The sequence below is a fragment of the Arctopsyche grandis genome, chromosome 9 (assembly GCF_051622035.1).
Source record: "Arctopsyche grandis isolate Sample6627 chromosome 9, ASM5162203v2, whole genome shotgun sequence".
NCBI classification, from domain to species: Eukaryota; Metazoa; Arthropoda; class Insecta; order Trichoptera; family Hydropsychidae; genus Arctopsyche; species Arctopsyche grandis.
This window is the reverse complement of record NC_135363.1, coordinates 28,826,847-28,898,935: the sequence shown is the minus strand read 5'-3', so window position 1 is coordinate 28,898,935 and position 72,089 is coordinate 28,826,847. Positions and strand designations below refer to the sequence as shown.

General features: G+C 32.0%; 2 protein-coding genes across 2 annotated transcripts; one reads left to right on the top strand and one right to left on the bottom strand.

Annotated features, from left to right (window-relative positions):
* Window positions 1–38,421: 38,421 nt before the first annotated feature.
* On the top strand, window positions 38,422–57,467 carry LOC143917340 (neurotrimin-like). Its single transcript, XM_077438821.1, has 8 exons — window positions 38,422–38,433; window positions 39,221–39,272; window positions 42,002–42,180; window positions 42,748–42,828; window positions 48,261–48,344; window positions 48,424–48,558; window positions 52,735–52,948; window positions 57,358–57,467. Exons 1-8 carry the CDS (start codon window positions 38,422–38,424, stop codon window positions 57,465–57,467), a joined length of 867 nt encoding a protein of 288 aa, XP_077294947.1.
* A 512-nt stretch (window positions 57,468–57,979) lies between these two features.
* On the bottom strand, window positions 57,980–62,375 carry LOC143916436 (uncharacterized). The gene is made up of 4 exons (XM_077437542.1): window positions 62,015–62,375; window positions 61,313–61,491; window positions 60,060–60,226; window positions 57,980–59,956 (listed from the first exon to the last, which is right to left on the bottom strand). Exons 1-4 carry the CDS (start codon window positions 62,193–62,195, stop codon window positions 59,761–59,763), a joined length of 723 nt encoding a protein of 240 aa, XP_077293668.1. The 5' UTR covers window positions 62,196–62,375; the 3' UTR covers window positions 57,980–59,760.
* Between the last annotated feature and the right edge of the window lie 9,714 nt (window positions 62,376–72,089).

Sequence of the window (72,089 nt, the reverse complement as noted above, 5' to 3'; positions counted from 1 at the left end):
CTATTTTGTTGCTTGTTTAAAAGAAATAATTTATTTTTATGTTTATTTAACTTGAAAAAAAATATCCCTATGATAGCCCGTTTTAGTGCCGCAGATCGAACTCATTTCAACCAAATCGTTTCCGAAAACATTATCGAGCATTCATAAAAGGAATCCTTCCATTGTAGGTTTGAAAATGCAAACTGTTCATGCTTGAACATGTGAAGAATCCCTTCAGGATGTGATTGTGTGGAAATATTCAGACTTACATACAAAGATGCATATCGAATGAGGGTGAATGCAAACGAAATCGATATCGTCCGAGTATGATTTTCCCATCGGACGCGGGAAAACTTCCACTTGATCTATATACATATATATTTGTTCGTATGTATGTAAGAACATACATACGTAGTATACGGTTACATTACATTACGCTTGCAAAAACGTGATATGATATTTTCAATCAAAATATAGATGTAGATTTTACAGATTCACTTGGTGTTATTATGGAACGAATAATTTCTCTTCGTCGGGAAATATATGTATAATATAAGCGTACGCAAGTATGGTTAAAATGCTCATTTAATAGACGTTGTTGATATAGCCACAAATCATATATAACATGCCGCATAATTTGTTGTAAATTGCTACTGCGACTACTACGGCAGTTTGCCAATTCGATGATCCTCATAATTTTCGTCGAATATGTGTGCGTATGTATATTTTTCTTTTAGATATATGTACGTACGTGTAATTCGGTTTGCGAAAACTCTCGTTCGTGTGTTTGCGTAATAAAATATTTAGTTACAGTTATATTAAAACCATCACGCAACGGTCGCATAAAAATGTGTTGCTTTTTCGTTATGCAAAGCGTATGTTTATAATATTGAACGTCGCCGAGTTTGGCGAAAAAAACCAAAAAAAAACCCGCTTATTTCACGTTGAAAATCGCATGTTTATACAAGAGAGTGCGAAAAAAGTCAAAAAAATCTCTACGTACATTACAATTCCACATGGTGATTCAAGTTTTATGTACACAACTTTTTACCAAAGTTCATACATTATGCATGCAATCTATTATTTTTTGAAATTCTAGACGAAGGTTTAAGTACAAAGTATTTCCTAAAACAAAACATATTAGGTATACAAAACAGGCTAATAATATCTAAACCCTTTTCAGGAAATTACTTCGATACAGTGGTGTCTGTTTATAGCAAAATTGTTTTGGGATGATGTTTAATAAAATATATAACACGTGATACGTAAACTTACGTATATACATATTATATATGTAAATTACTTTACTACATAATTTACGTGAAATAATAGAGATAGAATACCATTAAAATTACAAGTAAAAAAATATATTTTATATTATAAGTATCGCAAAATAGATTATAGAGTATCGCAAAGCGGTACAATTCATGCACATATGTATAATATTATATTAATATATAATATATTATTTAATACCTGTCGAATTAAAAAGAAGTTCTAATGTATCTATTTTATTTACAGTCAAACGAATGCTATAAAGCTGTCTAAATTTTAGACAGCTTTACAGTATACGCTATAAAGCTTACATATGTATATGTGAAAAATTGACGTGCGTAATATTTAATAACAATAGTTTACTTTGATCTAAAATAGGTCAAATTCTAGTTGACATTATATTCTATTTTGAATAACCTAGTTGCTTGTCATATTAAAATAATAATGTAAAAGGCGACGTTTGATATTGTTGAATGATATTTTATTGTAAAAATTAAAACTACATTATAATCATCACTGTTATTTACAACTCTCAGCATTAACTAATGGATGAAGTCCAATCCATGGAGCTTCCATTCTTCGCATTGACGTTTAATGTCCTTTAATCATATCTCGCACACACCGAACACAACACCATATAGCCATAGCCAGCAGCATAGCTCGGACGTTAAGCTTCTGCTTACCGTCAAGAAGGTGCCGGGTTCTATCCCTGAATGAAAATGAATTTTTCAGAGTATGCTGTTGGTCAGACCTGGATTTGTGACTCCAGGTTGATCGTTTCCTATCAGAGTTTGCCAATTTTCTCTGATTTCATTGTTGAAACGGTTCCCGGAAAAAAAATTGGCTAAAAATCCTTCCTACCTACTATGTCACCACTATTTGAAAAATTTGATTGATGTACAATAAAAATTTATGTACAATTCATAGATGTCTCGTTAATTTGCGAGTTTTTTCAGTGTCTCGCAATTCAACGACTTATAATAAAAATGTTGTATTTGTATTTGTAATTGGCCAGGAAGGCGCATTGGGATTTACCTGTAAGGCCTTCCTGGTATATATGTAAAAATAAAAAATAAAATATAGTCTTCTATTAGTACATTATAATTATATAACATTTCAAGATGCATAACATACGCTCTTATGGAAAAACATGTCGATTAAAGTCTATATTCTTCAGAAGTCATCCAAACATATGCTTTCCAATTGAATTCGACTCTTGTTATTCTCTTCTTTACGTTTAAAGTTACCCTTATAATACTTAGAATTTAGATGTACTATTTATGTCTCGAATTTTTGTTTGTTTGTCGACTATGCACATGTATAGTTTTTGATTTAGAGCCACAAATTATTTATTGAGAGGCTTTCAAATCAAAGAATTTTCTGAAAAGGTTGTATGTTTTTCAAATTTTACCTTTCATCATTCACTGTTGGCTTAAGGCCACTCCAAGATACTGCTATTCTTCTTTGCTTCTTTTAACGTGCTATGTTCATATGTAAGTATTTTAGTCACGTCTTACACAAACCAACGTACATACATACATATAAAACATAAAACGATCTATACTTCTGTTAGTATTATACATACATTGAACATAATACACTATTTAAGCAAACAATCCACACGTCTTAACAAGGAAAACACACGATTAAAATGTATATTATTGAGAAAAAATACTATTTTATTGTGAAGAACGGTATTCATTCACCCAAACGTACTCAATCCAAATATTGTATTCGCCTCTTGGTATTCTCTACATTATTTTGATGGCTCATTCTGAGTATGTAAACATGTAATAGGTTACAATATAATATATTAAATTTTTGTTTGTTGTCGATGTATGCTTATCTACAATTTTCAATTAAAAAACCACCACTAACTTAATGACAATATTTTAAGATTAATAAACCGCTCTAAAGCGGTTAAATTCAAAGAAAATTGAATAATACTTCCTTAAATAATTTCACCCGAGCAATGCTAGTATAGTATTTTATAATGTAATTTAGTATAATATTCCTATATTACTAGCTGAACGCGGCACGCGTTGCAATATCACAATAAAACATGTAATTCCCGTTCCCGTTCCTGTTCCCGTTGCCGTTCCCGTTCCCATTCCCGTTCCCAATTGTCAGAAAAACGCAGGCAGCGAACACATTTGAAATTATTCAATTGTTTGCTTATTTTACCCTTACAACGCAGGGCGGTTTTTTTCATAATAAGCTTCCGGGACATGCATACAGCAAATCCTGAAAGTTCCATCATCGGTTGAGTGGTTTAGAAGCCTATACGAGACAGACAGATAAACAGAAACATTCATTTTTATATATGCACATACAAGTGTTTTACCCGGCTTCGCTCGGTATTTGTAATATAAACCGCTTAAACATGCCTAATCTAATAGTAAACATTTTATTAAATTTATTTGAATATTCATTTGTTTATTTTTATTGAATTGACTGTCACGAACCAACAAACATATATACTAAGTCTCTTTCGAAATTATATTTTTTTATTTTATTTTACATATATACCAGGAAAGCCTTACAGGTAAATCCCAATGCGCCCTCCTGGCCAATTACAAATACAAATGCAGCATTTTTTTTTTATTATAAGTCGTTGAATTGCGAGACACTGAAAAAACTCGCAAATTAACGAGACATCTATGAATTGTACATAAATTTTTATTGTACATCCATCAAATTTCAAATAGTGGTGACATAGTAGGTAGGAAGGATTTTTAGCCAATTTTTTTTCCGGGAACCGTTTCAACAATGAAATCAGAGAAAATTGGCAAACTCTGATAGGAAACGATCAACCTGGAGTCACAAATCCAGGTCTGACCAACAGCATACTCTGAAAAATTCATTTTCATTCAGGGATCGAACCCGGCACCTTCTTGACGGTAAGCAGAAGCTTAACGTCCGAGCTATGCTGCTGGCTAATGTACATATATCAGAATCCGGCGGCCCCCCCAGCACCCCCCCCCCCCGGGGTCTTCGCCCTCGGCGTGAAGGTGCCTTCACCCCCGGCGTGAAGGCGCCTTCGCCCCCGGGGACTTCGAATCCTATGAATCGAAAAAAAAATTGATCAAATGTGTTGTTTACGAACCAAACAACAAATGTTACATATATACAAAGTCTCTTTCGAAATTATATATTAGATTATATCGATTGGTTTTTTGATTTTTAAATGCTTTTTATTATTACGAAATTATGTTCACAATACATCTTATATGTATTTTAATAGCTACTGATCTACTGATCATTTTCTATTTTACAATTTAATTTAATTTGGTTAGTAATCATAGTATTATATTATTCTAATGTTAATCTACAGCATAATAGGAAAAAGAGCTCAAAAACCTATTTACAATCCTTATAAATGTTCATAATACATCTAATATATAATATTAATTAAAGACTCTCTAAAGTCAATGACCTAAAGCAGATCGTGTTTAGATAATCTGTGTTTATACCTGAAGGGTATAGACATTTTGTTGTAATTACCGAGACTCTTCACAAGTGTGTTAGTATGGTTATTAGTGATTCTGTCATAGAATCTACTGGTTAGTTTGTTAGTAATGTCTGTAACAAATGGAATATTATATGTACATATATGGCATGCAGTTTTTTTAAGTAAGTATTTATGGGTGTATTATAAATTATTTTTAGGGATTTATTTTGTATTACTTGGAGCTTGGAAAGATTAGAATTCGAGGCGTTATTCCATACAGATGAAGCATAGGTTAATAATGGTAATATGTGCGCGCGATATAATTTTATTTTAATTTGAGTTGATGAAGAACTATGGCGATTAAATATTGGATACATTGAGGATATAACCCGCATCGCCTTGCATTTTGCTGCCTCAATGTGAAGTGCCCATCTCTTTCTTTTATCGAACGTTACTCCTAAATATTTTATTACTGACTGCCATTTCAGACTTTCTCCAGATCTGAACGTGGCTTATGCTTTCTAAAACTAAACAATATGGTGTCTGTTTTGGTTTGATTAATTTAAATTTTCCACTTAGTGAAGTGTTCAGTCATTGTTTTAATTGCAAATACAAGATTTTAAAGAATAGTGTCAGGTTTTTTGCCATGTCCATTTTTGAATTTGTATCAAATTTTAAGTTTTTAGGTGCTGGAATAATTCAGGTTGTTCCTTTAAAGGTAATTTATCTAGTATATATACATTACTTTGAATAGAAAAGCATGCATTATCCCAGCGTCTACAAACTTAAAATTCGCTACAAATTCAATAAAATATCTATGCAAGCCCATCGATATGGTTGTTTTTCAATTAGCAACTATCTAGTCTATCAACGTTTCAATTGTGGAAATAAAACACGTCCGTGGCATTGCCTAAAAATACATAAATTCCCGAAACAAAGCATACAAATTTTCCTCGGAAAATCTTTGGATCTTCCCGAATTAGAGACCTCAGCTCACGTACAATCAAAACCGGTCTAATCGCACATACGTCCAAACACACATTCCTAATTCCGATCCAGCATCCGACAAGCGCTACGCCGTTACTTCGCACATTTCCCGTAACGTCAATAAGTCGCTACGATCGTCGGATATGTTCGGACACGATCGGCAAAGATCGGCCATATTCGTGCGCCGTAGAACGCGCCGACCTCCCAGTCATCCACGAGCCGTAGAACCGGAAACACCATGTCCGGAAAACCGGAAACCGGAAGTGCCACACAGCGAACACAAACACACACGGCTATCGGCGACTGCGCGCCCAAGTGACATAAAAATACCACATAAACTAAAAAAAAAAAAAACATTATTTATATAATATACATTATCAACATAAAAAACAAACAGTGATCTCTTCCAAAATTTAAAAATAAATACACTTGAATGTATAGTTCATAATATCAAATAAAAACTGGTGTCGGTTTCTAACGGTCTTGTGAATACGTAATGTCGGAGGCTTAGCCGTGTCTTATACACTTTGAGAGACCCCTAAAAGAAGCCCTAAAAACCCACCCATCCCCCTTCTCGAAGGTGACTCTCTCTCTATATATATGTGTAGTAGACACTTGAAGGGAAACGATAAGTGCTTTTAATGGGTCGTCGGCAAATACGACCTGTAACGCGACGTTTGCTCTCGTAAAAGTGTTTGCCGTCTAGTGTTGTGTGTATGTAAATAAAATTTAGTACGTAAAGTAAGAAATGTATACGAATCCAAGACGATTTTGATATTTCGAGTGTATTATTTTTACATGTGTTTGGAAAATATGAGAGATTGCCAAAGCGAGCCTGTCGATCATCCGAGATGTTGGAAATAAGGTATATGATATGTCTTTTCTTATTTTATATTATTTATTTATTGAATCTACATATACATATATGAAGCCCATTTATTACGTTTTAAATTATTACGAGTTATTTTCGTTGGTGGTGATTAAAATTTGCTGAAAGCTAATTAGAGCTGGTTTTATGTCACAGTAATTGTTGAGAAGGTTCCATACAAAGTTGGCAACATTGTGAATTCAACCCATTCGCTAAAATTATACTCTCTTCATTTATTTCATATCAAAAGGCAAATATTAAATAAATGAAGATAATAATCATTCGCCAGATAGCCTTACTACATGGCAAATAATATACACAAATGCTTAAGATGATGACGATGTCTCTTATGCTCAAAATGTAGTTTGCTAAAAATATAAGTAAATAATCTACATATTACGTAATAATATTTTTAATGTTATTATATATATCTTAAAAAAGCATAGTTGAGTTAAGTCTGCATTTTGTAGAAGAAAAATCATAAAAAAAGGGTTGAAGGGGGTAAAAAGAATATGTAAATATTGCCTGCCAATTTGCACGGAACCCTCTTATCAAGTGGGATAAAATATAAAAATTCTGACAGAATTCAATGCTAATATAATATATTCAAATGCAATACAATATATTATAATACATATGTATTTGTGGCAATTTAATCAAATTTCTTTCATCAGATTGATCTGTATATTTTGATGGAATATAACACTTTCAATAAAATTTGATTTAATATTACAATAATCGATTTTGTATATATATTAAGCTTTTTGTGTAAAAAAAATATTAAAGCCTGCACATACTTGAGACCAAGAGCTCGTATTATTCTTAAAGGGACTGGAAAATTAGAACAAAGCTCATTCATTATTTTGCGAAAATCTCGAGACTACCGAGAGTGAGTAGCGTGGAATTTCCTTTGAATCTTTCGCCTTAGCGTTCATAATTAAATAACTCGTGTACGTGAACGCTTGAATTTAAAAAAAAAAGGAATTTAAGTATGTTTTTCACACAGAATTAAGGCTCATGCAGAAATTCGATTAAAAAATACACCGTTTTTATCGGCTATGAAAATACGAGTTCGTGTACGAGTGCGAAGCGCGCGAACGGAAAATCGATCGGAAAAGTCTCAACAGAATTCAAAAGCCTACTCGTTTCTGGAAAAGCTCCTCTAGATCGGTCGGCGAAATAAATAAAAAACAAAACAAATAAAAGTTGGCGTTATCGCGAGCCCGATTGTTGTTTAATTGCTGCCTAACGCACACTCGCAGGACATCAATCTATTTAATGTCCTTCGAAGCAGGGTCCTGGCACAAAACTCGCAGAGCCAAGTAAAGCCCGCGTTCCAGAAGCTCTCAAAGGGTAGGCAAAAGGGACGAAATAAAGAGTAGTATACGTCCTTTTGTCCCTTTTTCGCGCGTTGCTGTTGTGCGATTCGCGTTTGCGTTTCGCGCGCTCCTTTTCCACCCCCACATCCGGTTTAAAAGCTCTTATAGTCGCCATATCAAAAGAGTTATGACCTTTCTTATCGTTTATTTATATATATATATTTCTTTCTTATTCCGCGAATTCCCTTTGCAAGGGATTTTTTCGCTCGGTTCGAGACGAAATTATTCGCATTTTTGTATGCGCAAGAATGCGAATTTGAATATAATACAAGTTAAAACATTTGGAATTTGCATGTACTGAAGATGTTATTGCGTGTATTATGAATTCATTTAACCCGTTGTTTATTTATGTAAACGGCTTTCAGGGCGTTTTGTTAAATTTATAACAAATAATTAAGAAAGACGCGTTGAAAATTAAATTCTTGCCTTATGAAATATTATACATGCTAACTGAATAGCACAAATAAATAAATTAAATCTAAAATTGAAATTATGAATTATAATAATGCTTATTTTAAATTAAATTTGTTTCCTCAATTCTTTAAAATATCAAACCTCTTACCATTTATTTATATTATATAGCTACAGTACAATAAGTCAGTGGGTAGTGGGAATAATCGGCATCTGTTGTGAAAATTATTTGTGCATCTTCATATGCGGATTACTCCCACTACCATTGCATTATTTTTAGCTTTCATTTTTGTTATAATCTTAAATTATACTTGACGATTTACTAGTATTTTAATTTAAAAAACCGTCGAGAATTGAAACGTGATGACGTACCGGTACCTTAATTGAATAACAACATTTATATGCGATGTTAGCAAACTTCGCAGTAAAATCTTTAATCAAATGATTTAATTAATATAAAAAATATATAAAACTAAACAATAATAATGTGTTTGTAAATTTTGGAAATATAACTATTTTTGAGCTTTTTATGTTGTAAAAAAATAGTTAAAAATTGAATGATTCAGAATTTGCGTGTAAAACATTGATAAAAACAAGATCTTAATATAAAACTTATTGAGATTTATTATACATACAATATTCAACTTAGGCACATGAAATAGAACATATTTCTGATATTCAAATTTATTTATCAGAAAAAATAGAAAAAGAAATTTAAGTCGAAAGGCTTTTTCTAGCGTAATGAACAACTTATTAATATGTTGAGGCCGAATTTGTTTTAACTCTAAAGAAGTGTCAGCTCCTCGAATTATTTTTTGTGAATTCCGAATACTGAGATTCATTATAAAGTTTAAAATACCTACATATTTTGAAATTTCATTTTCCAGACATAAAATGTTAAAAAACAAGCAGATACAGTTAAAATGATAAACAAGCAGAAACTTCAGTAAAATATCGACATACTAGCGCAAAGAATTAAAAATGGTACGACATAAATTATGGACATTTTTAGTGACATCTATGTATGTACATATTACGAATGGGAATAAAAACTTTTATTTAAAATTAGAATATTTTATAAATATAAATATAAATCAAATGAGCTTTTATTTTTGATTCTTCATTTTTAAATTAACTACATACATACATTCCAATTTATTATAGATAAGTGATAGTAATTTTAATTAATTAAATAAATGAAAGCTTTTTGAAAATGGTCCAGATTTCAATATTTTTGAATACTTTTGAGTTTTATACATAGTCAAGCATATGAGGAAAAATATTACAACAACATAACAACTTAGACTTTTGGTGATGGATATACAAATATATCTACGTTTTTTGACAAAAAAAAATTTAAATAAAACCAAATACATGATTTCGAGATATTTTCATCTAAAGTTTGGATAAATATATTTCTAATAAAAAAAATGTGGGAGATTTGAATCTCTGTCCCATGTTCATCATTTTTCTTATATTATTTTCAAGAATGGATATACATATTTATAAACACAATATTTATATAATATATTGAAATTTTAAATTTAATATCAATATTTACAAACATCTATTAAAAATTGAATCAAAATATATAACATCGTTAATAATATGATGAGCATTTTATAATATGAAAAAAATAGTAATGTATAACGTCCCCGACTAAATTGTTCAATTATATAACCGCTACGTACTATTTACATATTATAGGCTAGGTAAAACATCATCGAAGCGTTATTAGAATACTATTTTTAAATTTAGATTCACGTTAAAAAATATTGTCTTAAGACTTTAATCAAAAAATCTTTCATTAATAACACTAAGCAACAAAACTCACGTTTTTCACGACTTTTGGCTTTGAACGTAATTTTTACAGACTTTTGGCTTTTGCAGTCTTTAATTCGAAATTTAGCATTTCTGTGCCAATACCCAAAAATGAGTATTGAAATCAATAGTCAGATGTACATATTCTAATAATTATTATTTTTTATTTTCTAAAATAAAACTAATTAGCATATATTCTTTCGAATATGGTGGTCACGGGTTTGAGTCCCACTGGATGCTGCTGGCCTGACTTTGGTCGTTTCGATTCGACATGCATACATACATGTATGTACGACATACATGTATGTACATATGTACGTCACAGCTTAACCACTGCCAAAACGTATATACGAATACAATGACAAAAGAAAAAAGCTTCTATATATACTCTTGGTTACCAATGTTTTTTCTTGGCAGAGAATTTACCGACATGTATTAAAAATTTATTTATCAATCAATTATTCTATTGATGTTTTATATTATTTACATGTAGGTAGGTAGGTAGTTTTTGCCTTTTTTTTGTATTAACCTTTGAAGGACGGAGCGTCGAGATCGAACGAGTGTCCTGAACCGGGGTCGAGTAAAACCCCAGTATTTTTTAATCAAAATACAGCTTTTCTCAATACAAATGGGTTTAAATATACATATTATTAATCATTTTAAACATCAACATAAAAAACGTTTTAGTCTTGTAGCATGTTTTTAACTATTTTTATATTAAAAAGTAACGACAAGCATCAACACGCAAACGCACATAGGTAAGGCCAACAGGCGACTGCATGACTGAATACCACGCACCAAAAGCAACGAAAACAATATCTTTCGAAAATATATGTAGCTGTCTCTTTCTCTTGCAGTAATTCATCGATCAACAAGAATATGCAAGCGAACAGTCAAAAACATGACTTATCGCTACCGCCTTTCAATCATACTTTGGAACGTAGAAATGTATTATTTTACGATGTACTCTTTTTCTAAATCATAAAAAATCTATTAAAATAAATTTCTTGTAGTTCATTCTAGGAATACAAGAAATATAGGGTGTATAGCTTTGAAAACCACATATTTAATACGAAAAACTTTGGGCACTTGCATACCACACTACGGTGAGGGAGGATTAAAAAATTAAATATAAATATTAAATTAAATATATTTAAAAGGTATTTGAAAAAAATTTACTGCGTGGGGATCGAACACATGACCGACGACACATTCTTTTAATTTATTTTTTTTATTTAATATATGTCATCGGGTACAACACTAGTTGTATATTCCTACAAAATTACAATGGAAATTAGACTATTGAATTTACTCGATGCGGTGCAAACGATCGAAAAGCGCCAGAAAGACTGAACCACAGATTAACGACACGTGTATCTTATGCGTGCACACTGCTCGCACTTACACTAAGCGTAATCTACCCGAAGTCCCGACATACCTACCCTGTATACGTTCTGTGCTTCTGATACTTTAGTTCCGAATTTTGCCTTATTAAACTCGCCAGAAAGATCCAACTCAATTTTAATAATTACCATTTAAATAATTGCATCTGTGCACATCGAAAGGTTACTCGTCATCTGATGTGCAATTTTTCATTCGTGAAGTCAAGAATTGCGTTTAAAGCAGCCATCCAGTTAATCTGTGGTTCAATCTGTCTGGCGCTTTTCGATCGTTTGCACCAAACCCGAATTGACTGTATAATAAGTATGATATAATGCATTGCGAAAACAGAAAGGTAAACATGTACAGGTACATACAAAAGAAAAGTAGGATTGAAAGCAACGTTTGTAATCATCGCCAGTGATTTTCCGATAGTTTACGATCAAGCAGGTCGGTAAGTGTGCCGCCGATCGAGCCGGTTAACTTTAACCGATCGCACGGTTAGCTTAACGACATTTGTTTCCGTAATTACACACACCGAGCCATAGTGCGTTTCGGCCGTTTACAAGCCGATAGTTTGGGTCGCGATCGGGTCGTGATCGGGGTCGCAGCAGATGTCAACCTTTGGCACGGGTCGCCGCATGCGAAACGCGAAAAGGTTCCGCGGGGTTGCGCAATAGCCCCTTTCACGATCCACTTGATGATGCAAATTGAATAACACGCGAATTAGCCCAATCCGGATCTGTCCCTGCCAAATCTTTAACATTTTGCTGTTTTAGACAGGGTTGTGTAGTCGCTCATAAAGAACACGACTCCGACTACGATTTTATGCAAAATTAAATTTTTTTCACATAGGAATAAATTTTGAATACTCTAGACCAGTGGTTCTCAGGCGAAATTTTACCGTGGCCGCACATGTGATAATAGTGGTCCCATGGAAATGTCTGGTGGCCGCACCAAATTTAACCAAATCAATTAAAGTTACAAAAAAAGTGGATCAATTTGTTCATAAAATAAAAGAAATTTTATCATTTTGGTATATATTTATTTAATAATAATGCAAATGGAAATTGCTCAATACTCCTTTCTTCCAATGCAAGCCGCATTGCTGCTTCTAAATTTGCGTCTGTCAGCTAGTTTCTAAATTTGTTTTTAATAAAGTGGATTACACTGAATGATCTTTCGCAATATACGGTAGTGGGAAAAATAGACAATATTAATAAAGCAATTACTGCCAAATCTTTATATTGGTTTGTTTCATTGTCAACGTATATTTCCGACCAAAATTTTTGAACCGAAATATTATTAAAATGGTTATTAAGTACTTGATCATGACTAATTTCTAATAATGCATATTTTACGTTAGCCCAGCTAATTAATCTCAATACTGAAAATGATTTTAATCTATTTTGTAGTATTATGAAATGTTCATTTGTCATCATAATAAAAGGGGAAGATACAAAAGAAACAGTTTTTAAAATATTCAATTCTTCGAACCTTTTATCAAGTTCCAGATTCAGAGATTTAAGACTCTCTATTATATAAGTTTTAATTTTAATTTTGAAGTTGTGTCTGTCATCTTATCTATCAAATCACTAACAGAAGATAAAATTAAAAAATTGTTATTTTGAACTTCTGGCACAAGGCTTTTCGCTATATTTTTTAGTTTGTCAATGATGAGCATGGTTTCTATTATTGTTAAGTTACTTTTTTGTAGTTTTTAAAATATATTTAATTTTTTTTTAATATTAGTATTATTTACTATTAAGTCGCTGGTGGCCGCAGTAAAATCCACTAGTAACCGCACTTGAGAACCACTGCTCTAGACTCTATAGCAGTGGTTCTTAACTGGGGTGCGAGGAGGCACATCAGGGGGCGCGGGAGGCGTTTCTAACAATATAACTTTAGTTTTGTGATATTTGAAAACTATTTTAATATACGATGACATTTGCCAATTATATTCGTAACGAAAGTGCTTGGGTAGCTATAACTAAAATAATATAATTTATAGCAGGGGGTTTGGTGCATCCGCTCTAAAATCGCCAGATAAACGAACGACAGATTAACAGAAGGGCAGCTTTAAACGTAATTCTCGTTTTCTCGAATTATAGATTGCACATCAGATGACGAGTAATCTTTCGATGTGCATAGATGCAATTATTGAAACGAAAACTAAAATCATGGAATATTCGTGTTTCAAAAGATTGCTATGACATGTTTCACAATTTGGCTGATATTATTCACGAAAGAGGAGAGGAGCTTAATATGACATGACGTCTTTGCGCGAGATAATTAGTTGTCATTTGACAAATTTATCACAGCGATTCAATTTATATTTCCCACCAGATGACTATCCTCGAAAGGGAAAAGGATCGATATGAAATCTATTTTTGCCATGAAATGATATTATTCACAATTTAGCTATGACATACAATAGGAATGATATTATGACATACAATATGATTCACAACTTAGTTCTGTTGATCCGAATGTACTGATCGTTTGTTTTATTGTGTGATTTCTGAAGATTGATTATTATCATCATTTACCATCGACTTCTGAATGAAGACCTCTCCAACACGCTTCCATTCGTCTCTGTTTTGCGCAACTCTCATCCATCTCACCCCACATATTTTTTTCTAATTTCACCTACCCATCTTCCTGGCAGCCTTGCTTTCACCCTTTTATATTATCTTGGGTAACATTCTGGCACTTATTTATTTTTACCCCTTTCGTCCATCCTTTTGCATAGCCACATATTCTCTCTTTCCACTATATCCACTACCATCGTCATACTTCTCACTCACGTATTCCGTTTCCTATCTCTCCGTGTTATACCGTGCATACAGCGTTCCATGCTTCTTTAAGTGCAATATATTTTATGTAATATCTTGGAGATTCATGTCCTAGTTTCATATTCTTACGTCAAAACATAATGATCGATGATTTTTTTCTTCAGGAAACCAGAAAATTAGTCGATACATATTTTTTTGTCGAATGATTGCTATTCCGTATTATGATTTATTTTTTTAAAATACATAATAATTATTAAATTAGACTCATTACGCCTTAAGAAATTGGCCTTAAGTTTCGAATTTTCTTTATAAGCCCAGTCGTACACGAAAAGAAATATATTTACAGCACTGAGAAAATGTTAAAATGTAAATCGGAACAGAATTTCTATAGTCTAATAATAAAACATGAACAAATTTCTTCCAACTTTTTACTTTATTTTGCTTAATACATATTTCGCTTTTAGCAATTAGAATCATACTAAAATCGTTTTTAAATTTTACATAAAAATATACGCTAGATATCTTATATTACACTTTTATAATATATGCTACAAATATCTTCAATCTATTCTACATATAAAAACTTGTAAACATATGTTTTTTAATAAATGGGCGTTAACACAAATAAATTAAAAGTATCACATAGCATAAGGGCTTGTTTTTACAATTTCGTATATTATATTGTTCACAACAACATAATCTGGATTTACAAATCGTAAAAAATCGTCATAAATTGATTTAACAACTTCTTGTCGTAAATTTTATATATGCTGAGATGGCGATCGCTAAAATTTAACGAAATTTTTCCATTATTGAAATAATGGTGACTACATATATACATATCAATAGCGAAATTTTCATCATCTATTATTATAATACAGTCTGTGTATTATCGTCGAGAGTTATTTATTCGAGTTTATATTATATAATATGTAGTAAGTGTGTTCGTAAAAGTTAAACCAATAAACATACATAATAGCATAATGGACGCGGTTAACACGCGCATGGGTGTACTTTCATAGACACCATCAATCGTGTGTATGTAATTGATGATATCATACGGATGATATCATTCTGTATATTATTCTAGTCCACATGTGTTTTACATATAACTATTATATTTGTATATTTAATTTTTGTTTTTTAAACGAATATTGACTTTCACTAATACGTATATAATATTATATACAAAGACTAGAAGACTTGAAGATTCATTTAATTGATTATATTATATTATTAATTGATTATGTTATATCATATATATATAATATCGCTATTCTGTCTGTGTGTCTGTGTGTCTATCTCTCTGTCTGAGATAACGCTCGCCGTACTATGTATAATAGTCGTTTCGATTCGACATATATATTTACGTCACAGCTAAACCGCTGCCAAACCGTATATATCCATATTTATGTATATATATATGAATACAATAAAAAAAAAATTATATAAATATACTATTTTCTACCAATGTGTCCGCTTGGCAGAGAATTTGCGGCCATCTATTGAAAATTTCTTTAATTAATTAATTAATTAATTAATTTTTATATTGGTGTTTTGTATTGTTTACATGTATGTATGTACATAGGTAGGTAAGTAGGTTTTACCTTTCTTCATATTATACAATCACCGACACATTCATTTTTTATTTTTTATTTAATAACTTAATATGCCAACACCCATGCGATGATATTATACGTCATCGAGTACAACACTAGTTATATTATATTATAGATTCATTTAATTGATTTTATTATATATAGATGTAAAAAATTAAAATGTATTCAATTTATTGACATGATATGGTATGATGACATGACATGACTGACATGATATGATCAAGTGTTATTTTTAATAATGACGTTTAATTTTTTTTGTCCTAGTTAAAATAGGGCATTCAATTCATAATGACACGCATAGTTAATTTTATTTATTAAAAGATTATTATACTTCGTTATAATCACTCGTGATTTATGATAAAGCCTTTCCAAATATTAAACATAATGAATAATATGTAAAACCCAAACTAAAAATATAAAAATTCAATTGATGAATTCATGAGAAATTTCATTTTTCCTGCAAACAATATTCCATTTCTTTTACATTATTTTATGTAAAATATTTCATTACAATTCTTAGGCATGTTTATTTATAAGCAAAAATGGTTTTAATATTTTTAAATAATTAAAAGCTCTGTACCTTTTAGAAGTAAAAACATTTTTTTAGTTGAAGGTCATATTTTGTTGCCAAAAAATTCAATTAGCTTGCGGCTCAAAAAAAAAAACTTACTAAGCCCATTATTGTTTCCACTTCACGAAAAAAAGTACATAATTGGTCAACTATTATATACATATGTGTATAAAACTACTAGCTGTTTTACCCGGTTTCGCCTATATCGAATCGTCGTCATAGAAACTTTGTTTAGTTTTCGAAGTTCCCAACCAAAAATACTTACAAACATACAAAGTCTCTTACGAAATTATATATTAGATTATAATATATAGACACTTAAGAAATGTTTCAAAAAATATTTCAAAATGAAAAATCCACATTTATATGATTATATATAAAAAACGAAAATGAACATACCCTTTTATATATTAAATCCAAATTAAAACGCTCACACATGCGTAATAATATTAAATTATAAATTAACGTTTCAACATGGCCACCATTGTGAGCGGGCGACGTTTGAAATCGGATGAAAACTACGTGCGAATAATAAACCGAAATTGGCTAATGAAGTCGAACACGAATCGGCTGGTTGATGATGGAAAATTCAGTTTGGAAAATCGACGTTGGAAAATCGGTGGTAATTCGAACGCCACGCTTTTGTGCAACCGACGTCGGAACGCCATACAACGCAACCATGGTTATCTTTATGGTTACCGCTATGCGGTATCTAAATCATCATTTTGGGAATATATTACCCAGCTAGCTAAACAGGTACATACATACATGCATATAATCAACGTGACGTTGTGGACAAAACACTATATATCTACATAGTAAATATTATGCACATATGTATGTATGTATGCATGTGAGTAAAATTTTCATCAAAGTGAATGATAGTCAAATCAAATTAAGTTCATGCACGTATACACCCATATATTATATACACATTCATATATGCATATTCTTACAAACATAAGTGGAATTTTTTAATAACATTATATATTAATTTAATGCAGTTTTTCTATGTGGTTTCAGTCCTCTATGGAAATTTTATGGAAATGAAAATATCGCGCGCTCATATTACCTATGCTTCACCTGTATGGAATAACGCCTCGAATACTAACCTTTCGAAGCTCCAAATAATACAAAATAAATCCCTAAAAATAATTTATAATACACCCATATATGCTAACTTGAAAGAACTGCATGCCATAAATAATATTGCGTTTGTTACAGACATTACTAACAAACTAACCAGTAGATTCAATGACAGAATCACTAATAACAATACTAACGCCCTTGTGAAGAGTCTCGGTGATTACAACAAAGTGTTTATACCCTTCAGGTATAAACACAGATTATCGAAACACAATCTGCTTTAGAGAGTCTTTAATTAATATTATGTATTAGATGTATTGTGAGCATTTATAAGAATTGTAAATAGGTTGTTGAACTCTTTTTCCTATCATGCTGTACATTAACGTTAGAATAATATAATGCTATGATTACTAACAAAATTAAATTTAAATTTAAAAATAGAAAATGATCAATAGATCAGTATCTATAAAATAGATATAAAATGTATTTTGAACATAATTTAGTAATAATAAAAAGCGTTTAAAAATCAAAAAGGAAATGTTATGGCGTTTGCAATTTCATGTACCTTTTTATATACAATATAAAACAAAAACCATAAACTTTATTGATGGTAAATTGTAGTATGTATACTTTTAGTAAATTTTATGAGTTTGTTTTAATAATGTATAAAAAATGATTCATATGAAGTTACGGATATTGAAAGATTACTCATGCAATTTGTTTTTATTAGGCAAGGCTAAGGTCAATTAATAATCGTACGATTTATGTTAGTGAACTTATACAATGTGTGTTCAACTTATAAAAATAATTTATTTATTAGATATAACCGATAAATTTTAAATGAAAAGGTTAGTACCTATATATATAGTTTTTTTTTATTATTACTAAATTATGTTGACAATACATCTTATATCTATTTTAACAGCTGCTGATCTACTGATCATTGTCTATCTTACAATTTCATTGTGTTTTTTGTTAGTAGTTATTATGTAGTATTATATAATTTTAATGTTAATGTACAGCATAATATTAACTAAATACTCTCTAAAGTCAACGATCTCAAGCAGATTATGTTTAGTTAATCTATGTTTATTTATATAATCAGTAACTTTATAAGATATCCTTAATTGCATATATTAGATACACAAAAACGTCCATTTATATAATTATAATGTTTTTTCGGCTTAAAAAAAATATTAAAATGGAATTTGTGTTTGCCTAAATAACGAACCGAATATTAAAATAAACTCAGCATTTAATTGAAATACGACCGTTAAACATGAAATAAGAACAAAACGATGTGTTTAGTTATAACTGACAATTTTTTTTACAACTAATACAGTTTCAATAATGTTATCTACTGACCGTTTCATATTAAAGCTGACCACATCATTTAAAATTACTTACTAATCGTATAAACACATACACCCATGTAAAATATTCTCACAAGCATTTTTCATATGTGTGCATACTAATAATAACAGATAGTATAACAGATAGGCTAATAAATAAATAAAATATAATATATTTATTAAGTTTAAAAAATACTCGATTGGAATCTATTTAAAGTTTTAGCATATTAGGTAAAAAAATATATTTTGATAACATACAAAGCCCGCGAGATAAAAAAGCAAACCGGTAAAATTTCACTTGCTAATTCTCGACGAGGCTTTTCAAAGAAAGTGGGTCGGGTTTGTTTACGCTTTTACGCTCTTCCCAATAACAACAATAAGACTTTATTAAAGCATTTCGATTCAAAATATTTTGCAAATTGTTTTCTGTTTGGCGGCAATCAATTAGCCGTGCTAATTAACCGTTCAATTAATCACACGGTGTATGCAATGTCATGTCATACTTATTTTTCAGCGTGACATTAAGTAATTGAGTAGCGTCGTGTATATATTTTTAATTACAAGTGAAAAATTTTACCGAAAATAATTTTTAATTTACATTAACTAAAGTTTTAATCTCAATAGAGACTTATATCGCTTAGTTACGAATCTTCGAGATTACACGGTATCGAATTTTAGCTCTTTAAAAAGCACACGCAAAAGTTTCAAGTTTTTAAGCGTAATTCGTAAAGGTTAATGGGGCAACATTTCCATCACAAGCTCGCAAATGGATCAAATCTATCCATCCCGAGGGTTTTCCGAAGTTTCGATAGCGATTAGCTATTTGCGAAAAAAATATGTGGTATTGAAATGGTATTCAGCAGCAACTGTGTTATTTTATTAAATGCTAGCTGAACCCGGTATGCGTTGCAATGCCACAATAACGCATGCAATTTCTGTTCCCGTTCCCGTTCCATTTGTCGGAAAAATGCCGACACCGAACATTTTAAATTATAGTGTTGCAGTGACACTCATTCCCGCTTTTCCCGTTTCCGTTCCCGTTTTTTTTCACAGTAATCTTCCCGGACATGCATACAACAAATTCGGAAAGTTCCATGATAACCGGTTCAGTGATTTGGGAGCCTATTCGAGACACATACATATATATATATATATATATATATATATACATATATATATATATATATATATATATATATATATATATATATATATATATATATATATATATATATATATATATATATATATATATATGTATATATATATATATATATATATATGTATATATATATATAAACATAGATAGATATGTAGAAGAATAAATTAAATTTTAGTAGTAAGAGTCAAGTTTCTAAACTGAAATTGATGTATCTATATAAACACATGTACCAGTTCAAATCACAAATTTGACTTGCCTGTATATGTATATTGATATATGACAAACATACAACGTTCGTAGTATGTTTGTCATACAAAGTTTATTTAATCAAAGCTGTGTATTGAGAAACTGTTAAACCACTATTGTATACTGCATATATGTATTATATTATATATATATATATATATATATATATATATATATATATATATATATATATATATATATATATATATATATATATATATATATATATATATATATATATATATATATATATATATATATATATATATATATATATATATATATATATATATATATATATATATATATATATATATATATATATATATATATATATATATATATATATATATATATATATATATATATATATATATACATATATATACAGTGGCGGACTGGGACTGAAATTAGTGCATGCCAGGAGTCAAAGGGGGCCCACCCAGGGTTAAAAAAAATTGTCCCCCCCCCCATATAACAAAATTTTCTTCTTTCCATCACGCTAAAAATCAAGGGTAAAAAATAAATAAAATTTTCAAAAATGGGAATAAACAAATTTAGGTACAAGAAAAATGGCAAAAGCAAAATAGATCCATAAATTACATTGTATATTTCGTTTTAGCCCTTTTCCTAGGTAAATAGAATGCACCATAAATGAATGCGGCATAAAAGCGGCTTTTACTTTCGGTAGAAAACAATCAGAGACGTCATTTCAGCTTTTTCTTGGGGGGGGCAGGCAAAGATTGGTCAAATTTTTTTTCAAAAAATCTTTTTTATATCGTAATAAAAATGCAAAATATTCTTTGTACTCCTTATTGAGTTATAAAATATGAAAAAAATAGCGCCGCAGGCGAAAATTTTTTTCCAAAAATCTTCACATGGTCAACAAAAATCGACCATCAAACTGTGTCACTAAAAAACTATCAATTAACTTAATTTCTACCGACTATCTATGTACATAATGTACGTTACAACAATAAATAAAGTTTTGGGAAATTGCTACAAGAATTATACTTGAATTTTTTTGTGACGAACACACATGTTTAAGGGGTCGAAAAAAATAGTGGAAGAAAAATCGAACAAGAGTAAACTGCTACTTCTGGTTGACGGATGCTAACTAAATTTTATAATTAACTTGGTATTAAACTTAAACTTCTAGATATGAAATTTCAGTTCAATAAACCAAAAGGTTTCTGAAAAAAACATAAAAAACTTCGATTCTCTAGAGTAAAAGTACTGTTTCCGGTTCAGATAGAAATATTTAAAAAATATGAAGTTATAAAAATTATTATTTGTATTATAATTAAAAAAAATTCAGTCCGATTCAATTAGTGGTTTGGGAGATAATTGAATTCAAAAACTTAAAAAAAGAGGACACCTATATATATATATATATATATATATATATATATATATATATATATATATATATATATATATATTTTATTGAATACCAATCTTGGAATGTCGTAATGAAATGCAAACATTGCTTAATATCAACAGATATTATTTTCACGGAAAGTCCCTTGTAAACGTGTCTCACAGATGCGAGAGAGAGGAGGAATTCAGTACGCCGCGCTCAATGACCAGTGTGAAACTGATATCCACCTTGAAATGACGGCTCTGCTTTAGCCGCTATTTTTTTCATTTCTTCAGAAAAAAAAAACTTAAAAACAGAGGACACCTATAAGGGGAGGTACCATTTCCGGTCAACTTAAAAATTTGAAAAAAATTTACGTAGTGTCGATAAAAATTTCAGTAACCGATACTAAGTTTCGGTTCGATAGGACTAACGGTGTTGAAAAAATCCCCAAAATACACAGACACACACACATTTTTTCTAGATCATGAAAGCGTGATCAGTAATCGATTCTGAGTTCGAATCCGTCAAAATCTCGAGTTCGAATTTTCGCATGATCACAAAACTTCATCTATTGTTACTACGTACATAGATAAAGTAAAAATTAATAACACTAAGCAACAAAAAATCATGATTTTGAGCTACCAGAGCGGAAATTAATCAATCTTTACTAAATTTGACTCATTGAATTCGAATATGATAATTATTTTCGTTGGTTTGTTCTCGTTTACGAGATATATGTAGACCTTTAAAAAAAATTTTTAACTCAAAATCTAGTATTGTTGTGTTCAAAATGAGTATTGTTATCAATAGTCAGATATTTTTCCTATTGATTGTAATATTTCATTGCTTTAAAATACTTATAATTAATTATCTAGCGAATTTTAAAAGTCAAAAATATATATTTTTTCATTTCACAGTTTTTTTACTTCACCACGTTTATTAAAATTGGTTTTCTATCTAAATATTTTTTTTTATCTAAACGTACTAACTTGAGCGGCAATCGCGTTAGAAAGTCTAACGTTGGTGCCCCTGTGTTTACATATTTGTGACGCAGATAGCGTTGGTGCAAGCGAGATGGCAAGTAGTCCGACCAATTACACGTGTCAGCGGTCTCATAAACGAGAGCGAACCAACAAAAATCATTATCAAATCCGAATTCAGTGAGTCAAACTCAGTAAAGATTGATGTCGTATTTTAAGCTGGCGTATTTTTATTTATCACAGTAACGCAAGTGCTAACCTCATTTGGATCAATGGCGTTTCGTATAATTTATAACATTATATCTCTTGTTATTACTTGAATTGTCTTTTATGACATTGAAATTTGAATTGAAGCTATGTGGGGGGTGCTGTTGATTATTTTTTTTATTTTTAAAAACTTTCTTTTGTTCACAATACATATATCGTAGCGTGGAAGTAGAAGGGTTTCCATCTAAGTGATAAATTCCGAAAGTAGTGGTATAAAAATATGGCGTTCATGGGACGCGTACATGGGATAGTCCTTTCAAAATGATACATTCAACATCGAATATGGGATACACCGTTATCAATCACTGTCAAGCATGGATACAATTTTACCGAAAATGCTCCAAAAGGTGATTTTGGTATAGATGACTGTCAAACTAGGATAAATACTACCATACAATTTCATCGACATAGGTCGAATGTATCGTTTTGAAAGGAAGCATGTACGCGTTCCATGAACGCTACATTTTTTCTATTTGTTTAAAACTATCTAAAAAAAACCACGTCCCACATTCACCACTGTTTGATTTCGCCCTTAGGCCCCTCTGATATAAATTAAAAAAAAAATAAAAAAATCTTTTAATACATACAAATGATCGGTATTAGTTTGTCTGCTTATGATTTTCCATCGCAAAGTCAACATTTAAATCAAACGTTATTCCGAATCAAAGCCAGTGACCTCATATACATATTTCACAACAATATCCAAGTCTTACGATGGCATAATCATCGCTCTTGTACAAACATGCAGAATTAATCTCTGGCAACGTCCCATTTGACAATTCCAGAAGAAAGAATTCATCGCTCCGAAGCTGAAAAACGACCTTATTTGTAAATATAATTACTATTGTCACAAGTGAACATAAATAAAGGATCTTATTACTAACACAATCAGTGTTTTCATAGACAGAGATACTTTAATACACACCTTCCCTCGGTACATTTACAGAATTAAGATTAAACTGTGATTTGACATTCGTACTATCATTCGAACATTTTAAAATTTGACATTCGAACATTTTAAAAATGCTGTAAAAACATGTCTCTATGATGATTGTAATGTTTTTAATTGGCCTTGAATAATACTTGTATACAATTTTGACAATATATGTCGTGTTAATAAAAAAAATGTGTATACCTGTAAATAAATAAATTTGATGAACCCTTGGTAGTACGTCCCTTTGGTGAATAGTGCGTATTGAACAGTTTGGGGATGAGTCATCCGTGATGAACAGTCCACAGATAAATCGACCCACTGTGAACAGTCTACTACATATAAAATATATGATTCTACGTCAAAGCAATATAAAAATCACTTAATTCAAATACAGATTGGTTGGAAAATTTACGATAAATTACGAGCACGAGCACTATTGATCCCTTCCACGATTCGTCGTTATATGTACAAACCATCCTTGAAACGCACAATGGGGACCGTTCCGAACCTTTTCCAAAGTTTTGACAGCACTAAGTCAAGTTCAAAGACATCCTCGATGGCCAGACGGGGTTCCTTTCTGATTTTGCGTGGATCCTTAACAAACATATCGCGACACGTTCCGCCACTTATCTCGTCCCTGTCTCGGGGGTACGTCATCCCTCGTCAGGACACGTCCTTCCCAGAAGACAAAGCACGTCCACCAGGAGGCAGACCTTTGATGTCACGAATCGCTTTGATCAAGACGTCCCAAATTAGTTGGCTCGGGGACTTGGCCAAATCCTCGAACGCCTAAACGCCCGCAGACTTGCTTGATAATTTTCCAATGGACGTTTCCTAAGCCCTGCTTTTGTGGGATAATCTAATTTCTAACCGCATCTGCCGCAAACGATTCCCTAAATATAATATATATGTGTACATATAACGTATTTTAAAATTTTACAATGCGTCATAATTTAAAATTATGTATTATAAATTCGGAGATATTTATATCTACCGAATGCGGACTATTATTAAATATAGAAAAAGGGTCGTTTGGGGGTTTCGGGCTTGATCGTTTGAGTAAATGATATTTTTTTTATTAAATGCGAGGAATATAAAGTGATTTATATTTACATTTCGTATTTTTCCTTTGATTTTCAATGAAATATATACGCATTTTATTTTTTAGACGTGTATAATAAAAATCTTACAGATGAAATAAACATATTTTTTCCAACAATAAACATATTTTTCACGTTTTATTTTTAGATACATTGAAGAGCTTCCCAGAAGGAAATGACAATTGTCATGTGTATCAAGAAATTTATTATTTACCTACATACATATAAACACGTGTATGTTTAAATGAGCTAAAAATTGGATATTTATCAGTTATGTATAGCATAGACTACGAAATTCTTAAGAAAAGTTGTTTTCTTATTTTATTTTTTTCCACAAACTTCACCTGTCATGCAAAGCCACGTAATTCAGTAAGTTATCAACAAAATTAAATTTAAACACCATACTCATTTAAATGCATTAGATTGAAATGTAATTATTCACACAATATAAGCAAATCGATATATTAAAATAAAGTGTTTTAAAAATTTAATATAAATGCTTTTGACACGATTGACATCTAATTTTATTTACGACTGTAAATTAGTTTCGTGATATACAAATATATGTAGTTTTAATCTTATATATTAATTTCAATTGCTTTACGAGTGCTAGTTTCGTGACTTTATTTTTTTTAATCCTTCAATACTTTATTAAAACTAATTAATACATTTCTCGGAAATCTCTTTGAAAATTTCTTTCAAAATTAGTGCGGCTTTTATTGCATTTACTTAAATATTTCGTGTCGTTTTTTTAAATATATAAAACATTAACTATGTCACGTTTTGGATGGCACGCAATGCTGTGTGTGCACGTGGCATAGTAGTGGCATTTTATTAATTAATTTTGAAATATTACCTTTTAGAATTAACTTGAAATTATGAATACGATAAATTAACAATACGTCACTAAACATATTAAAATTTCTTAAGGGAAAATTAACCGATCTGATGACTTGCTAATTTATTCTATTGAATAAATAAATAAATAAAGACTCTCTGAAAGCTCTAGACATGTTTGTACACATATGTATATAATTCAAAGGTTTGAATTATGATAATTTTACGATGAAAATAAGTACGATAACGTAAACACGTTTGAATAGAGTGATTTGGCCTATTGTTATATTGACTAGAGAATTGATGCAATTTCCATACAAACAACCCCATCCTAATGGCCGAGACATCAACGCTCCCCTTTTGAGGTGAACATTCGTTACTATAACGAAACAATTCCAGAAGTCGATTAACCTACTTACAAAGATCACGTCAACGGCTAATTATTGCAAATTTCCTCATTTGCATAATTAACTTTGACAGGGTTGTCGACGAGAAAAATTATCCAGGCTCAGCGCCATAGCGCTCGAAACAGACGCGTGTTATTACCCTTTGTGTTGAAATTTATTATTTTTTTAAATTTAAATAAGTAAAAGAAAGTCCTCTTGAATGTTTACAGTGTTTTCATTGTCGATGGAAAAGCGTTTTTAAGGTCAATTTTCGCGTTTAATTTTTCCGCTCTAGATATGTGGCGTGTCGCGAGTGCGTGTCACTTTGAATTTTGCTTCGGTGGAAATGTGTATTTTTTTTATCACACACTCACTTACTCAGACGAACTAATACATTCAGAGTTTAAGTATGCCTACTTAAGCGTATACGTATGGAATATTAATAACGTGCCGTTGGAAAATATTACGGGAAAACTTACGGCATGAAAGCTTTCATATTATGAAAGCTTCTTTGCGTTGCTCGCTCTGTGAAATATGAGCGAACATTTTCGTTTTCAATCAATCACCCCTAGACCCCAACCCCTCTTTGCCGAGACACCCCCTAAAGGTGGAAAAACAATACGACACTGCCTCTTGTATTTTATACGCATACATACACGTGTACGTTGTGTGGAGGATTTTTAGGTGTTTTTCTTTTGCTTTTCGGTATGAGAATTTGTGAAAATGCGTAAAACAAACTTCGTCACAAATGAAATTCATACACTTTGACATTTAAAGTAGGTACTGTTTTTGAGTGATTTTCCCATTGAAAAACATCCTAAAGCCGTTTGTTCTACTGTTCTATGCCACCTGTGTAATATTTAGATATAAATATATACCTACACACATACTTATATATGAACATAATACCATGAATTCGTTATGATTTCATATTCATACAATATATGTAGTATGTTTGGTAGGTAATATTAATAATGAAAATTTTCATATTGAAACAATCTCAGGAAAATAAATATATGTTGCGGTAGCTTTGTATAAAAAACTATATTTATGATTTTATTGCTTTCGTATTGTACTAATGTATGAAGTCTTTTTTTGATCACCCACTATGAAAATCGATATATTTTTTTAAATCTACATATGTATAATACCAAATTTGATATACTTTCTCACGATTCTTTAACATATATCAAAAATTATATATTTTTTTTATTTCAATCGAACATATTCACTCGTTATTAGAGATCGCCTCAAAGCTGGAGTGTACTAACACAATTAATACAAGCATTTTTATACAATGCGAATTCATACCAACATTATTCACAGTAACATCTATGCAGAAATTTTTGTAGCATTTTATTATAAAAATTGGCGAATAACTTAAGTTCACAAGACGCTGAATAACTTAAGATTTGTATGAGAGATTGGAAAGGAAATGCCAATTTACAGAAACACTTTCAATGAAAATCATAAAACTTGGCAAACCAAGTCTGGAGTCACAAACCAAAGTCTGGCCAACAGCCACAATAGGAATCGAACCGTTACCACTCTGATCGAAAGCATAATATGCTAACCATTATTCCACGCTTCTGATTAGTAACTTCAAAGCTGTATAACTTTAAAAAATATTATTCAACCTAACCGAAACTATTCTAAGCAATTCGACCTTATAAAAGTCATGAACATATGTAAATTATGCAGCGGGTCACAGGTTGGTACCTGGCCCAATGCTACTGACCAGACCTCGATATGTCGAGCCTTTCATATCAGAGTTTACCAATTCATCTGATTTCATTGAAACGGTTTCAACAAATTGTCATCTCTCACTAAATTTCGAGTTTTTATCTTCCCGAATTTTCCGATATATGTATGTACGTATAAAATGCTGTAAAAATATTTGTCAAATTTGTCCATAGATATCTCTATGACGTTCTGTAAAATGTATATATTCATTTTTATCGATGTTTATAATTATCCAGGAAGGTGCATTGAGTTTTACCATATATCTATATGTATACATACATATAATGGGTCTACCTCACGGGCCGGAATGTGAAATTACCGAAAACGCAAATATCGAAAATCGAAAGATCTTAGGTCGAAAGTTCAAAAAAAAGGGTGCATGTTAAACGGTACATACTCACTTAATTTGCGCGAGCAGGATACAACAGGAACAAGAGTTTTTTTTATTAGTTTTAAACATAGATGGCGGTTTACGGTAGTAGACAAAAGCAGTTGCTTGGTTTCGACAGGAAAAACACCGTCTATGGTAAACTGCAAGCTCTGTTTTATCCCCTCAATTTCTTCACATAATAAATAGGCAAACGGATAGGAAGACCCTTCTAAATTTTCTATTAATTTTATAAATTTTATGCAAATTTTACTTTTGTTTGTTATTTTAGCACCTATTCGCATATTTTAAGAATTTAGCGTCTATTCCGAATTTTAGCATTAATAGCAAAATGCCCAAAATATGTGACTTTAACGGGTCTACGTGACGAGCCAGAATGTTAAATTACAGAAAACACAAATATCGGAAGGCAAAGATCGAAAATCGAAAGATCTTAAGTCGAAAGACCAAAAAAAAAAAGGGTGCATGGTAAATGGTACATACTCACTTAATTTGCGCGAGCAGGGTACAACAGGAACAAGAGGAACAGGCTTTTCCTCCCGTATTCTGCGCGCGCACATTAATACGGGAGGAATAGCCTGTTCCTCTTCTTCCTGTTGTATCCTGCTCGCGCAAATTATGTGAGTATGTACCGTTTACCATGCACCCTTTTTTTTGATCTTTCGACTTAAGATATTTCGATTTTCGATCTTTGCCTTCCGATATTTGCGTTTTCGGTAATTTCACATTCCGGCCCGTCACGGAGACCGACATATAATATATACATATTTTTACACACTTCCTTTTTTACATACCTTGTATGTAAAAAAGGAGGTGACGTTTGGTAGTCATTCGTTTTATACATAGATGGCGGTAGTAAAAAAAAATATTGGTGGTTTTATTCAAAATAATAATTTTATACACAAATCATAGAAGAGGTATGTTTTTAAAAAACTTTTTTTATTACATACCTCCTTTTAGCTTCACTTACGATTAAAATTCAGGAAAAATTTGCCTCTTATCCAATCGTTTTAATACTTTGCCATATTGCTTATTTTGGTCATCAATATAAGTAAATGTATCCTCCGCCATTACGATGGAGAAAAAAAATCGTTTAAGACACGTTTGAAGTTTGCAAATTTGAAATCTGGGTGACGTCAATGCAGTCTTTAGTTTTAAACATATGTAGATGGCGGTAGTAAAATAAAATTATTGGTATTTTCAGTCAAAATAATAATTTTATATACAAATTATAGAAGAGGTTCTTTAGGTTAAATGGTATTTTTTTAAGCTCCTAAATGGTTTCCTTGTTTGTTCTCATTTACTGAGTAAGGTTGGCTTCATGATCCCAGTTAGGTATTATGGACACGTTACACTCTTTTCACGTAATCCTTTCAAAACCAATTCCCTAAAATATTCCTATCTACAGCGTGTTTATTGTATATTTAACGGGGAGCTGAATGAGGTTGATCTATTCCATATTTCTTTACATCAATTCAGGACTGCCATCAGGAGAGTCTTGACTGATTGATCCATTTCTATTATATATTCTGTATCCAATTATATTATAACACTTGATGTTTAATTATGCATCGTCCTATTTAACTTTTTTTTAGTTTTTATTATTTTCTTTCGCATTTGTTTGTCTATGTGTACTAGATATACATATTATGCAAAAAAAGATTTTGTAAAAATCTACAATTGGGCTCAGATGTTATTTTATTATATATATATATATATATATATATATATATATATATATATATATATATATATATATATATATATATATATATATATATATATATATATATATATATATTCTTTGTTTTTATGAATTTCTACATCTGAGGCCTGTTGATTTTTCAATAAAAAAATAAATACATATGTATGAAATAAAACATTAAATTATCTTCTTTAATAAAAAATATTTAAAACTTGAATCAATGCGTCTTAAAAATATCATACACACTCATATGTAGATATTTTTTCAGTATCTTGTTGAATATTTATCATTACGTTCAAATTATTGGTAGAATTTACATAAATTACACACAAAGTTTCATATCGAGGTCACCAAATATACGGCAGCCTTAGTATTTCAGCTAAGAACATGTAATCGTGACAAACGTAAAACTTTCTATCCGGACATGACCCTATTTATTTCCGGACCCGTTTCAAAGTCTCATATAACGATCAACTTCCTGTCTCAAGTCGCCTAATTCTAAACTTCTTGAATAGTTGCCGGTTATTAATAACACTGATTGATCGAAACTATCCACCCATATATTAAGCATACGCCTAAGCTCCAGGGACGAAACTCGCATTTATATAATTACCGCAAATATTTTCCAGATATCTGTAGTGAATGTGTAATAACGCTCATCTCCCAAGAGAAGTGGCAGATCGATAAAGCCGAGAAAAAAGTTAAGCCTATGTATTTCGATATGGAAGTGAGGGTAAATACTGGCTTTCTACCTTTTCTGTCTAGCGATTTTTCATATAAGATAACATGTTTATTTGCGCGCGTAGTCGTAAAGTTATATTTGAACTAACTTATACTGAAACAACATCCAAAGTCTGAAAACTCTGCGGAAACACACGCACGCTTGTTTAAGGTAAAATAACAAGTGTATGTGAGTACAGAAAATGTTCAGAGTCAGCATCGCCTTCTATTAAGAAGATTCGAAGGGAAAGATTGTTATTCGAATATTTAACAACGTACACATATATATTTGTCTCATCTATCTTCGACGTAGTATTAGTAAAAAATTGTGACTTTGTGGTTTGACTTACATATTAAATGTATTTACTTACTTAGTTTTTGGGTACCATTTATCGGCCCGGCAAAATAACCATTTATCGGACCGGCGAGTATTTATCACGACATTATATGCGAATGTCCATCTCTAAAACATTTCGCCGTCCAAATAAAAAGAACGCCCCTCTTTAAAATAGCTCACACAATTCAGTGTTCGCCCGGAAAATCAAACGTCAAATGGGTTGCCAGCAACAAAAAAGAAAAAAACCGACCCTAACGACCCAATCTTAAATGAATAGGGCCAACCTAACTTAACCTAACCTAACCTAACCCTTAAATAAAAAAAAGTGTTGGCTGCTAAGATATTTCGATTTGTTTGGATGGATATTACGATGTGTGGACCATGAGGAGAGTGGGAATGGACAGAAGCGGGGCAACGCGCTATCATCCAACTGTCAAAAATTATAATTTTGCTGATAGGGGCCAGTGAAAATGTAATTGGATATGATTTCACTGAACTATACCCAGTGGAAATGTAACTGGTTATGATTTCACTGAAACGTCAAATTTTATTTTTGTTACTGGCAACCCTTTTGACGTTTGATTTGCCGGATTTTGTCGTTTTGACATATTTTATTTATTTTACAGCCGTGCCAAAAATATTATCCCAATGTTTTTATGCTTATTGGTATTACCTGTGTATTCTCAAGATAACTATAGCCTCATTAATCGTTGATTATTACCTTTTTTTTCAAAATTTTTAACTTAAATTTTTACCTTTTTTTTAAATCTATAGTTCAGAAATCTATTGTTCAGAAATCTACTATAGTTCAGAAATCTATAGTTCAGAAATCTATAGTTCACAAATAATGTGCGCCTTTAGAATACGAGAGGAAAAGCCTGTTTCTCTTGTTCCTGTTGTATCCTGCTCGCGCAAATTAAGTGAGTATGTACCGTTTACCATGCACCATTTTTTTTGATCTTTCGACTTAAGATCTTTCGATTTTCGATCTTTGCCTTCCGATATTTGCGTTTTCTGTCATTTAACATTTTGTCTCGTCACGGAGACCGGTATAGAATCCACATCCACACTATTGACGGGACACCAAATATATTTTAGAGCTGCACAGCCAAACTCTTCATATTTAATATTTGTTTTCATCAATAATAGCAATATATCCGGCGAGGATTCACTTTTTATATCCTCTATTAATTTTTTAAAAACTGCTGATATCCTTCCAAACATTGAGCCTCTGTTAAAACATTAAACAATTTTTCTAAAAAAACAAAACTGTATCTTTAACATTAATATTAGATTTTGTACCTGCCACAGATGGATTGAATAGTTTACTAAATGTTTGGAGGAATAGATTTGTCTCATTTAGTCTTGAGTGTGAGTCTAGTTTTAAGACGCATTTTTGATTAGCCTTTTGTATACACAGCTCCTGTCTGTCTTCTTTTGTTCAGTTCAGTAGTAGACAAAAGCAGTTGCTTGATTTCGACAGGAAAAACACCGTCTATGGTAAACTGCAAGCTCTGTTTTATCCCCTCAATTTCTTCACATAATAAATAGGCAAACGGATAGGAAGACCCTTCTAAATTGCTGATTTATTTTATAAATTTTATGCAAATTTTACTTTTGTTTGTTATTTTTGCACATATTCGCATATTTTACGAATTTAGCATCTATTCCAAATTTTAGCATTAATAGAAAAATGCCCAAAATACGTGTCTCTAACAATGGCGCTTCAAACTTTCACGTCGGTAAAATCGTAATTACGAATATTATTATTAAGAGATAATATTCGTAATTTTTTTATAGTAAGCTTCCCGGACATGCATACAACAAATCCTGAAAGTTCCATCCGTTCAGTGGTTTAGGAGCCTATACGATACAGACAGACAGACAGAAAAACAGACATTCAATTTTATATGGTATAATTGTAATGCATCGTGAATGTTTATAGCCGTCTTTATATATTTAATAATAATAAATTTATTCTTCATATAAATGCGTTTGTATTATAGAATGGAAACCTGGCATAATAAGGTTGATGATAACATTAAAATTTATACGACATTAACATTGAATTCTAGCGCGCCGTCGCTATAGAATTTAATGTGATGGTCGGCCGTCATAATGAAAATATTTATTCAAAGATCGTTTCATCCCATTGGCAAATATTCGTTTGTTGATCGACGCCCTCTCGAAAGTATACAAAAGGTCCAGATCCGAAAGGGCGAGGAGACAATGGCTGCGGATGACCGGAACTCGTTACGAGCGGCCGCAGGGTTTCGCGAACGTTTTGTTTCTGGGGTCGTTTGAACCTCCAAATGGAGAATGCCCGGGGTCGAGAAAACCCCTGCCCATTCCCATCGCCGAGGAAAAGATGTGAGGGAAAACGATCTTTGGAGCCACCGCAACCAATTGAACCTAACGCTTCGCCGATCAAAGAGGACAAAATATGAGAGTTTTTCTTTTTAATGAAAGCTCTCTGTCGTTGCGATATATGTATGTTCTGTTTTTGAATTTTCCCGATTTTCAATAGCTTTAATATTTCAAAGTTTAGTATTACACGAACGCATTGTAATGACATGGATGTGTTTAATATACATATATTGATTTGAAGCTATTCAATATCTTAATTTATATCGTTGATTATAGAAAACTGCGATAAAAAGAAATCATTGTACTATATTAGGTGGGCTGAAAAGTTCGTAGGCTGACATATAGATAGCGCTACTAATATTAAATCCATATGATTTTTAGTTAGCCCTAACCTTAAAAAGACACGTGTATAAATTTTTACAGCTGTCGTACTATTAGTTTGTGAGTTATAGCATTTTGAGTGAAGCAACTTTTATTAGTTTGAAAAAATGGATAAAAAGGAATTTCGTGTGTTAATAAAGCTTTGTTTTTCTGCGAAAAAAAATACTATTGAAGCCAAGGTTTGGCTTGATAAACATTATTCGGACCTTGCACCAGGAAAATCAACCGTTGAGAAGTGGTTTGCTAAGTTTAAACGAGGCGAAATGAGAACCGAGGACGATGCACGCAGTGGACGCCCCAAAGAGGCTGTTACCGACGAAAACATCAACAAAGTCCACAAAACAATTTTGGATAACCGTAAAGTGAAATTGATTGAGATAGCTGAGACCCTAAAGATATCAAAGGAACGTGTTGGACATATCGTGAATGAATATTTCGGTATGCGAAAGCTCTGTTCAAAGTGGGTGCCGCGCGAGCTCACAATCGACCAAAAACAACAACGAATTGATGATTCTGAGCAGTGTTTGGAGCTGTTCAATTGTAATAAACCCAAATTTTTGCATCGATATGTGACAATGGATGAAACATGGCTCCATAATTTCACACCGGAGTCCAATCGACAGTCAGCCGAGTGGACTGCACGTGATGAAGTGACTCCAAAGCGTAGAAAGACGCAAAAGTCGGCTGGCAAGGTTATGGCATCAGTATTTTGGGATGCGCATGGTATAATATTCATCGACTATCTTAAAAAGGGAAAAACCATAAACAGCGACTATTACGTAGCGTTATTGGAGCGTTTGAAGGACGAAATCGCGGAAAAACGGCCCCATTTGAAGAAGAAGAAAGTGCTGTTTCATCAAGATAATGCACCGTGTCACAAATCAATGAAAACGATGGCAAAATTGCATGAATTGGGCTTCGAATTGCTTCTGCATCCACCGTATTCTCCAGATCTGGTCCCCAGTGGCTTTTTCTTGTTTTCAGACCTCAAGAAGATGCTCGCTGGACAGAAATTTTGCGCCGATGAAGAGGTAATCGCCGAAACTGAAGCCTATTTTGAGGCTAAAGACAAATCGTACTATAAAAATGGTATCGAAAAATTGTATGACCGCTATATTCGTTGTATCGCCCTCGAAGGCAACTATATTGAATAATAAAATCAAATTCTAACAAAAAAAAGATTTTTTCTATGCTAGCCTACGAACTTTTCAGCCCAACTGTTACATATAGTTAGTTACATTTTACTGTTCAAAAATGGAAATAACATTACCCAGTATCAGTATAAGAGTTACCTGATGTGTTAGGATGTTTTATATAGATTTATTTCATCTACTTATCTATGCACTTATATTTTCTTTGTGATCACCATCAAAAATTATTAGAAGCTTTTAGCATAACTTTGAAGCAAAACTATAGGCTGACTGTTATTGTCCGATTCAACTAATCACTATTTTTTTAAATTATCAAGATTATAAATACTGTTACGTACGCCGCAGATTAAGCGAATAGAATCCCAGAGACTATGTGACCGTCCAAGGGTTATCTGTTAACGGATTAAGTGCTTGCACTTAGGATCAACGGATATCTGTTAACGGATTAACTAAGTGCTTGCACTTACTTCCCGGATTATATCTGGACTCGAAGTGCATTTAGGCTAAACATTGACCGTTATTAGTCCTTTCTCAGAATCAGTACCGGGAGACCTAATGTTGTGGGAATACATATCCGAATACGTGACTATACAATAGGTAAACAGATTAGACGTCCTGAGAGATCTACCCTTTATAAGGCGGTACGTAGGCGATATCATGTCATTCTGGACTGAGCACTGCCAGTGCGTGTATCTCCTCAATCATCAATAAACGCTGTGAAACGACTAAGGTCTTTTACTTGGATCCTCCACCCACCCCTACACAATAATACCATAATAATATATATAAAAACAGACGCGATATATGTATGGATGTATGTATATAACCAGCAGCGTGGTTTAGTGGGGAGTGTTGTATTCTTTCGTGCAAGGTATCACGGGTTCGATTCCCATTAGAGTCTCGTTGTTGGCCAGAACTTGGTTTGTCGAGGTCGATCAGAATTTGCCAATTTTTCTGATTTTCATTGAAACGGTTCCTGTAAAATTGGCTTTTCTATCTAATTTTTTATTGCAAACCTTGAGTTATTGTTATATCTCAGGTTTCGCCAGATTTCTCTCCATTGGTATCTCTGTGGATGAATGTAAAAATCGTATTGTTACATGAAGAATGTTATTGATCGTATTGTTTACGATGTTTGTAATGTCTGACAATAGATGTCAGGTGTTTTTTTCGATTTACATGTGTATGTATGTAATAATAATGTATTTAATATATCTAATATATAACTCCTCGAGTCTTAATCTGTTTAGCACACTCGCCGATTTGGAGCAATCTGTTAGGCGAATGTGCATGATTAATTAAAATAACATAAAAATAAATAAAAATGTATGTGGGTATGTACATATATATGTATGTATGTGGTGGACGTGGAAAAGAATGGAGATTTCAAAAATACAAGATTTAGAATACATATACGTTATGCATAGGGATAGCGGAGAAGTGGTGGGGTGAAGAGCGTGTGACATGTGCTCCTGATATTGGGCGCCGAGCGACGTCAGGCTGAGCGACGAGTGTCGTTAGCGTTAGATGCGCTGCGTGGAAGCGTACACCCATACGCACATCCACGATAGCACATACATACACACACATTCATTCATCATTTCAAACGGTTAAATGGGTTAAATCGGCGAGCGTGTAATGCGCGCACTCAAGTTTTGCCTATTAATAAGTGCGCGCGCCTATAAATTACCTTACATTATATTTATATAAAACATATAACTATATTTAAATTCGTGTGTCAATTCCTTTTCGAAACCACCCGTTGAAATCAACGGGTGCAACACTAGTATATAATATTTCCGTTCCGTTTTAAGAAAATACGTAGTTATGTACACAGTTGATAATAAGTATGATCAGAATTTAAATATATATGTATGTATATATATATATATATATATATATATATATATATATATATATATATATATATATATATATATATATATATATATTTATATATATATATATATATATATATATATATATATATATATATATATATATATATATATATATATATATATATATATATATATATATATATATATATATATATATATATATATATTTTTTTTTTTAATTCAATCTATGATTTAACATACATTTTCAGAGCAAAAATATCTTAATATTTTCCACATTCAATCGATTCATATTCAGTATAAACTGTTAAAAATCAATTTGTTACATTTTAAAACACACTTGACAAAATGTGGAGAAACATATCTCATTTGGAATAAAATTATATACGCATATCTAGGTATATATAATATCTTAAAAATATTTTTTTACATAAATATTCGATACGCTGTTTTGGTAAAAAAAAATGTCTGGCCGTTTTTCAAAGAAAAAGTGCTTTGTTCCTTTATTAGATTTAAAATCAGAGATAATGGTAGGACAACCCTCGCTCATCTTACTGCAATTGTTTTCGTTTTTATTTTTTTTTTTGTGCTCCTTTTTGCGTTCCACTTGATATAAGGCAGGTTTCTGTGGACTTTTAATGAAATTTATTTCGTTTAATTAATTCTAAGGTGTTCCATTTATCTAGCGTTAATTGAAAATTTTCTACCCCTCCCATAATGAGACCGTGAATCGAAATTATGTTTCATTGAAATGTTTTGGACTGAGATTCATTCGAGCTTTATCGATTTGACAAAATCGTACGAAAGCCATACAAAAAACCTCTCGCATTCAAATCACTTGTTTGCTAATGTTCTTCCACAGTTTTTTAGGATGTAAAACGCCAACAAAGAATATTGTATATTTTTAAATAATTCGCTAAAATGTAACGCAAAAAAAGAGTGAAGGAAAAAAAGTAGAATCGAAAGAATAAAAAAATAAGGTTTCGACAAAAGAGTGTGCGCGTCGAAAGCGGCCGGAATTCGCGAACAAGTTTACATAAATCCGAAATAAATGAATTCGCTTTAGCGAAGAAAGCTCTGAAAGCTCCTCGGGTAGGTATGTTTGCCAACTTTTCGGCCGAAACCTTAAAAATCAATAAAAGCAATGGAAAAGCAGTTTTTTTGCAAAGCATGCGACATTAGGATTCTATTTTTTGGAGTGCTTTCATAAAAATTGCAAAAGTATATTTGCCAGATCCATCGATCATTTCATTCGAATTTTAAAATAAAATAATCTCACATTAAATATCGCTCAATTGAATAAGTTACGCGATCAAACATATGATAATTGAATTTACATACAAATATATTCAATGCAATTAGTCTATAATTATCATACACACGTACTTTAAAACGAACTACTACATACATATATTTTCCCGAACTCAAATCCTTCTAGATTTAAATTTTAAATTTTCCACAAGCGATTTTCATGAACTCTTAAATGCAGAGAACAAAACTGTGTATACGATTTCGGTCATAATGACCCAGTTGGTAAACAAATCACGTTTTATTACCGACTCTCCATTACGCATGTAAATAAAGCGACTCGTTAATTCACTTAATCGACATGCAATCAATTTGCCGAACTCATTAACGATCCGTTAATTACCTCGAATATACAAAATAATAATAATCTTTAATTCGGTTTTCTCCGAACCGGAAAAATCGAGAGATATTTGCAAACTTTTTATGGAAAATTTTTGAACAAACATCCCATTTCACATTGAATTACGTAATTTTCCATACAAAAGATGTTGTTGAATTTAAATATTAATTTAAATTCTTTCCCATGTTATATCAGTCAGTAATTAAAGCTTCAATAGTTGTGAAAAAATCGGTATACAAATACTTGAACTGGTAGCGATCCGATGCCAAGTTTTCAACGGAAAATTTTACACGTTCGAAACAAAAACTTGGATCGTTAGCCGCTCATGAAAATTCATCGAGCGATGAGTTACGGTGGGAAAATTGGCGCTATAAATCAGTTTGCCCCCATTTAATGAAAGTATTTCAATTTATTTCCAAGTACCAACCCAGTCTCATTCCACAGAACGTCTTGAGCCTCCACTCCGTTTCTCCTCGCCTTGCGGTGAATTATGATAATAATTATAACATTTTTTTCCGCTCATATAATGCGATAATTATGTTTTCGCGACCTCCTTCCCAAATACGGCTTGGCAGTATTTTATCTACTGTGTGTATATATATATATATATATATATATTTATTATGCCTACACTTCCGTTGTTTACTCAGATGCTATTCTTTTTGTTTTCAGGGTCGCAAGCCGACTGGAAATGTCGGCGAGTTCGAGAAAAGCGATGGCCTCCGTACTGCTATTACTTCTATGTCTTCCACCCACGCTGATAGCCCTGGACTTTCCCAAAAGAATAGGTGAATAATTTTCCTATTTGATTCGGTGGTTAATTCGGTCGGTTTCGTCGTTGAATTTTGCGTGTCGGTCTTATCTTGCGAAAACTTTAAGGTCGACGATATTGAAAGCCCCGCGATGCTTTTCACGAGCTTTCACAAGTGGCAATAGAATTCTGAAAAGGAGGACAAGAAAATTTTTCAAGTGGCCCTCGAAGGTGACAACCCTTTTGTACCGCCTGAAGGAGATGTAAATTTAGCAAAAACATCATTTTGAAATAAAATAAAGTCAGTTGATAAATCAAAAACGAAAAGAAATTAATTATTTCTTAACTTGAAAATACAAATACATATATTATATGTATGTAGTATATATGTATATATATTTTATTGTTTCTAAAAATTTATATATATATTTTTATTTTTTATTTTTTTTACATACATATTTTCACATACATATATACAAATATACCAGGAAGGCTTAACAGGTAAACCCCAAATGCACCTTCCTGGTCCACATAATTATTACATAGATACATGTGAATCTAAATATCTGACATCTATGGTAAGTATACATATGTATATTACAAACATCGTATTAATACGATAAATAACGATGAATAACTTTCATGTAACAATACGAATTTTGTATTTGATAAACAACCACAGAGACATCTATGGTGAGCATTATGGCGAAACCTAAGATATATCAATAACTAAAGGTTCGCAACAGAAAATTGGGAAAGAAACGCCAATTTTACAGGAATCGTTTCAATCAAAATCAGAAAAATTGGCAAATTCTGATAAGAAACGATCGACCTAGACAAATCAAGGTCTGGCCAGCAACGAGACTTAGCGGGGAATCGAACTCGTAACATCGAGTACGAAATAATTCAACATTCACCACTAGACCACGCTGCTGGTTATATACCTTTTGTATCCTATAAAAATATATGTATGTACATACATATATACATATGTACATATATGAACAAAAAGTATGCAGTGCATCCGCTCTAAAATCGCCAGACAAATTTAATGACAGATTAACGGACGGCTGCTTTAAATGCAATTCTCGTCTTTTCGAATGATAGATTGCACATCAGATGACGGGTAACCTTTCGATGTGCACAGATGCAATTATCAAAATGGTAGTTATTATTGTTGGGTTGGATTTTTTCTGGCGAATTTAATAAGGCAAGATTCGATAAGTTCCGCTAATTAAACTCGCCAGAAAGATCCAACTCAATTTTAATAATTGCATCTGTGCACATCGAAAGGTTACTCGTCATCTGATGTGCAATCTATCATTCGAGAAAACGAGAATTACGTTTAAAGCTGCCGATCTGTTAATCTGGCGATTTTAGAGCGGATGCACCAAACCCGAACAAAAACTTCTGTAATAATTACATAACATAATTATGTTTTCTATGAATATATAAATATGTACATACATAATTTTTGGTATTAGTATTGATATTATTTTTATTATACAAATATGTATATTGTAATTGAAAAGGCCACATAGCCGAGGGGCCCAAAAAGTTATTTTAGAAGAATTTAAAAAAATGGTAAATGCGAAAGGAATAACGAAGAACGACATGTCATAATAAAATATGTACATCGATATTTCGACTTGTTCAACTCGTATATTTTTTGAAGATTTAGTTTATTAACAATTACTAGTAAACTATAAACTATAAACTTACTAAGCATTGTAAACTATTCCGATTGCACTGAGCAACAAAGGACTAATCAATCTTTACTAAGTTTGACCCACTAAATTCGAATATGACACAAATTTTTGTGTCATATTCGACTTGATCTCATTTAAGCAAAAGTGAATATTGGAATCAATCCTAGTATCTTCTATAGATTGTGATAGATTTGAAATACATATAATTCACTGTCGAGCGAATTTTAAACTCAAAAACGTACTTTTTTTTACACATTTTACCATTATATAATATTTGAAAACAGAAGTATAAAGTATAATATGTATCTAAAAACAATTTAAATTTATATTATTGTTTTTTTTTATTATTTAAAACCCTTCTGTATATACATATGTATATATCTATACTTATATGTATTATACATTTTTAACGTGTAATATTTCCTCTAGGTATAAATTGCAGGTTGCTAACGATGCTTTTTTATATATTTTTCTGTTCATTACAATGAACAAAGGAACATTAAATCTACGAGTGATATTTCTGGTTGAAATATTTTTCCATTAATTAGGACAACTATAGAAAGCGACGGAAAAAAACTGATCTATTTTTAATTAAATGTGTACTTAATCAAAGCAATCTCGATTTGAAGAACGGAATTTTAATAAAATTTTATATAATATACGTTAAACTTCCAAATTATATACATACATTTGCGATTATGTATTTGTTGTTTGAATTTGAGTTTGAAAAATATTCTCGAAATATGTCAACCGATCATCTTCCAGTAATAAATTGTATGCTTGACTTAATCGAGAATTTTCCTCAAACTGTCTGCGTGTATATTTTAACTCAATCATAATATTTACGCCGGGAATAAAATACTTCAGACTGTTGTATTCACACGTAAGTCGAGTTTTCCTTCACAACGGATTCCGAAAAATGATAAATTGCCACGAAACTGACAAGGTCGCCGAAAAATCGGGAAAAATTTGCATATTTAAATTGTTTCGCAGAACGGAGAGACGTGGGCAGGAGTGGCAATGGTGAATGGAAACAACTCTGGTACAACGGATTTACAGATTACCAGAGATTGGATCAAACCTTGGACAACAACACCATGACCAATGTGACCTCTCAACTTGGCTCTACAGCCTTCTTGAATTGCCCCGGGAAAAACATCGGAGATAGAGGGGTAAATATCCAACTTTTCCAACAAAATAACATAACCAATAGAAAAACATTTCGCATCGTAGAATTGTTCCATTTAAATTAAAATATTTTGCCAAATGTTTTTTTTAATCCTGCTTTAAAACGATTTACTTGACGCAACGACTTATTTTCATCTTGCTTACATTTATTTCATTCTATGGAATTTCTTTGTTCATACTAATAAATTACCCAAATTGTGAGCAATCACTCTTAATCACAGTTTCCAAAGCATAGAAATTTTCTCCAGTAACTAAAATTGACATTCTCAACTGCAGCTTTCATATTTGGTATTCTCTTGACTTTCATTAAAACGATCAATTAATTCATTGGGAGTGTTTTTTTATTTGTTCATTGTCTCAAACAATCAAACCAATTTACTATGTGCATTTCAAATTAAGTCAAATACATGTTTTTAAATGTAATGGTAATCAAACTGATATAATAATTCATACATGTACGCAAGTATCGTAAAGCAATGTGGCTAATTCCTTAATAAGTACATATGTTTGCCAACTTGAGTTTGATATATATATTTTTCGCTTTATTGCAGCAAATTTCCTGGATTAGAAGAAGGGATTGGCACATATTGTCTTCGGGCATGTTCACATATACGAACGACGAACGATTCCAGGTACTACTCTTCTGTTGTTTTGTTTATTTATAGTATTCGCACAGAAGAGGTCGAGTATGTGTGCCAAACTAAATACGAGGGAAAATGAAGGCGTACAAGCAGAAACACGGATAATGAAAAAAGTTTTTTCGTGTATCAAAGTGCCCCGAATTTCACCATTTCACCCCCCGAACTTTTTTTTTTGACCCGGTGCAAAAACGAAACACCCCCGAATTGGCCGATGGATGCTGCCAAGTGAAAAATGGACCAAACCGATTCGGAGAGCTGTCTACATTTTTGCGCCCTTGCCGGAAAATTGATCCAATCCGACCGAAGATGGGGAATTTATATAAATGGAAAGCATCTCACTGTTTCAGATTCGCACTTCAAAATTCTTGACATTTATTCGTATATCGTGTCGTTACTCGAATTGGAAAACTTGTAAATCCCCTTTTTGGACAAAAACAACGTTTTTATGATTTCTTTAAATCCACCTATAAATAATCAAGATTCTAAACATATCTGGTAAAAAAAATCGGGTAAAAAAATTCAATAAAATTGTTTGAATAACAACATGTTATTTTGGGCTAACGCTTTTTACAATATAATGATTTATTTTCGATAAGTATCCTTTTTCTGTTACAATACATACGCTCTGTGATATACGGCCGATAACGCAATATATAGGAAAATCCTAAGAAGATTCTTCGTCTTGAGTCGATGTGATTTTGAACGAATAATTCAATTTATAATAAAGGGTTTCTCGTGGAAAATTGGAAAATTCAGGAGTGGTTAGAAAGAAGCGAGCACTTTCCTGACAGCTATTCAATTACATTTCCGTATGAAAAGATATAAAAAATGCTTCAATTCAAATGTTAAATGGTTGATACGCCATTTTAAACTTCAAACGAATAATATCGGTTCTATAATTCAATCCTGCATACATATTTTATCCCATTCTAACTATATTAAACGAGCAATTCTTATACCTTTGATGATTTCATCTTAAAAATTATGTATCGATTCTTACTGCAATTTTCGTACATAGTGAATTTCCGTGATAAATGTTGACTATGAACAAACACAATTAGAGAGTTAAATATCGATTTACAACCTTAGTATAGGTATAATCCTGTAGTATAACGTTCAAACGATAAAACATGCAAATATAAGAAAAAGAATATACCTAAATGTTATGAATTCAATATAAAAAATTATTATACAAATTAATGTAATCGTTCGACCACTTGATTTTGAAAGATTATTAGGATAGACTTTTGGTAGTTTACTAATTTATTTTTAAAATATGTCTGTCCGTGTTTTCGTATATACTTCTTCTGTCTGTGTGATTCTCTCCATGTGTGTATTTTTATGTTTAAAGGATAACCGAGCCCCATTAATTTTATTATGCAACTCGAACAAAAAAGCGATTTACGACACAGTATTATGTTCTTACTTACTTACACATGTACATATATAATACATACGTATATTTATATACTTATATACACCTAAAGGCTGTATCTGCTTGACCTATTATCAGTAGAATTTTATAATAGAAGTCACTGATTCTATATAGAATTATAAAATAAATTACAAATAATTAAATTACCAAGTGATTTTCCGTCTTTCAGACATTTATTTATTATTAAAAATAGTATATATATGTACTTTTAATATTAAAATAGAAAAAAAATCGTTAATTAAACATACATACACTCACACATACCGGATATGAGAACATTTTCGATATAAATTCCGATACAAAATGTAGGGAAACTTACACAAGACAAAAGTTCTACTTCCGATTCCGGATTCCAACCAAAACCTTATCAACTCTTAGTTAGTATGTACATAAAAAATACAAATATTAATCTTCAGCTTGATACATTCAGTGGTGTGTAAAAAATCATGTGGTCACAAGATTTTTGATTTTCATCACATTGATATAAGAATTAAACTTGAACACATATTTATAAGGTCAAAAAATAAATATATTTTAATCACCGACACTAGTTTAACAAGACTAAAGGTGTCCAATATACATAGAAACATATACGTGAAATATACGAGAAAATGTGATCAATGATTATGATAGTCAAAATCTTAAGATCGAATTTTCGCATGGTCACAAAACTTCATCTATTGTTACTACGCACATAGATAAAGTATTTATAAAAAAAGTTTCCTCGGTTTATTTAAATTTGTTTTTTTTTTATTCTTCGTTTTGTATATACAAACAGTTGAAGCAATAGTTTTTAAATAATTCTCAACGAGAAAAAAAATTAAAATAAAAAGCACTCGAGGAAAAACCTAAACAGAAAGCTTTTCCAGGAAAAGTCCTACCCTACAAAAAGCTCGAATGCGACCGCCGCTCGACGACCAACTTTTTTGAGCTTTTTTCCGAACTAACTGTAAAATATGGCCTACGGGAAATAATAGAATTTGCGAGCTTTATCGAGTCGTGACAGGCACTGACCGCCGGTAAACTTTTATTTAATAAAACTCCCCAGTCTATATCGAGATAAAGCCTCATTTTTATTATTATTATTAAAACGCACAAAGAAGAGTCTTTGTGTTTAGCGTATCTCGGAAAAGCTGGCGCGACGGAGGGTGGAGAATTTTCCGCGGTTTTTCCGATACACGGGCCTAGACTTGTGTTGTGTATCAAGTGTGCAATCTAGCCAGTTGCCACTGCACACTATTGTTCGTCCACTTTGCATACTAGAGAATTCACTTTGGGAGTGTAGCACATCTGGAAATAGCTTGCTCGCACAATACCAGCTCCCGGTCTCTAGTTCCATAGCACAGCCTCCTCCTTTAACCCCTTCTCTCATAAGTGCAGTTCTATAAACATGTACATGTACATATAAGGAAAAGCGCCCGTCTTGTACCCGTTTCTGCAATCTGAATAATTTCTCTTGTGTGCACGCTCTTTTAACTCGGATATTTTACTCCGAGAAAACTAGAACACCCCTATCGACCATCTCCATAATCCGTTGAGATATTTTCATATTCACTTTGCCGATTGAAACTTGCATAGTGAAGGTTTTAAGGTATGTTTAATGTTTTCGACCCAATTCTGAGAATTCTCAGCCAGACATACTAAAATTCCAATGTTTGTAATGGACCTTATTTATGTTTTTTTTTTGTTGATTTTTAAATGCTTTTTATTATTACGAAATTATGTTCACAATACATCTTATATATATTTTAATAGCTACTGATCTACTGATCATTTTCTATTTTACAATTTAATTTAATTTGGTTAGTAATCATAGTATTAAATTATTCTAATGTTAATGTACAGCATAATAGGAAAAAGTGCTCAAAAACCTATTGACAATTCTTATAAATGCTCATAATACATCTAATACATAATACCTTATTTATGTAAAAAATATTTTCAATTGTCAAAGTTGAACGCTCGCAATATATTGTATATTGAGATGTATCGAGAAAATATATTGACACTTTACTGTTGAATGAAATATTTTGTTTGATACAAAAAACCCCTATAGGTACAATCTCAATATAATTTTTATACAATACTAACTGAATGTTGTTGAAAGTTGGGAAAAAAACAGAACTTTTATAAAGAAAAATTTTCTTGTCTACAGGCTAAGTTTAAGAGTACAAAATTTGATAGTTCTGAATTTAAAACTGTACTAATATTAGCATATCGGTCAAATGAGCTAGCAATAGAAATTTTTCTTTACTTTATGTAATTTTATCAGTTGAACCAACGCGTACTTTTTTATATACATACATACATATATAAAATATTAAAATAATAAAAACATTAAATTGTTTTATATATAAATAAAATAACGGACCGGGAAGCCAAATTCAATTGAATGTGTTACTAGTCTGATTTATACAAATCGAGAAATACCGGACATCGGACATGGCTTTACTGATACAAACTCGCTTGTGTATTAGTAAAGCCAATATTCAAACTTATCGACAATTACGAATGAATTTGAATGGTTAAAAAATCAATAGAGTTTTCCAATTGATCCCACTTATGCAAAGGTTAAAGGTTCCCTGGAAAATAATACCGTTCTCCCATTATTCTCAAAAGTTCAATTTGTCTATTATATACATATGTATGCATACACTCGAGAAGAATCAATAAAGAATTTACTGGCACAAATTGCCTCATTTCATAGATCATTTCCGTTATGTGATATCAAGTCGTACTCATTTATTCTAAACAGACCATTGTGGCATAACAGGAATTCTTAAAGCGCCACAATGGTCAAAAAATACAACACAAAACAAACAAAATAACAATTAAACATAAATTAATACATAACGAAAATAATATACTAATCAATTATACATAAAAAAAATACATTTGAACATAAACATAAATACATCCATACATAAACATAAAAAATAGCATTTAATAATAAGAGATAAAGTAAAAATATCAAATAAAAAATATAGCATAAGGAATGCCTTGCACCTAGAGCCAGTTCCAATAAATATGTAAGAAACAACTACAAATACAAAACATCCCTGTAAGGCCCAAATGGAAGAGAGTTAATCAAAATTTCACTCATAAATCACAATCAATCATGAAAACAATGATGAGCGCAGACTACCAGATAAATGGGTTAGAGTAATTTCCGACAATTTACGCTCACTAAGGTGGAAAATATCACATTCAGTCTCGGCAGCAACGATTTCATTAAGAAGTCGAATAGCTCTTGGAATAGGAGCCATTCGAAAAAGGACTGTGCGGGCAGGAGGTACAGCCATCAAATGATGATGTCTACCACGCACATAGTGATTAGGGACATTAAGTCCTAACTGCTCCAGCAACAACGGGCATGACATATTACCACGTAAGAGCTGGAGAACGAGAATTCAAGGGAATTATACCCAAGCATGCCCAAAAGGAAAGGAGTAGGGTAGAGATATGGGTAATACCCATATTCTTTCCTATATAGGAAACGAAGAAATGCTTTTTGCACTTTCTCAATCATCAGAGAGTAATTTGCTTCATGCGGATTCCACACAATCGCATTATACTCTAGCTTACTTCTCACAAGCGAATTGAAAAGCAAGCGAGAAGACAAAGGATTGGAGAATAATCTTGCATATCTCAAGACAAATCCAAGTCGACGAAAGGAAACGTCAGCGACTTTCTTGATATGGTTGTGAAAGGTGAGTTGAGGATCAAAAGCGATACCCGAATCGACCATAGATTCAACATACTCATATTGCATACATGTGAATGTAAATCTTCATAAGTATTTATTTAAATTTCACGTATTCCCAGGGATATGTTGCTTAGCCAGATTAATAATACTTCACCGAAATGGGATCCCACCTGAATACGTTCCTTTTTAAAAATAATATCTCACACTGAAAATCCCCTGTCGCCGACAAGAGGAGTGAAACGAGCTTGCACACACATATCCATTTCATTTTTATTGTTTCAGATCCTCCACGGAGAAAGCTCGGACGATTGGACCCTTCAAATAAAATACGTCCAGAAAAGGGACAACGGCACATACGAATGTCAGGTTAGACGAAAAACCCTTCATTTTGTTTCTTGACTCGCATTCACTCGTTCCATCTTATTCAAAGCGCAATATTTGACAGATTTCGACCGGAACCGGACTGATATCTCACTATGTCAATCTGAACATAGTCATTCCTGAAGCTCTGATTCTGGGATCTGGAGAGCATCACGTTGACACGGGAAGTGTCATAAGTCTCGTCTGCATCATTGAAAAGGTAAATAAACATAAAAACAATATACGTAATATGGACATCATATACATATATAATAGCGCAATTCTTTGTGTGTCTGCTGTATTTATTAAATTAAAAAAAATTTTCTATTGGTGTTTTATATTATTTACTAATGTTTTTACCCGATATCTCTCGGTATTTGTAATATAAACCGCTTAAATATGGCCAGTATAATAGTAAACATTAAACATTAATATTATTTGAATAGTTTTATGTTATTTAAATTTATTTGAATATTCATTTGATTTTTTATTAAATTGAACGGCACGAATTCTACGAACCAAACAAACATACATACATACAAAAAGTTTGTTTGGAAATTATAAATTACTAGTGGTTTTACCCGGCTTCGCTCGGTATTTGTAATATAAACCGCTTAAACATGACTAATCTATGTAATAGTAAACATTTTATTAAATTTATTTGAATAGTTTTATTTTATATAAATTTATCTGAATACTCGTTTGTTTTTTTTTATCGAATTGACGGTCATGAACAAATAAACATATATAGTAATTCTCTTATAAGATATTATTTTATATTATAAAAATTATTTTATATTATTTTTCATATTATAAAAATAAACATAAATAATACATTAATTATATTTTAAGCAACGCATTTCTTTTAATTTTATTTTAGTTAATAATTTAATATGCCATAACCCATGCGATGATATTTCATTGGGCATAACACTAGTAGGTGTATAATCTTCAAAGTAGAATTTTTCCTTCTTTGGTATATATGTATATGTACGTATTTTCTTTATTTTATTGCGTTCTTATCTTGTTTTATATACAAAAGAAAGTTTCTTTAGTTGTCGTAAAATATATATGTATATATGTATATACATATATACATATATACGTGTCCGTTTTTACTTTATCTATGTTTTTATTTTTATTATCAAAAAAAAGTTTTTGAAAGGTTTCGGAAAGTTCGTATACATTATTTTTATTTTTACAATCTCATTCCGATTCAATTTCGTAATACATTTACGATTATGCTTACAAAATATATCGAAAACTTTCATTTGAATTTTTTCTCCGCTAATGCTTATTTTATACGCTCACATTAAATATTTATGCATATCTCATATAATAGTTTAACAAGATATGGGCCGTTATATTTAGTAAAACAAGTGGCACAAGTCCACTTGTTTTCATTTCGATTTATATTTCGTAAAACATTAAATATAATGTTTTACGTTTTACAATATTTAAAAATGCCTGTAATGCGATAATTCTGCTTTTCCAAGATTCTGGACATATCAAATTAAAAATAATTAATAGCTATTTGTGAATTAAGTCAAACAGAAATAGTGTTTTTCAACTGAAAATTGGACTTCTGTCACTTTCGAATATAACGGCTCATATATTTATATTTTATATGTTTTAAAGCCTCACGTCTGCTTTTATTTTCAATTAAACTATGTACATATGTATATATGTATATGAAATATCTTCAGGTAAAATTGAGAAATTAATTAACTGATTTAATACTAAAACAATATATTTTTATAGAATCTTTTAAATTTCATTGAAAATAATCTCTATCAATTTATTTAATAGAAATTAAAAATTCATAATTCTTTGAAATTATGACTTTTAATTAAGATAATTCACAACGTAAATGAATCGTATTCAAATAGATTTTCCAAATAAATACGATTTTTTTAGAACATTTCTCAAGTCTAAACATCAGTATAAATTTTTCTCGTATTATATTATTATTTACCCCATAACTCCACAGGTAGACCATACGCTTTTTATTTATTTTATATTAAGTTATAAAAATCCTCGTATATAACCCGTAAGTGACCATCACGCAAAACCCTTTTTTTTAATGTAGATATGTATTCCCTATAACAAATTTACTTCAAAAATACTAAGTATCTTTCAAAATTATTCTTCTTATTTTAAGTTAATAAAATCCAAAACACATGAGTAGTATATTTATTAAACATATACCAGTATCTTCACAGGTTACCCTAATATGACACTGTGGCCAGTACGTACATACATATATACAGTATAAACAGTACGTATATATGTGAGTAACCAGTCCATTAAAATTCCTGTAAAGAGATAGTCAGATAAGATGGAAGTGCCAGACTTTGCCCAACCCAAGAGATAAAGAAATCATTCATATAGATCACGATTCGATCACATTAGTCAGTCATCACCATCGAGGCTCCGAGAGTGGTAATTATCATCATCGAGACTCCGAGAGTGGAAGTCGTCACCATCGAGACTCCGAGAGTGGTCGCGTCACCATCGAGACTCCGAGAGTGGTAGTCATTAATATCGACCCCGCAAGAGACGGTAGAAGACGGAAGAACTTTGTTTCACTAAAAACAAAGTTTATTAGTGAAACAAAGTTCTACGTATCTCATTTTAAATTCATCATCGTTCCATAGTTAAATCTGCAGTTTTCGAATATTGAACCAGACAGATTGAACCACAGATTAACTGGATGGCTGCTTTAAACGCAATTCTCGACTTCACGAATGAAAAATTGCACATCAGATGACGAGTAACCTTTCGATTTGCACAGATGCAATTATTAAAATGGAAATTATTAAAATTGAGTTGGATCTTTCAGGTGAGTTTTTAATAATTTAATAAGGAAAAATTCGGAACTAAAGTATCAAAAGCACAGAACGTATACAGGGTAGGTATGCTGGGACTTCGGGTAGATTTCGCTTAGTGTAAGTGCGAGCAGTGCGCACGCATAAGGTACACGTGTCGTTAATCTATGGTTCAGTCTGTCTGGTGCTTTTCGATCGTTTGCACCGCATCGAGTAAATTCAATAGCCTAATTTCGATTGTTATTTTGTAGGAATGTAGTAGTAACGCTATTAGATATATAACTAGTGTTGTACCCGATGACATATATTAAATAAAAAAAATAAATTAAAAGAATGTGTCGTCGGTCATGTGTTCGATCCCCACGCAGTAAATTTTTTTCAAATACCTTTTAAATATATTTAATTTAATATTTATATTTAATTGTTTAACCCTTTTTCACCGAAGTGGGGTATGCAAGTGCCCAAAATTTTACGTTTTTCGTATTAACTATGTGGTTTTCAAAGCTATACACCCTATATTTCTTGTATTCCTAAAATGAACTACAAGAAATTTATTTTAATAGATTTTGTATGATTTAGAAAAAGGGTACATCGTAAAAAAATACATTTCTAGGTTCCAAAGTATGATTTAAAGCACAGAACGTATACAGGGTAGGTATGTATGTTGGGACTTCGGGTAGATTTCGCTTAGTGTAAGTGCGAGCAGTGCGCACGCATAATACGTACACGTGTCGTTAATCTGTGGTTCAGTCTTTCTTGGACTTTTCGATCGTTTGCACCGCATCGCTACCAATAACATAAATGTAAATGATAATATAGAAATCTTGGTTTGTTAATCAAGTAATTTAAAAATATATATAAAATGCGTTTTGGAACATGACAATATATAGTATGTACATACATACTATATATAAAAAATATTTAAGCTTAACCTTTTTCAATTAATTTTAGAAAAAAATAATACAATTCACATTAAGCGAAATAATGAATAAAATTCCAATCAATCAATTCCAAACACCCTGCGTTCAATCGCAAATCCGCACTGGCAATATCTCCAATGCGGCAAACAATTCCAGCCGTAAAAATAGATATAAAAAAAAACACACAGAACCTAACTTACAGCCGAATCCAGAAAATCCGGAACCGACCTAGCTCGCGAATAAAACTCTCAAACCGCAAAACCCTTCCGGCCTTTGTTCGGCGGGGCGAGAAGGAGGGTGGAGGGGGAGGGGGGCTTTTTGAAATTATGAAGACATAAAAATCACAAGACGGGCGCGCCGAGTGAATGTCATTATCCTACAGGCGGTCGTAAATACGATCCTGCGGGATAATCCGACCCATCCGTCTCCGGTCGGGACCGGGACGTGAGCGGCCTGCCATTATCGAAATACGGGGAGACCCTCTATAGCTGCAGTCTGGCCCTGCATACAAATTGGAACCCCCATCCCACCCACCCCCCACACTCCCCCCCCCCCCTTTTAACGTTGGGGCTTCATGTTTCAACTTAATGAACATCCTTCGATGCCGTAAAATTTCACCGTATAAATAATATGTATGTCGATGTTTAGAGTCCTACGCCGCCGCAGTACGTGTTTTGGTACCACAACGAGCGCATGATCAACTACGACACGGCCAGGGGTGGCATAACGGTGGAGACCGAACCGGGGACCAAGACCCAGTCGAGACTCACCATCAGGGGTGCCAGAGACACCGATTCTGGCAACTATACCTGCAGTGCTAGCAACACTGAGCCTGCCAGCATCTTCGTCTTCGTCACTGAAGGTATGTGTATATGTGTATGTTCAGTCAGGGTGACCGTGAAAAAGTCGAAAATGTTCGTTTACCATGCATACATATGAAAAACGGTTAGTATATATACAAACGGGGGGAGAGAGAGTTTTACCGCACGCCACTGATATATATTATATATCGGTCTCCGTGACGAACGGGAATTTGAAATTACCGAAAACGCAAATATCGGAAGGCAAAGATCGAAAATCGAAAGATCTTAAGTCGAAAGATCAAAAAAAGGGTGCATGGTAAACGGTACATACTCACTTAATTTGCGCGAGCAGGATACAACAGGAACAAGAGGAACAGGCTTTTCCTCCCGTATCCTGCGCGCGCACATTAAACAAGGCTGTATGACAAAAAGAGAGATAATCAACTGCATGCCACTGATATATATTATATATCGGTCTCCGTGACGAGCCGGAATGTGAAATTACCGAAAATGCAAATATCGGAAGGCAAAGATCGAAAATCGAAAGATCTTAAGTCGAAAAATCAAAAAAAAAGCATGCATGGTAAACGGTACATACTCTAGTAATTTGCGCGAGCAGGATGCAACAGGAACAAGAGGAACAGGCTTTTCCTCCCGTATTAATGTGCGTGTGCAGAATACGGGAGGAAAAGCCTGTTTCTCTTATTGCTGTTGTATCCTGCTCGCGCAAATTAAGTGAGTATGTACCGTTTACCATGTACCCTTTTTTTGATTTTTCGACTTAAGATCTTTCGATTTTCGATATTTGCCTTCCGATATTTTCTTTTTCGACCTTTTAACTTTCGGTGCTGTGAGGTAGACCCCGGTCAACGACGTATTGATGATTCTTATTTTATTTTTATTTTATTACACTTTATACCAGGACCTTGCAGGTAAACCTCAATGCGCTTTCCTGGCCAATTACAAACAATAAAGCATTTTATAAGTCGCTGTTTTACGAGACATTGAAAACTCGCAAGTTAACGAGACATCTATGAATTGTACATAAATTTCATTTTACGTTGATCATACTCGAATAGTGGTTACATAGTAGGTTTTTAGCCAATTTTTAATCGGGAACCATTTCAAGAGAAAATTGGCGAACTCTAATAGGAAACGATCGACCTGGAGTAGAAAAATATCCAGGTCTGACCAGCAGCACTACAGAATTAGAAAAATTATTTTCCAATCGAGGTCAGCTCATGGGATTGAACCCGGCGCCTCTCGGTGTTAGACAGAATCTTAACGACCAAGCTATACTGCTGACTATGCTTATATGTATGTTACAGTTGAAGTATATCTTCCAATTGTAGTATATTTTGATAAGTTGGAATACATTCCATCTAACCTGGTACCAACTGCCGTTATAGTTGAAGTTTATTTTATCGAACTAATATTTAATACTGACGGTCATAATTGGATATTTGTGACTCCAAGTCAATCGTTTCCTATCAATCAGAGTTTTTCAATTTATCTGATTTCATTGTTGACACTGTTCCTTCATCAAATTGGCAAAATCTTATCCTACCCGCTGTGTCACAAATATCTGAATTTGATTTGTGTACAATTTGTAAAAATGGTTAAACAAGTCTAAATCCATAGATGGCTCTATGGATTGTTTCATTAATTGATTAATTATTCATTTCGTTTTATATATGTAGCTTCTCGAAATACAGCTCGAAATACAAAATCCTCGATTTATGTAATAAAATAAAGTTGCAATGATTGTAGTTAATTTTCCATGAAGGCGCATTGACGAATTTATTCCAACTGGTCAAAATATACTACAACTGAAAATACAGTTTGATGGAGATGTTAGGTTTTCGTGAAAAGTTCACGCGAATAGTAAAATGAGTTGTAAAGTCACATTTTTACATATTTCTTCTTATTGTTTTGAAGACACTCTTAGAGCTATCGTAATACGGTACTCATTACCTTTATTCGTAATACCTAGCAAATATTAACGCAGTATTGATTTCTAAAGCATCCGTAAAAAACATCAGCGATGTCAAAACTCAACTGTTATATTACAACTGGCGCACATTTTTGAAAGTGTATTTGCGCTTGTAGAAATATAATTTACTATTTGAATTTTATTCGAATATGAATGACCCAAAACACCAGTTGGAATATATTACAACTGAAAATAAACTCCGGCTTTTAACATATGTACACATACCATTTCAGATTTCCATTTTCCACTCAATCAAATTTTTTTAGCCTAGCCTTTATCCTATTTACTAGGGGTCGTCTCTTTCAATGTGGCATATATCATTATATATTTAATGTGGATAGATATGTATATGTAGATCAAAACAAGACTTTGGTACAGATAAATCAATTAGGTGATTTATCTTTCCTAATAGGTAATAAGTAGAACACTTAAGATTAAATTAGATTTTGTATTATTTGATGATGAATAAAAAGCAGGTCTACGAATTAAAGAGCTTATAGAAATACTCATAGAGAAAAATAAAAACTGAAAACAAAATTACATATATCCACCAGTATCGGTTAAGGGCGCATACAATTTAGATTCTTCAAAATCACAATAAACTACACAATAATCTACACTCAGATATGTTCGGATTGGATTCCGGATAGTTCGAGCGACGCAAATTCACGACACATCTTGAAACAATGGAGTATTTAGTAACCATGATCCTACTTGAAACAGAACCGTTTATCCGGCACGTGAGCTCGTTACTACCACTTGTATCCGATATAATACGATACATATTTGCCATAAGCCGCACACGCTAATGTTTGCACACCAGTTCTAAATATAATTCGAGCTCCATTCCCATCAAATCATTGCCGTGACGAACATGATCCGGAATATCCTTGAAATGGCCCTAAAAGGACCAATGCCGAACTGACGGGTAATCCAATCAATATGTTGGAAGCTTTTCTAGAATAAAACATATCAGCCGATACATTTGAAAGTGGCGAAAGTCCAATTTTCAGTTCCGAAAACACTATTTATGTTTGATTCATAAACTGTAATCACTTCTTTTAATTTGATACGTCCAGAATCTCGTTAAAACAGAATGAGGGTACTCAAAAGTACTGAAAGTAAATTCAAAAGTATGTACTGAAAATAATCCAAATAAGATGTCAAATCTGCGACCAATTCAGGATGGAATTTAAAGATAAGAAAATTAGCCTGGAGCATACTACAGGCTATTGATATGTTATTTATGCTAGTTTTGATTGTAACCCAATACTCTTGGTTTCTAAAAGAGAACGATATAAAGAAAAATTTGGATCTCAAAGACAATACATGAGTGGAGCATCGACAAAATTTAAATACATACGTGATAGGTTTTCATTCCAAAATATTTGTCGAAATAAGAAAAGTGGAAGCAACTTTCAAATATAACAACTCATATATTTAATGAATGAGAGTTCGACTTAAGACTATACTAATATCTTTCATATGACCACCATAACTATGTACATGTGTATATATGTTTACAGCCAAGCTTCTGACGTTCAAAATTTTCAATTTTTGCTAAGAAAATGAATGTCAATTGTGCTGAATTTCAGGCGTTGGAGTGTTTGAAGATAATCAATATACCCTTCAATTTTTAAAATTTTCAAAATAAAAAAGTTGATATGATCAAGATGATATTGAAAGCCAATTTACTACGTGTTTTTCGACCATTGAACTTCTATCGATTTTTGATAACTGTATCAAATGTTTCGCCCTTTTATTGAATTTAGAACTTAATTACATGCATTTCATTTAATTAAGGTCATAAAAATTATTATTGCCTTAAAAAAAAGCCTTGGTGATCATATGAATGATATTTTGTTACTTTTTAAATGTAATAAATCAAACTTTCAGACAAAATTTGACTCGATATTCGGACGATTTTCAACAATGAAACGGTCATTTGATATTTACCAGTGAAATTTTTGTATTTATTTATGAAAAGTGTAGTGAAATTAGATACATATAATGGAACAATTCAGTTTTGATGACCATATATTTTTGAGCTGACTAGATATTCAAGTTTTGTATTTAATTTTGAGATATTTTTAATAAATCCGTATCTGAAAGCGCGTTCTCAACTCGCTGAGAACCGCTTTCTATATATTTTCCGGAAGACTGCGGGAAAATTTGATTCAGAACGAAGATTGGCGCATGAAATAGGTTAATCTGCCGACAAACGGGAGATCATCGAGCTGCATTCGGGGACCTGGGGTGGTTTTTATTTTTATATTTTTAAATATAGAAAAGCAAAGGGAGCTGATTCCAATTTTGCCAACGGTTAAATTTTCCACCCAACCTCTCCCCCAACTCAACGGCTCGATTATTTTTTGCTTTTCTGTTTTCCCTCCTACCTCTTTCGACGATTTAATTAAGGTTTTGCGTTTTACTTTTTTGCCATTGTCTCGTTTAACCATTTTGTATTTTCCGCAGGTGATAAAATGGCCGCCATACTCAGAAGGAAGAACTCAGCAATTAGCGTCTCATCAACGTGCGATTCAATTAAAATTTTCACTTTCGTGCTCATCATTTTGATACGATGAAACGTGAACAATTTTTAAACGAATATTTAATTATGTAAAATAATAAAAAGAAAATGGAACAAATTGGCGTTATATTTTCAAGAAACGTGGCTGCGCAATTATCATAGTTTCATACGTTTCGTCAAATCAAAATTATTGAAACACCCATGTTAACGATCGAGTCGTTTATTCTTCAAGAATGTAATGTTTTATTGTCAAATGGAAAGTTTTATGTAACTCGTTGTGTATACTTCAAAATTATATTTGAAGCAAAAAGTGATTTTATTGAATTATATTTACATCATATTATATTATATTATAATATACTAAATTTAAATTAAAAAAAAATTATACATATATGAAATATGATATATTGTAAATATGTACATACTGACTGTATCAATATTTCTGTTTACTTATTATTTTTTCGCAAATGATATTATTATATTATACTATACAATATAAACATGTCAAATTTAACACATCAATCGTGATTTAATTTTTTTACAATATTGAAAATCAAATTTAAAACTCTTTAAAATGTGTATTATGTATACTACAGACACAATTTTGTACATACATGAAAAAGTTAAATATTCATAGATAATTAATTGATTTATGTATTAAAGAAAAAGTAAATTAAAAAAATACACGTTAGTGAACATTCTACATATAAAGGTGTCCAAAAATATGTACAAATAATTCGCATTACTTTGAATAAAAAATATTATTTAAAGCAATTGTAGTAATGCCTGAATTTGTACATGTTTTTAATTCTTTCACTTTGTAGATTTTACAAAAATACATATTTGAAACCCCCCTGCTCACAAAATATACATAAATAATATTGTGAAAATTTGTTGTTTTATTTCATATATCCAAGATCACCTTTTAAAATGGGTTGTATGATTATTAATAAATAAAACGAATTATCTAATAACATGTGTATTATAAATTATCCTAACATTCATTGAAATTTAAAAACAATATTTCCGTTGTCTTTATTTACAGGGTCGAAATATTGCCTGAAATTCAAATAATATCATACAATTACGGTTGCGCGAATTCTGAATAATCGTCAAAGCATAACTTGGTTGTATTTCTGTTTTTAATTCGACTCTCGACAAGGTTTTCACGACCGTTTTGCGAATAATCAGCGAAAATATTATACGCTTAGGGAATGTTTGTTTTTGACCTTTTCGCTCCTCGGGCGTAAATATTGCTTAGCGGCCGCGAAATTCGTTAATATTTAATTTCGATGTGAACGCAACGGGTTCAGCGGGAAAACCGGACGGTAAAAATCCGGAAAAAAACCGGACGGTATAAATATATCATCACGCGCGTGAAAATCAACTGCCCAAGGGGAGTGGAAAAGTATCGCGCTGGAAATGACACACAAACGTGCGCTTTGGGATAATTATTTAAGCAAATTTTCTCATTCGGAAACTGGGCTTTCCGGGCTACAATTTTAATAGTTTTTCATCCGTATTTTCTGCGAAAAATTACTCGATTTTCTTTCTCTCCGCAACTATATTCCCGTATATAATACGTACATACGTACATACATATATTGAATTATTTTATAATACGGAAAACTTTTAATAATTAATGGATTATACATGTGTACAGTTATAGATAATATTATTTGTTTTGATATATTATATTTAAATATTCAAATTATTTGTGTAAGAAAATCCAATTATGATGACAACAATTTTTGAAATGTTAATACATCCCTAATAGAAAAATCTTAGTCTAAGTAGATTGGAATGAAAGAATAGAAATAGAATAAAAAATAATTAGATAAAAAGAAAAGACTGGGGCTAGGGGCTTTTTGCGATCTGCTGGAACTCTAGCTGTGAATTTTTAAAACCTAGTAATAAAAGTTTCATCAATGGGTTGTTTCATGATTTCATAGATATAGAAACTTCCAGACTATCTTTTGAAAATATCATAGTTAATAAAAAATAATTTATATGATTAATACCTTTTGAAGGTCGTTATGACATTATACGCTCAAAGTGAGGCATAATAGTTTTTTCCCTTGAAAAATATACAAACCCACTTTCAACGTTGTATAAAAAGTGTCAAGCAGAATCGTAAATCTATCACTCGTTAAAGAAACCTCTATGTATTTCATTTCATAACAACAGTGTAATTTATGGTACTCGGAAGGTATAAGAGCGGTAAAAAAATGCGTAAATTTTTTGCACATTACATCTATTCATACAGTAATAAACGATCTGTCAAATAATTGTAACATACATTTACAATACATTAAAATCCGAGTATCGATGTCGCATCAGTTTTAATATCAGTCGATAATTTTCGTCATGACTTTGAGCGTTTTCGCCGAATCGGGAAACTTGAGCTTGAGCTTTTCCGCCAGATCGTCGTATTTAATTTCGATCAAAGTTTCAAATCCGGCTTTCGAGGCCAAAACTTGAGATCCCACAGCCGAGAAGATGGTCTCCGTCACTCGGATACCGATCGCCTTACACAAAGGGGTCCTGAAAACGCAACACTTTCCGATAATGATTAATTCCACAACTGATACCCACCCGACAAATATTATATATGTATATCATATAAAATTTGAACGATTTACGGCACCTGGCGTGCAACATTTCAGCTCCAATATTCATCCCTCGGTACTCCTTATTGACAGCCAAACCGGCAGCTGTTAAATATTCTTTGACTTGGTGCAAGTTGTAAATGTTGAATCTCGAATCTACCTCTTGCAATATTCTGCCGATCTCTGAAGGTTCAGCATTCTTCTTCTACGATATAAAATAATTAAATTAATACAATAAATGGGGTTTGCTACAAATGGTTGAAAACCACGCTGCTGCATGCTCATTTTGTTGAACTTTGACTGTTTGAATTTCAGCATGTATGAAAGACGAGATATTCATGGGGTTGCGCAGATGACATTTTGATGTACATTGATGATTGGCAATTCTTAAAATTGAGTTAGATCTTTCTGGTGAGTTTAATATGGCAAAAGCCGAGACAAAATTATAAAATGAGCATGCAGTGAAATGAGCATGCGGCCACGTGGTTTGCAACCATCTTTATTGTATCTTAAAGTTTTATTATTAGGGTACATTTAAAGCAGATAATTTTTTGAAATTTACAATCAACTAAATTCAGAAGACATATTTATATCATGGGGAGAAAAATGTGCCCTATTGAATATTTACGAATTATAATAGCATCTTTATGACTGTCATGTCATGGCTTCGATTCCAGTCAACCATCCAAAAGTCAAAATTTTTGACATTTTTTCCTGATGAAAGTGCTAGAAGGTAACTTGAAGTGTTTTTGGATATCATATTTGTATATACATATGTATGTACTTAATAATATTCAAATTAACCCAAACTGGATAATCCTAATGAGAATGTTCAGACCAAATGTGCAAAAAATGTTTCTGGAAATTATGCAATCATTGAATAGTTGTGTTATAACTTGGATGGGATATTATGGCATATTTCTAAAGCGAAAGTTTTTTATTAAGTTGAATGAAAAAACACTGAACAAAAATGAACAATTATTGCATTTTGTTGAATTTGGTGATTGCCAGTTAACAAAGACTTCTATGAATATTTTTTTATTCCACATACATATATAGATAGAACCACTATAAATCAGATTTTTGATACAATAAAAAATTCCAAAGTCAAAAAACAAGTTTTTACTTAAATAAAAACTCACATGCTTATCGCTTAGTCACCTGTTATCTGTATATCAATATCGCGATAGGAACGTATATAATATAACTTTTCAACTGAGTTCGTTGTGATAAGAGCACGTAATTCAGTAGTCAAGTATAAAAATTGTAATTGAATTCTATAATATCTTACGTCTTTCTTTTGACCTTTGACTGAGTGTATAAGGAAATTGAAAGCCACAATTTCCGGTTTCATAAAAGTTCTAAACCCATCGTAGTCTTCAAAACAAACAATGCTTAGCCTTAAAGGAAGTACTTCGTTTCTCCAAAAATTGTGCATTTGTTCGAGTGCTTTTTGGTTTTCGATTATACCTAAAATAATAATGAAATCAAGTAATTTTTGGAATAAAACAATAAATATTTCTATCATAATTTTTACTGTAAATTTTTTATATGCGTTTTTAGATTCGTCTGCTCATGTCATAGAAAACACGATTTTTTTTATTACTCTAAAAGGTAACGCTTTTAAAATGTTTGTCAAAAATCTACATTATGTTTCTGAATAAAAAAAATGTCAGAAAAAATTTAACCCTTACATAATAATACTGTTTTATATATTTTTTAACCTCACAGAGTTATTCAAGGATGATTTTTTTTACAAAAGAAAACAAATTCTGTTAATGGATAAAATGATAAACGTGACCTTAACGTTTGTTCTCAAAGTTATAAAACACCCAAAATTTTACAGCTCAAAAAAAAATCGCCTTCTGGTTAAATGTTGTATTACATACATATATGTATATGTACATATCTATATGTAATATGTAATATTGATCTTGAACGCCATAAAAACATCAAAATGTTTTAATTACATCAAATAATAAAAGCAGCTTACCTGCAGCCAAAGTGAAAGGTTCTTCTTTCAGAAAATTTTCCTCCATAAAAAACATAACATCGTCGTACATATCCTCAGTGACGTCTTGAATTTTAAATTTTTTCACAGTTCCATCAGGTAAAGTCCTCTCAAACCGTCTCCAAACTTGTGGAAACTCTACAGAAGCCGGTCTTCCCACCATTTTTTAACAAAAATATAAGTCTAAGCGCTCAAATCAAGATGGCAAAACTGTTTTCAATTCGCTTCTATAAGCAACGCAATCGCTTATCAACGAAAACTTCAATGACAAGATAAGAATAATTGATAACGGATTATTTTTACACACAACACATACATATATTGCCAATACTGTGTTCTGCTTGGATTATATCATTCGATGGCAACACTCAATGTATTACAAACCTATTAATAACATAATCTGATAATCCTACATATCTATGTTCGTCATTATGTAAATCGACAATGTAATTCTACACATGCATACATTGATATTATAAATGTAAAGACTATTTTCAAATGCATAATGGTCTGTATTTTTATTATAAAATTGTATTAAACCAATTGTTAATTTATTTACAAATTTTAAACATTGCAACTTTACATAAAATTGGCCGGCTTATCCAAAGGGCTTCGACAACTTTCAAAAGCTGTCAATTTTATAATTGAAGAAACCGTAAGATTTATAAATTATAATTCAAAAACCATCGCAGTTCAGATTGAACACACACAGGCTTGCCCGGCATTCCCGGGGAGATATTGTATGAAAGCTATTCAATTCAAGATTCCGACTATTTATACATATGTAAAATAACAAAGTGATAGTATATCTTATTTGGTGATTCTAAATTGACAACTGTGGATATACATATTGTATATTGTAAAATATACGATTATTGTATCTATGTATATTATTATTTTTTACAATTTCATCAAAGTGACATTACAGATTAGCTACAGGTCGTCACTATGGCTAATTTATTACAAGACATTGAAAACTGATAATTAAGGAGACATCTAAATACATAATAATTACATACATACACAATACCTGACATCTATGGTCAGATATTACAAACATCGTATAAATACGATTAATAACATTTTTAATGTAACAATACGAATTTTTACATTCGATAAACAACTACAGAGACATCTATGGTGAGAAATCTGGCGAAACCTGAGATATAACATAACTCGAGGTACGCAACAGAAAATTGGGATGGAAAGGCCAATTTTACAGGAACCGTTCCAATAAAAATCAGAAAAATTGGCAAACTCTGATAAGAAGCGATTGACCTCGACATACCAAGACCAACAACGAGACTCTAAATGGGAATCGAACCCGTGATATCAAGCACAAAATAATTCAATACTCACCACTAGACGACGCTGCTGGTTAATATATTTTATTTTAACATATTACATATACCACATTTAGTTTAAAGGCTACCCCAATATGACACTGGGCAGATAATACATAAATAACTATTTTGGATAAACATACATACCTATAAAATATATAAAAAACACATTAAATTTTATTGAAAAAACATTCAAATGCTACTCAAAATATTTAAATAAAAAATAATACAGAAAAAATATATTATAAAATACATATATGTATGTATTTAAATTTGTATTTAGATTTTAAATATCATGACCATAGATAGAATTTTTTTTTAATCCATAAATATTATATGAATTTTGTTCGTATTCTAATAAAAGAAAAAAATATAAGAGATTGTTCTGACATGCTAATGACATTTTTCATGGATTAAAATTTGCATTAATGTATAAATATCCTCGAAATATATTTAAATATTTACGACACCGTTTATGTACATCGCAACGATAATATTGTAAGCCAAATATTGATTAGAATGCGCACGTTGCAGTCGCAGCATCTTGCCGGTTGCAGAATGCGCTTCCAATTTCATCCTTATTATTATCGTCGTCAAAAAACGAACAACCAATACAAGAATTACTCCGAAATAAATAACACAAATTCCGTACAAAGTCTCTTCGTTTGCAAAAAATTTGCATTCGCCGACTCGCCTAATGCGGTTTTACATACATACAGTTTCGAACGGAAATACGCAAATGCAAACTACGCTTCACAACCGCACACTGTTCTTCTTTATATTTTTATTTTTTTTCTAAAATAAAAATAAACTTTCATGAAACCCAGTTTCTGGTTTTATAAACTAGTTTTGTTCGTCGGCCAGCAACAATGGGGCAGCTCTGGCATCTGCATACGTACTAAATAATTAACTCGGAACTTGAAAAAGTACGGTTAAAGCGCCTTAGTGTGTACTTTGTACGAGTTAAACGTACACGTTGTATTATATTCGTATAATACGAGCATGCATATATGGGGGGGGCGGGGAGTTGGGGGTGGATTTTCAACCGAACGATCCCGCAAAGAATTTTAAGCAAGGGGGCTGCTTTTAATCCGGTGGGCAAACACGTGAATGTAAAATATCGAAAACGTCGCATTAACGGCACAGTAAAAGTGGTTTGGAAGCTTGTGGGTGGGTGATTTTAATTTAATTAATTCTCCATTTTAAGCTAGCTATTTTGGCGTGAGCTTTTGTGGAAATCAATGAAAAGTCCACTTACTCGAAAAGCCGTTTTTATTCGAGGCTAAGCGGCGGTTTGAATTGTAGAAAAACAAAGTATACAAGCGTTTATGTATATGTATATTCTATCTGTATACGAAGTATTAATATATGAAGTATTGCTTTCATGAAAAATTTTATTCATATTTTATATTGACTGTCGATTTATATTCACGTTTGAACTGGTTTTAAATAGTGTATGACTGTTTTTATGATCTACATTAAAACATCCATCAGAATTAGTCACATTGTCAATTCACTTATAAGAAAGACAAGTTAATGGGTTCCTCTTTTTATTTTATCTATATGTACGTAATAACAATAAAAGTTTTGTGATTACGTTTTTATTCCAATTCTAAACAATAAAATGTAATAAAACGAAACTATATTGTGTAAGTAGTAGTTTTTCTCACAAGATTCAAGCCTTTTCAAGGTTTTCTACGAAACTGTTCATTGTATTTAACTAAAATTCCATATTTATAAGTTTTAGATTTAATTTTCTTATGATTTACTCCCCTAGCCGTACAAGCCTTGAAAATCAGCCAAAATTTCGTAGGTTTTTGGTCGAACCTTTTCTGAAACCGCATTGGACTCCGCAATGTACATACATATGTGCCTAATAAAATAATATTTTGGACAATTCATTATCCCAAAATTGATTTAAACAAACATAAAATAATTAATTAGCTTAAATACCAATATGTCAAATAGTTACTTATTTGACATATGATCTTCATAATATTTCGATGCTATTTTATTTCAATCAAACATGTACATTCGCCTTTGCATATTGATCCAAAGCGACGAGTTTACTAATACAGATACAATATAATAATACAAGCTTTTTTATACAATGCGAATTCATAAAAAACATCATCCTCAATTACATATATGAAGAAATTTTTGCAGCATTTTTATTATAGAATAAATTTTATTATAGATTTGTAAGAGAGATTAGAAAGGAAATGCTAGTTAACAAGGACCGTTTCAATGAAAATCAGAAAAATTGGCAAACCCTGAAAGGAAGCGATCGACCTGGAGTCACAAACTAAGGTCTGGCCAACAGCTACTTGTGGGAATCGAACTGTGATCACTCCGCTCTAAAGCATTATATGCCAACTACTACAAAGTCCAAGCTGCTGGTTATGAAACTAAAAGCTCAAATTACGTATAATGAAATAACAAATTCCAGAAATCATATATGTATATTATATTTAATAAAGAGTTTGTAACTATTTAATTAAAGATTCACTTACCGAAAGCGTTAGTTAAGTCACCTGCAAAATATATATTAAACATTGACGTGAAAAATTACACATCCCGTTTCATTTAATAAAAACCTCACAAGGTGAAACATCATATGTTATTATACCATGACATACAATATAGCAATTGTGTGCGTATTACATATACGTGTGTTTGCGATTTTATTAACGTGCACGAGTGAGACGTATTGCGCCATAACGAATTACTCTTGCGCGCAAAAGTACAGGTTGATTCAATAAAACGGTCCGTTCCGAAATTGGCACGACACGTGCAATATCGTAAAAAATATCAATTTTCACGTCGCATGTCGGACATTGATGAAAATTGAAAATTGTCACTCGATATCATGCTCCGGTCGGCCGCCGCGCTGGAAAATTCACTCTCCTTACCGAGCGTCCGGTCGTATTCGAATGAAAGTACGTGATGAAAGTAACAATGAAAATTAATATGTCGTATTCTTTCAATGACGTAATAGATATAGTACAAATTTGAATTAGAATATACCCAAGTGGATCAGTAAATATCAAATGCCGTGTCATTGTAAAAACTTCAGCGTATAGGGATTCAAAAAATACCGACATTTGCCACTACTGGTACTACAAAAAAACTTTGACTCTAACGGTTGTATGGAATAGCTCCAAATAATATAAAATAAATCCCTAAAAATAATTTATAACACACCCATATAAACTAACTTAAAAAAACTGCATACCATAAATAACATTCCGTTAGTTACAGACATTACTAACAAACTAATCAGTAGATTCTATGACAGAATTACTAATAACCATACTAACACACTTGTGAAGAGTCTCAGTAATTAAAACAAAATGTCTATACCCTTAAGGTATAAGCACAGATTACCTAAACCAATCTGCTTTAGATCATTGACTTTAGAGGGTCTTTAATTAACATTATGTATTAGATATATTATGAGCATTTATAAGAATTGTCAATAGGTTTTTGGGCTCTTTTTCCTATTATACTGTACATTAACATTAGAATAATATAATTCTATGAGTACTAACAAAATTAAATTAAAACTGTAAAATAGAAAATGATCAGTCGATCAGTAGCTATATATAAATAAATATAAGATGTATTGTGAAAATAATTTAGTAATAATAAAAAGCATTTAAAAATAAAACAAGGACTCTAACGGTACTACTGGTATGTGCTCCTTGCTTTGAAGAATTTTTGTGTGGAAGGGATGGTTTTAAATTTTAAACATTTGTATTCATATTTATTTATTTATTTTTACATAGATATATACCAGGAAGGCCTAACAGGTAAACCCCAACACGCTTTCCTAGCCAATAACAAACATTGCCGCATTTTTTATTACATAAATCGCTGATTTTCGAGAAGTTGAAGAACACGAAATTAGCTCTTAATTAGTTAATGAATTAATCCATTGATACATCTATCGATTTAGACTTGTAAAAATCGTATAAAACTTTAGACTATAAAAAAGATTTCTTGTGTGTTTATTTTTTAATTTTATTTGGACGGCTCGTCTCTTTTCAAAAACACATCTGTACTTGACAGACTAAGTATACTGTGCTCAAATTTACCAAAAATTAGTTATATATGTACATATGTTCACAATTTCGTTTGAAATCTTATGATATTTTCATGATATCAAAAAAAGTTTCTGAAAAATAATACAGCATACTAAATAAAAGCTAAGGCTTATAAAGCACTCTACATTTCATTTGTGAATGAACAAATATATATAAACATATGTTCCAATGTAGAATATTTTCATATCAAATAGATATATGTATATTAAACATAATGGATTTTGTTAAATATAAAATTAAATAGTCACTTAGCTACATACATATATAGGTAAATAAAATCTTGATATCCATCCAATATCCATCCAAATTTACAATCACGTTCAAATGTATACTTTTTAATAACAATTTCATAAAAAAAATATTTTTCATTACAAAAATATATACACAAGTGTGAATTATTTGTCAATTTGATTAGATTTGTCGATCGTTACAGCCCTTCAGTATATTTGTACGTCGTTCGAAAATAGTTTGTTAAATATACGTTCCGCTGAGTCGGCCTCAACTTTATGCTCGTCACATATGTATATATTTTTTTTTCTCTCCCCCGATTCGGGATATATACGGCGAAGAAAGAAACTTGTATTGCAAATATACTACACGTCGATATACGACTAAGGATATTATTTAAGGACGTGACCCACATTCGGAAAATTCGGGAAGCGTTGAGGGAATCGGTCAATTCGGCAGATTTCCACGCGAGATTTACAAAGCAAACGCTACAATGCAACGATTCCGTTCGGCCGAGACGAAATAAGACATTGATATATACGGTGAGATATTGCAATATGATCCCTGGATGGGTGGGTTTCAGTACTCTTCGGAAATGGATACTGTATATAGGTAGAAAGCCACATATGTACGTACATTCGAACGCGACCGTTGACACGCTCGCGAAAATATGAAAAAATATATTTACGAAGTACCTGTCCAAACGTAACAATGGAATATTGCTTTATCTTTCGGTTCTTTGTTTTGTTGTTCTATCAATCCAGTGATAAGGTCAATGCCATTCGATCACAAAATGAGATTGAAATATAATACGTATATATGTATGCATGTACATGTACATACATATGTATGTATGTATGTATTATCGTATTTTAGGATATCCATTCTGTCGATGATATACATATAAGATTAATTTGTTTAATACAAAATCTATACCTTACCGTGTATTCCAGAGTTTCCAACATCGTTTAACCGAATAAGCCACATTTTTACATTACTGAAAGCCGTCAAAATTAGCTCGGTTAACCGGTTGAATACACTGTTCGACAAATGACGACTTTTTTTTTGTTCAGAGACAAGATATGAATTTTCTTATAGATCTATGCCCAGTGAACACGAATCTGGTATTAAAAATGTTGATTGGCTCGAGATTCGGAAATATGTACGTATATGCGTTTTGTAAATCGTGCGATTTTTCTATATCTTAGTGTTGTTCGGTCGATGTCTCAAAATATGTCAATTTTCTGTTCAAAATGAATATTGAAATCTATAGTCGGGTATTTTATCTTTCATTTGTAGTACTTTTCAGCTTTCAATTCTCTCTAAGTAGTCGTCCAGTTCAAATCAAAAGTCAAAAGTAGGTATTTTCACTTGGGATTTTTTCCCACTGTTAATACAATTTTATATTGAGTATTTTCTATTGAAACATGTTTATTGAGATAGTGTTGTGGCGAGACTATTTTTTTTTTTCGTTTAAAAAGGATTTAATTGGAAGTGTGCTGAATTTTAAATCGGTAAAATTGCGAGCTAAAAGCTTGTACTAATATTTACTCGTATTTACATGAATCTGAATTTAATTAATATGGATAATAAATTAAATTGTCTTTATATGAGAATTAAATAAAATTCCATTTAGAAAAATCATATTTCGACTATTCATGTGGATTAATCACAAAAATTCGTTTATTTTATCGTGGTAAGGCAGTTATCAATAGAATTTTTGTTATTTATCCATAAGAGCCCGAGTGGCAGTTTCCAAAACATACGGCAAATAATGTGAAAGATGTTGCTCCTGAATTTAAAATTCAGGAGAAAAACAAATTTGAAGGGCTCTTGGAAGTTTCCGATGTCCCCAGAATCGGTGGAAGAATTCCGCCCATCATCATGACAGCTACTGGCACTCACGGCAGCATGATCGAGTCGATCAAGAAGTTTGTAAAAGACTTCACAATGACTTACATTGGTCAAAATAATGTCAAGATACAATGTAAAAGTCTTGAAGACTTTAAAAAACTTCGGGATGGATTGACACCGGACCGACAATTCCATACCTTTTCCAGGAAGGAGGAAAAGGAAATAAAAAGTGTCGTACGTGGCTTGCCGAAATTGCCGGAAGCCGATATTAAAGATGACATCATCAGACAGGGATTCCCAGTAACCAAAGTCATACATATGAAGACGAAGGAGCCTAGGAGCAACGCCACCGAGCTATTCTTGGTGTTATTCGAGCCATCGGTATCGGCAAAGAAGATTAAAGAAATCCGGTACATCTGTTACACAAAGGTCAGTGTCGTTAAGTATACTAGTAAATCTCAAAATATTACTCAATGTTTCAGATGCTAAGAATATGGACACGCTGCGAAAAACTGCAATCGGCAGACCAAGTGCGTCAAATGTGCCGGCGCTCACCTCACCGCAAAATGCATTCAAGGGATAGTTACCCCTGCTGTCTGCTCAGGCTGTACAGGATTTCACCCCGCTAACTTCAAAGACTGTCCAAAAAGACTGAGTTATCTGAAAATGCTGGAATCGAGGAAGAATCGAGCATCAATTGTCAAAGCCAACCCTTGGAAACTCCCAGTGGTGCAGTCACAAAATATCCCGGTCGTTAACGATCATAACTTCCCAAAGCTACTGACCATTAAAACTCCTTTACCAAATATCCCTAAAAAACCCCAATAATATTCATAATTACGATTTTATCGACGCGAAAATATGAAGCGCCAGTGTATAGTTAAGGAAATGATTACGTTGGTAACCAACTTGCGCGCACGCATGCCAACGTACAAATACATTACGTACCACTCATACCAACCTGACACTCATAACAGTCCTACATATGTATATAAATTAATGTTTGTCTGTCTGTTACGTATGCGTTCCTATACTTAACTTTAATTTAATTTGATTATTAAGTATTAATTTAAAACTGAAACATACACTTATCGAAACGCATCGAGAAACATAAACGGGAACGAAAATTGCATACGTTATTGTACGATGGAACAATGGAACTTTCAGGATTTATTTTATGCATGTCCGAGAAGCTTACTGTGAAAAATAATCGATCAAAAACGGGAACGGAAACGGGAAAAACGGGAATGAGTGGCATTGTAATGCAGTAATTGGGAACGGGAACGGGAATGGATATTGCATGCGTTATTGTGGCATTGATTTATGACGACACGGCTTTGAAAAGACGTTAGTTGAGCTCCAACTATCACTTTAAACGGGAACAGCAATTGCATGCGTTATTGTGGCATTGTGACGTATGTTGCGTTCAGCTAGTATTATATAATATATAAATTGGATAAAATAATTTCTCGACGCATAGTACCCTCGATTATTTTCCCCCAGTACAAAACAATGCGTAAAGATATTAATTCACCGTCGAAGATGTTGTCTGTGAATTTTCCGAGAAGATTTAATTGGATAGCGAAAGCCTCACGGCGAGGCTGTGTGCGTACCGTGCGGGAAAAGCGCCCGGAGCTTTCGCGCAAATAAACCCCTTGAGCCGCGTAAGCTGCGAAGCTCTTTAATTCCCGGACCGAAACTCTTTCTCTCCTTCGGGGTCCTCCTTTTGTCTTTTTTATATCGGCCATTAATTTCTAAGACGCGAGCGCAAAAGAAAAGAAATAGCATATTGCCAAAGTTTGCCATCGGCGCGCGAAAATTGACATTTCGCCGAGGAATGCCAAGCGAAAGATCATCTCTACCCCCCCCCCACCCCTATTGGACTGACGCCGAAAAAAAATCTAATATTTTTATATGGACCGTTAAATTTAACGGTCGATCTAAATATCTCGAGTCTTAGGCAGATTTATATTATATTATTTCCTCTGCTTGCGAGCGGAACCTATAATGAAATATTTTTAATAATATTATACTTCGCCGCTCGTGAATGGCTCTTTCAACATTCAATATACATAGTATAAAGCAGTGAGCCATAAATATTTACTATTATTAGTCGATATGTCGATTTTATAACCAGTCACGTCAGGGCTCGTCACATTGTAATTACGCTGAAATGTCAAGTTCGACTCCAAGGGTGCATCGAAAATGTAAAATTTTAAACCAAATACATTTATTTCTTAAAGTATTAAATTAATAATAAAACCACTGCACTATATATGTACATTTGCACTCATGAAAGTTAGTACCTAATGTTAAGAAACTTTTCTGCATGCATAATGTATCAGTTTCACACGTCGAATTGTTGCTGAAACTTGTCCTGTTGTAAATTTGATACCCACTTCAATTATACGGGTTCCAAGTCTCGCGAATATCACAATAGTAAAAGGTTTACTTTTATGTTTAGGTTCAGAGTACAGTTTGAGAATGTACTGACTAGCTTTATGAAAAGGTAAATTTTAATTACTC

What these genes read in the sequence shown, in the direction of transcription:
- LOC143917340 (XM_077438821.1), top strand. An exon ending in ACGGCACATACGAATGTCAG is followed by an intron (nt 48,345 to 48,423) that starts GTTAGACGAAAA and finishes AATATTTGACAG; the next exon opens with ATTTCGACCGGAACCGGACT. An exon ending in CTTCGTCTTCGTCACTGAAG is followed by an intron (nt 52,949 to 57,357) that starts GTATGTGTATAT and finishes TATTTTCCGCAG; the next exon opens with GTGATAAAATGGCCGCCATA.
- LOC143916436 (XM_077437542.1), bottom strand. Translation starts at nt 62,195, where the DNA reads ATGGTGGGAAGACCGGCTTCTGTAGAGTTTCCACAAGTTTGGAGACGG. An exon ending in TCAAAGGTCAAAAGAAAGAC is followed by an intron (nt 60,227 to 61,312) that starts GTAAGATATTAT and finishes TTTATATCGTAG; the next exon opens with AAGAAGAATGCTGAACCTTC. An exon ending in GCTGAAATGTTGCACGCCAG is followed by an intron (nt 59,957 to 60,059) that starts GTGCCGTAAATC and finishes TTGCGTTTTCAG; the next exon opens with GACCCCTTTGTGTAAGGCGA.